The 68,181-nt window shown below is 37.1% G+C and overlaps 3 protein-coding genes across 4 annotated transcripts; 2 read left to right on the top strand and 1 right to left on the bottom strand.

The window, feature by feature from the left end:
- The first annotated feature begins 4,287 nt into the window (after positions 1 to 4,287).
- LOC307172914 (uncharacterized protein) lies at positions 4,288 to 6,107 on the top strand. Its single transcript, XM_079895669.1, has 2 exons — positions 4,288 to 4,434; positions 4,924 to 6,107. The coding sequence occupies exon 2, from the start codon at positions 4,926 to 4,928 to the stop codon at positions 5,460 to 5,462; it is 537 nt and encodes a 178-aa protein (XP_079751795.1). The 5' UTR covers positions 4,288 to 4,434; positions 4,924 to 4,925; the 3' UTR covers positions 5,463 to 6,107.
- Positions 6,108 to 13,909: 7,802 nt separating this feature from the next.
- Positions 13,910 to 52,941, top strand: cep162 (centrosomal protein 162). 2 transcript variants are annotated; one of them, XM_079893849.1, is made up of 27 exons: positions 13,910 to 14,056; positions 14,307 to 14,380; positions 14,599 to 14,749; positions 20,118 to 20,429; positions 21,480 to 21,632; positions 21,762 to 21,912; positions 22,030 to 22,091; positions 22,191 to 22,261; positions 22,835 to 22,865; positions 22,944 to 23,069; positions 23,163 to 23,324; positions 24,828 to 24,909; positions 24,991 to 25,231; positions 25,458 to 25,677; positions 26,261 to 26,376; positions 26,455 to 26,643; positions 30,969 to 31,106; positions 31,598 to 31,710; positions 31,826 to 31,931; positions 32,031 to 32,157; positions 32,245 to 32,513; positions 33,045 to 33,293; positions 46,225 to 46,871; positions 49,041 to 49,182; positions 49,361 to 49,459; positions 49,548 to 49,682; positions 51,967 to 52,941. In XM_079893849.1, exons 2-27 carry the CDS (start codon positions 14,321 to 14,323, stop codon positions 52,186 to 52,188), a joined length of 4,374 nt encoding a protein of 1,457 aa, XP_079749975.1. In that variant the 5' UTR covers positions 13,910 to 14,056; positions 14,307 to 14,320; the 3' UTR covers positions 52,189 to 52,941. The 2 variants fall into 2 exon arrangements, with proteins under 2 accessions (XP_079749975.1, XP_079749976.1); XM_079893850.1 differs by lacking the exon at positions 20,118 to 20,429.
- Positions 52,942 to 53,135: 194 nt separating this feature from the next.
- Positions 53,136 to 56,810, bottom strand: mrap2a (melanocortin 2 receptor accessory protein 2a). The gene is made up of 3 exons (XM_079895728.1): positions 56,305 to 56,810; positions 55,682 to 55,781; positions 53,136 to 54,659 (listed from the first exon to the last, which is right to left on the bottom strand). The coding sequence occupies exons 1-3, from the start codon at positions 56,420 to 56,422 to the stop codon at positions 54,239 to 54,241; spliced, it is 639 nt and encodes a 212-aa protein (XP_079751854.1). The 5' UTR covers positions 56,423 to 56,810; the 3' UTR covers positions 53,136 to 54,238.
- Between the last annotated feature and the right edge of the window lie 11,371 nt (positions 56,811 to 68,181).

Below are 68,181 nucleotides of genomic sequence, written 5' to 3' on the forward strand. Positions count from 1 at the left end.
ACAAACATGGACAGATACACTCCCACCATATAAAGGAATATAATTGGCATGTGTCATCCATTTACTATTTTTTGCTGTGACTTAATTTTGCTAACTCGTGTTCACCAGCTTGATTCACTTTAATTGTTATTTGCCAAATGGCACAGATTATAGTATACCTTTGATTACACAGACAACGAGATTGTTCTTCAAATGATAGGATTTTTTGTGGCAGCACCGTGGCCTGTTGCAAAGCACGGTTTGATGAATAGAAATAACATGCCAAACTGAACCCTCATTTGAATTAAATGATTGCAAAACATATTTTTCGTCCCTAAAAGCGCTGCCGTATGACAAAGATGCTTTCGATCATTATTCTTTGATTCTCTAAAGAAGAGAATAGAAGGACAATTAAACAGATCAGATTGAGTATACTTCACTAAAGTTGTTTTCTTGCTGCTTAATAGGTGGGAGTTTGTACAAGAAATTACGAGCCACTTGATATTCACAAGTGACAACACTTTACATAAATAGATTGTTTTATGCAAAATTAGGAATACTTGTGGTATGGCTATGTATACCATTTCTTTAAGATTAAACTATACTCATACCATAATATAAGATATTAGCCACACCACTCACCCCTAATTTGCCAGGTAGAAGATATTTCCTGTCTCAATTGGCACGTAGTGGCAGTAATAATGCACTTTCTATTTGTTAGCAAAATATTGTCAATTGGAACATATATGTATGGCTTATTTAGTTAGGATTTTAGGCTTTATACACGCAAGAAATTTTCTTGGGATTATCAAACACTATCTCATGGAATTTGTTTACGCTTTGGCGAATTGGTGGCTAATTCATTTAAATTTGTACAATTTCATTTGTATCTTTTCACATGATCTACTTACTCCCCACCGAAGCTTTGGTTTAGGGTTGGAAATATGCTTTTTTTTTTCTTTTTTTTTTTCTAAAAATACGTTTTCGTACTTATCACATTGTACAAATTCATGCGAAATCGACAACTGGCGAAATACTTATGTTTTCTCATGAGATTGGGTTGGTTTATCTTTTTCCAATTTTGATCCATATAAACATGCTAGACAGACAGATTAGAAAATCACAGTCACTGTATGGAAACAAATTCCTTCAGGTCTATTGTTTGTCAGAAGCAAAGACAGCATTAGATAGAACCTGACCACAACCTGAAAATACTCAAATCAGAATATCAGAATGATTTCAGAAGTATAATGTGATACTGAAGACAAGAGTAATGGCTAAATAAATGGGATTGCTAACATATCTATCTTCACAAAATATAGACCTTCTTGACCTGAACCCAAGCTGAAACTCAACAAGTTTCTCCCCTACACTTACATATACATACAAGACATGTAGCATAAATATTATAAGCAGAACCACCTAAAACCACTCTCCCTCTGCAAAAGCAAGCACACATCAGACATGCAATATGATGATGCACTCCAGATTCCTTAAATGTGACTACATGTAAGAGTGATTACACATATGGCTTCTGCTGTGGGTTTGATGGAGACCCGTTTCATTGGGGAGAAACACAGTGTAAATCGAGTGTGCAGAGCAATTTAAAAAGTGCCTTCTCGTGCAGGCTGACACTGCAGTGAGGGGATAAAATATAAAGCAGACCCTGGAGCGCTTGGCAGCACTGCGATAGAAGTGTCAAACACGCTTATGAGAGAGTTTTTACTGCCTCTCTAGCCCCCGCAGTCAATGCAGACAGACACTAAAAAATCCACCAGCTTGTGTTCCTATTGTGTCTCAGTGGGACTCGGCTGTCAATTCATCAGAGATATAAATATATATACGTTCACAAAAGTGCAACAAGAAGTGGCTTCTACTCAGTCTTCAGTGGGTTCGTCAGATGAAGTCGTAGCTGGTTGGAAATACATTAGATGGCTGAGTGCACAACATACGTCTTCCTAATATCACTTCATTAGGGTTGCATCAAACTCTTCAACTCCATGGTGATCTAAACTAACTTTTATATTCCCTGCTAACTGAGGGCTAACCAGCTGTTTCAAATAATAGAGAAGCAATAACACCCACACCTTTGAGCCTAAAAATAACATATCCAAAGTAAAATTGTTGCAGTTCTTGATTAATTAGTTAAAATGAATAAAAGTAGTAGGTTGATCAAACCCCGACTTGGTCCCAGTAGCAGTCCACGGATCAGCCCTCTTAATCAAAAGCCACCTTGTGGCCTTCTCTGCCGCTTCACTCGCGGATTGAATGGGTGTTGTAATCAGGAATGGTGAGAGGACATTGTGCTTAGTACGTTTTTCGTCTTCAAATCGAACTTGGGTCTCCAGCCAAAAAAGTTTAAATACCATATGGCTAGCACGCTTCCCATAATGTTTACGCATTAGGCCAGTATAGGCTGAGAGAAAGCAGTCTTTTGTGGCTGTTTGAACGCATTCGAGTACATGAGCAAAAAAAAAAAATGCAACTCAATGCATTTTCAACTACCTCTGGAAGTGGACGAAAGCGGACAAGTCCAAAACATTTTAGATCCCATTTACACCTGTATTTAGCGTCATCCACTTGTGATCCAATTGACCAAAACACATCTTAATACCAGGTGTAAACAGGGCATAGGAGCTTTATACAGCGTTTGACAGGTAATGCCATTAAAAACACTGTTAGTCTATCCCTCACAGCCTCGCTTTCATACCTGTCATGGCGCTGCTCTGAATAAGTTATATTAAATGCATTTTGAAGAGCTAATTCAGTTGTCTTGATCGCAGTGATGGACTGATGCTCTGTACAGTAGCAATAAAGTACACTAGATCACAGTAGTCTGCTGCATCATCCACAACAAGCACAGCATGCAATGTTTTTTATCATTACTTTATTTCAATTATTTCATTAATAATTTGGCTACTTAAACAATGCACACAAATAAACAACTCTGTTAGTGGGAACGATTATTTTTTTTAGGAGAATTCGCCCCAGAGTTTGTATTCCAGCAAGTCGTTTCAGTAGGGCTCAGCTGGTTAACTTCAGGTCACACCCGGCATGAAATGGAAGAAACTGATCTTTATACTCAGTGCAGCTCTGGATGGCTTATAGCACCCAGAGGCAGGGGGAACTAATACGGTGTGACCCTAAAGTCGTGTATACATACACCAGAGGAATTAAAGAAACTACCCAAGAGCAAGAACGGCCACGTTGCCAGGGAGATTAGCCAAGCAAGCTTTTATGCGTGCATCAATGTAAGCAGGAAGATGGCAAAATAAATAAATAAATGCTGCAAAATGGAATATTATTTGGTGTTAAATCTGTAGAAATGAAATGCTAATGCCTGCTCTCTCACTCTCTCTTTGCTGTCTCTTTTTTATTCATACCTTCCTCTAAAAGCTGGGCTTGTTTGCCATGCTGGGATAATTTAAAAGTATAATCAATTTGTAATGAAGTTGGGAAGCTTTGATATGACACTGTGAGTTGCAATGAGCGAACAGTGAAGAGAAAAGCCACATTTCTGTTTTACATGAAATGTGTACAGGAAAGTAACTGTCACTGCCCACATCAAGCATGTGCTAAACCAATTAATTTCTGGTAAAATATGGTGAAAGTGAAGGGAAAATAATATGCTATTTATGTCATAAACATAGAATATATACGGCAAAATATTGTTGAAAATAACATTCTGCAATATAAAAGACACTCAACTTTTGAATAGTTTGCTTAAACAAAAATATAAAAAGCACATTAGCTGGACCTTCTTGAAAAAAAATGTGTTTTTGAGCTAAAATTTATGATACCATTGTTGTCCGATTTTATAGCTAATTTGAAAAATGTTATTAAAATATTATCTTGACAAAGTTATGGACATCTAACTCTTTTAAACAGATTTCAAGAGTTGCACTTACACACCTATTACCTACACAGAAAATAGCTGCCAGGGAGGGGGTTTCCAAAACAGCCAGGAGTGAACTGAACTGCCTGAAAGGGAGTTTAGACATGAACAGAAACTGGACTTTCCACCTGCAGATATTCTTTGAAAAAAATCTCAAAGCACAGATCCTGTAAGTTATCGCATGCCATATTTGCTTTTCTCTAGGGAAGAAGAAATGTGTTTTTTCTCTTTTCAGTCACCACATTTTGTGTTTTAATTTCACAGCTGTCATGTTTTGAATTGAATCAGAGCTGTTAGGATTAAGATGAATGCATTTTGATAATTCATAATCCGGAACTGAGACCGGGCAACAGGGCAGAACACATCTGTCATGTAGATTTCACATATTTAACCACTTCCTCTTAGATAGGGCGAGAAAATAAGCCTTAAAAACGTAACTCTCAAACCAAGGACCCACATACTCACATACAGAAAAGATTTTATAAGACCGCAGTTAGCCTCACAAAATATACACAGCCTCCTCAAGAAATTCCAAACCCACCTTCTGCTGCATCATTCAGGTAAATTAAAATGACGTCTTAATAGAGTGTACGATTTTTGCTGTTATTCTTTGTTTAAAAAGCTCTGCACAGGTTCCAAAAACAGTAAATGAGATGCAAGAAACACTCCAGAATTTAAAAGTGTCTGTTCCTGTTAATTTAAACAAGTTCATTTCTAGATATATAACAATACCAACAGGAAAAGCAGGTACAATACATTCTTTACATGCCAACATGATAAAAAAAATATGTGATAGAATAGAAAGGGGAAAAAGGATTGTTGACAATACTCTTACTCAGATCAGTATCTATGTATCATATAGAAAATAACTTTGAGGGAACCTTGCCAGAATGTTAGCCAAAGTTATGAGAATGTTCCCTGTTAGCTGGGAATGTGCATTAAGAAATAAGGTGAATTGTGATTTAATGTTGACTCTAAGGCTTTAGTCATTATTTCCAGCTGTTTTGATGTTAAATTAATATATAATTCTCCCTGCAAATTTCATACAGAAATGATAAAACATCTCAGCCTTTTGTTTGCCATCTTGGTCATCACCATTGAAACATTAAACACTGAAGAGGAGCTGAAGGAGACAGGATTTGGAACTCCACCACCCCGACACGGACTTGCTCTAATTAAGTGGTATGTGAAAAATTGCATTGACAATAACATGGTGGCTCTCTGCAATCCTGTGGCTGGAGAGTTTGGGTTCCATGAGTTTCATAACAGCGGGTCCCTGCTCCCTCCACTGAAGGACAAACGGACATATTTCTACTTCACCATAGGAAACCTTCACTCCCCACACTCTGAGGATCTTCCCTATGAAGTAAGGAAGTACTATGATCCACATAATCAACTGAGCAATATGGACAGAGTCATTGTGAAACTCAACATGAACAAGAACAAAATCGAAGAGATCTACATATCAGAGCACTATAATCCTTATAGAACTTTTCAATTAGGAACCTCTCTCATCGATGACTTACGATGGCATCAGAACTCAACGCAGCAGGTTTTCCCAATAATCTCTCAAAACATTTTTAGCTGAGACGTTCTATTACAAAATCACTGTATATTACCCCACTAGCTTCCACTATTTCCCCACAGATGCCTTTTGCACTTTCAGTTTATTAGAGATTTATTTAAACAACTTTCACTTCTTCTTCTTTTTTCTTCTATACTTCTATACTTATACCACTTCTCAATTTCTTTCTCTCCATCACATGCCATGAAACAATTTAGTAACTTCCTCCATGAAGTTGAGCGTGGACTTTGAACCTGGGTGGGTTTACTGTTTACTGTAATGATTAACATTTGCCTATCTTTGGTCATATATTATATTATAAATATAGGCTTTAAAAGTGAACTGTGCATTCTGTGCAATTTTTCTTTGTTAATAAGTTGTCTACTTTCCCAGCTTAATATGTAGCCTGATCTCATAGTGTTCATTGGTGTTCTTAGCACTTAAATGTACATTTTTGTATGTTTAAATATATACACTGAAAAATACAATACAAATGTAACCCATCTACAGGTAAATACACAACTATACAAGAGGTACAGACACAAATGCATGGATGGATTCACTGTAACAGTTTCAATGTAACTTTAGTAGGAAAATAATATTGTACAGAGTCACAAAAGAATGAAGCCGGCGTTCAAATAAAATATAATAAAACCCCTTTTTGAAACGAATATTGGTATGTGCGTTTATCAGTGTATGTGTATTGTAAAGGTAGTCAAGCAAGCATCAAAACTATTTTCCAATGTCTGTTAGATTCCTTGTTGGTAACAGTCCTACCACGTAATGTTTCAGAATTTAAAGATCAAGTTTGCAGAGACTCCAGAAGATCCAATTGGGTGGCTCGTCATCGATGGTTTCACACTCCTTACAGATTAACGAACAGAATTCCTGATGAAAACACTCGACCAAGATACACAGGAACCCAATTAATAATAGGTAATTAATAAAGGACAAACAATCGATGCAATTTCGCACAATCTTACAAGTATATATGTAACTTTTCCTGGATCAGCAGTAAGATGTGCTCTCTCTCTCTCTTGAAAGCATCTTAAACAAGTATTTACATGAACAGCTTAAAAAAAATTACGAATCTTTATTACTCCTTTACATTATAATATGTGTATTATATATGGTTTGAATTTTGGGCAGGACTATCTGTATGACCAACCATCAGGAAACATTAAAATTTCTTAAAACATTTATAATTTCTGCAATTTTAGTTGATAATGTAGTGGTGGAAAATTTTTACATTTCACCTTTAATTCTGATGTAATTCAAATGATTAAAATCACTGAAGAAGGGCTAATGGGTTGTATTCATTAATTCTGTTTATTAATGCAAATGCAAGACAATTTCCCTTCTGCAAATCAAAAAAAAAAGGGGAAGACCTCTGACAATAAAACATTATACGGCATTTTTGCACAATGTAAACATCTGCCTATGTACAGTAACAGTGACAGATTACTGCAATGCTTACTAATGGACAAAAAAAATTGTTTATTGTGACGTAATGTGATGGATGTAAACTGTCTAAGCCTCGCATGATTCAAGAATTGCAACACATTCACTAAAGAGCTGGATAAGCTTTAAAATGTGAGTGGACAATTAAAATCATGGGACAGAAGTAAGAGTGGACATTACAATAGTTTGCAAATCAAAGATTTGGATATTTGGATGAAACGAATGATGTAAGAACATGAACAAAGCAGCACTTATGCTTATAGACATATATAGCTACTGAATAGTCAGAAATCAGAATCTATTTTCTGAAATGTCATTAAGTGTAAATTATATCTCATTACTGTCTAATGTGCTTCTGCAATTTAAAATACATGGCCATTGGACAACAAACCTACAATAGTCTTCTTTTTCATTAGTCAAGAGATCTAATTTAAACAACTGTCAAAAAACACACACAGCCCATTTCTTTGGCAAACTTTTTACAGACTCTGAACAAATGACACGCATAATTGCCTTAGTATTCCATCGTGTTAAGAATAGACATCAATGGCATTATTTGTATAAATAGGCCTATATTTAAACTGGAGAAGACGCAATTCAGTATGTGCGTCTAAACGGTGCTGGTTTATGTCTGAAGTACTACTAGTCAATTAAATGTCCAGAAAACAATTGAACATATCGCTCGCTATGATTCCGCCGTGATTAATGTTCAATTTACTGTAGCAGTACACGTAAAACGCTATCATTGTCCGCCATAATTTCTGAATTCCTCGAATTTCGAATTGCCTGCGTGCTTCTTAAGGCCCTTTCACGCGGAACACGGTAGTCGCGAGTGTCCAGTTAATTTTCAATAGGAGATATGCGGAAAGCAGCAAAACGCGAGCGCTGGTGGCACAGAGGCACCCAAAATCCTTCCGCTTAACATGGCTCTTAGCGGCAGGTGCCACCAAAGATAAAAATATTTTATCTTTTTGTCAGTGGCAGCTGAATGTGAATTGAGATGAGAATTATATTGAATGTGAATTGAATGTGAATTAAAATGAATGTGAATTGAATTGAATTCATATTAATGTGAATTGAATGTGAATTAAAATGAATGTGAATTGAATGTGAATTGAATTGAATTGAATTGAATTGAATGTGAATTAAATTGAATGTGAATTGAATTGAATTGAATGTAAATTGAATGGAATTGAATGTAAATTGAACTGAATTTTGAATGTGAATTAAATGTGAATTGAACTGAATGTGAATTAAAATGAATGTGAACTGAATTGAATTGAATGTGAATTAAAATGAATGTGAATTGAATTGAATGTGAATTAAAATGAATGTGAATTGAATGTGAATTAAATTGAAATGTGAATTGAATGTGAATTGAAATGTGAATTCAATTGAAATGTGAATCAAATGTGAATCAAAATTTTAATTGAAGTGAAATGTGAATCGAATGTGAATTGAATTGTGAATTGAATGTGAATTGAATCGAATGTGAATCTAATGTGAATTGAATGTGAATCTAATCGAATGTGAATCTAATGTGAATTGAATGTGAATTGAATTGAAATGTGAATTGAATTGAAATGTGAATTGAATGTGAATTGAATGCGAATTGAATTTAATCTAATGTGAATTGAATGTGAATTGAATGTGATTTGAATCGAATGTGAATAGAATGTGAATCGAATGTGAATTGAATGTGAATTGAATTTAATCAAATGTGAATCGAATGTGAATTGAATTGAATTGAATCGAATGTAAATCGAATGTGAACTGAATTGAATTGAATTGAATCGAATGTGAATTGAATGTGAATTGAATGTGAATTAAATGTGAATTGAATGTAATTGAAATGTGAATTGAATGTGAATTGAATTGAATCGAATCGAATGTGAATTGAATTGAACTGAATTGAATCGAATGTGAATTGAATGTGAATTGAAATGTGAATTGAATGTGAATTGAAATGTGAATTGAATGTGAATTGAATGTAATTGAAATGTGAATTGAATGTGAATTGAATGTGAATTGAATGTAATTGAATGTGAATTGAATGTGAATTGAAACATGAATTGAATTGAATGTGAATTGACATATGAACTGAATTGAATGTGAATCGAATGTGAATTGAAATGTGAATCAAATTGAATGTGAATTGAAATGTGAATTGAATTGAATTGAATGTGAATCAAATGTGAATTGAAATGTGAATCGAATTGAATGTGAATTGAAATGTGAATTGAATTGAATGTGAATCAAATTGAATGTGAATTGAAATGTGAATTGAATGTTAATCGAATATGAATCAAATTGAATGTGAATTGAAATTTGAATTGAATTGAATTGAATGTGAATTGAAATGTGAATTGAATGTGAATTGAAATGTGAATTGAATGTGAATTGAAATGTGAATTGAATGTGAATCGAATATGAATCAAACTGAATGTGAATTGAAATTTGAATTGAATTGAATGTGAATCAAATTGAATGTGAACAATGTGAATTTTAATTAAAATAAAAAATTTGTCAAAAGTCAAAAGTCAATTGAATTGAATGTGAATTGAATGTTAATTGAATGTGAATTGAATGTTAATTGACTGAATTGAAATATGAATTGAATTCAAATGTGAATTGAATTGAATTGAATCGAATGTGAATTGAATGTGAATCGAATGTGAATCAATTGTGAATTGAAATGTCAATTGAATTGAATGTGAATCAAATTGAATGTGAATCGAATGGGAATTAAAATGTGAATTGAATTGAACGTGAATTGAAATGTGAATTGAATTGAATTGAATGTGAATCAAATTGAATGTGAATCAAATTGAATGTGAATTTTAATTAAAATGTGAATTGAATTGAATTGTCAAAAGTCAAGTCAATTGAATTGAATGTGAATTGAATGTTAATTGAATGTGAATTGAATGTTAATTGACTGTGAATTGAAATGTGAATTGAATTGAATTGTGAATTTAATTTAATCGAATCGAATGTGAATTAAGTGTGAATTGAATGTGAATTGAATTGAATGTGAACTAAAATGTCAATTGAATTGAATTGAATGTGAACTAAAATGTCAATTGAATTGAATCGAATGTGAATTGAATGTGAATTGAATTGAATCGAATGTGAATTGAATGTGATTTGAAATGTGTATTGAATGTGAATTGAATGTGAATTGAAATGTGAATTGAATGTGAATTGAACATAACTGTGCATAACTGCTTCAAAATGTGCTTTTTCGGTATGGGTGTGTGTAATTTTGTAGAACAAAGCGTTAAAGTATCGTGAAGTTATGTTTCCCACAGACTTTATTTTACTCTTACATTGAAAAACCGCATAGGAAAGTCTCAAGGAAACCAGAGGTGAATTAGTCTTCCTGGATCTGGTGTAATCCCTGCACCTCTCTATAGGGAAGAAAAGACTAACGCATACTTGCATTTCATGCCGACTTTAAATGCCCACTATAGCTGCCTGTCAATGACTCAAGTAAAAATGAATTGGAATTTAATGAGATGTGAAGATCTTAGACTTAAATCTAATGTTTCACTCAGTCTGACCATGACAAAGAGATGAGAATTTTTGGCTTTTTCCACCAGTTCTCGTCTTTCTTTTTCTTTTTACCATTTTTCTGTTCGGCAATAGGGGAGAAGTCAGGAGTGCTTTGACAGAATTCTAAAGCAGCAGAAAGAACAGATGTCTTGGGATGATTAATGTGCCTCTCCTCCTCTCCACTGAAGAGCAGTGAGTCTGTGCCTCTCCAGAGTTACTGTGCAGAGTCCCTCCCTCCCATCCCCCAGAGTCAGGGCCACCCTCCAGCTCTGCGTCTCGCTGCCCATCTCACTCTTAACCGAGGGATCATGAGAAGGTGAACTGCGAAGAGCCAGTCAACTGAGATGAAAATCCAATGCCCGTGAACGTTGAGGGCAGGATAGCTCACTGGAGACAGGGTTTTAAGTGAAGGGCCTCTGAGAGGTGAAGTGATTCTGTGAAGATAATGAGCTATATTAAACAGTGCAGTTTTGTTTTCTCATAGTGGGTTATATTTTGACACCTTTGTAGTGGTCTTAAGACAGATGCACTTGGTGATCAATGGGCTTTGGTCGGTTAAGGAGGAGTTTGGAGGGCAGGTTTGTATGCTCAGGGGATTACACCTAAATCCCACAGATTGAGATGGGCAGGAAGATGAACAGAAGCCAAGTGTGACTGTTTCTAGTGGTCAGGGATGTTACAGCTAATAACGCATACACAGAGCAATCCTGCCCCCTTCTGGAAGATGGTGGATGTGCAATTTTCCCTCACTGGCAGACTAAACTACAGTAAACCTGCATCCGATATGTATACTTCTCTAGAATATAGTAGGTGAAAACAGAATGCGAAAACAATAGTAGGCTACGTCCAAATTCACAGTATTCATTAAGAAGAATGATCTTGCAGAGCATCGCGCTAGCAACACCAAGGTCATGGGTTTGATTCCTAGCAAGTAGGCTACACATACTAATATTGGGACTTTTAAATGCAGTGTTAAATTTTTCATTTTCGAGAGCAGGGGTTTTTAAAAAATTTGTGCCACAAACCCCTAAATATTATCATCCTCATGCGAAGGAACCCCCAAAATGTCCTAAAACTGAACAGGCATCTATATAGTTTCTTGTATAAATTAATCAAATTTGTCAAAAAAAAAAAAAAAAAATTCTTTGGAAAATATTTTGTTTTATTAGGTTTATTACATGGTTTTTCTAGTCATAGTGCTGTACTGTTTTATTAATTTTATTAATATTGGTATAAATATTAATGCTTACATTTTTTTATTTTACATGTAATATTTTATATAAATCCAATAGTAAGTGCTTTTAAACATGAATTCAGATATCTCTGGATATTAAAAGATTCTCCCAGTCCAGCCCTCATAATCTTACATTTATTCTATACCGATTTATATATCTCCCAAAACACTTGGTTTTCATCAACAGATGTTATGACAGGTCTACAAAACTGAACAAAAGGGCCTGAAACTTTGTAAAACGTAGGTCATGAATCACAATTATAGATAATGAGTTTGTTCAGAAAGGAATTACAGTGAAGAAGCCCTGTGTGTGTGTGTGTGTGTGTGTGTGTGTGTGTGTGTGTGTGTGTGTGTGTGTGTGTGTGTGTGTGTGTGTGTGTGGCTGTGGCACAGTGTGTGTGGCCTCAGTGTCATGTCAGAAGCGGACACACACGTCTCAATAGCCAAAATCCCCACTCATACCATCATAAACAGCTTCATCTCCTCCTCTATGTGGCAGAAATGGGCCTGAGGCAACAAGCCCAGAAAGCTGATGATGAAGCGGGCTGCCAGGCTTGAGTGTCCCCCGCCAAAGTGTTTCAGGAGGCAGTAGTAATTGATCGGCCAGGAGAAGAGCACGAGTGAAGGAGATTATGTCTGGAGAGACTACCAGCCTTAGTGTCTAATGGGCCTCATCTCTTCTCACATGTGCAGGCTCATTTTTCTTCACCACTACTCAATCTATCTGAGCCACATTTGAAGAGGAATCTACATTTATATCCCTCTTTTCTTTAAATTCAAGACTGGAGAGTGGACTAGAAATTTATTATGAATTATTGTTTTTCAAAAAAAAAAAAAAATTTTTAAATATAAATTAATATATTATATTAATACTATTGTATTCACACTATGACTGAACAACAAAATAGACAGTGTTTTGGTTGACTTTACTTTGAATCCACTTGGACAAAATCATTTTTGGTTGAAATAATCTCCATAAAAACATTTAAATATATCAGTACGACAAAGTTCATGTACCTTGGAAGGACAGCACTACATATCGCTATAGCATCTGAAGAACTGGTTATCAATCCGTTGGATTTATTCGAAGTTGCCTGACAAATTAAACTCAGAGCCATTGCAATCTCCAAAAAAGCTGAGCCTGATGAAATGCATTCCATGTGGCTTTTAAATATATAAGTTTGCTAAAGGACGGTCAATGTCAGTGTACTGTATGATGCTGAAATACAACTGAAGGTCAGTCCAATTATCTGTAATGGAGCCCCTCCCTTTCAAGATGCACACCCCACCAAAATATTAACAGGGCCTTACATGAATATGAATTACAGTGAGGGTGGGGTGGACAGGGTGATCCTGTCCGGATCCTATCAGTGAGTACACCAGCATCCCAATGTCAAGTCGACGGGAGAGGACACTGCCTTCATTAAGGTATAGGGTGGGTTTGGTGGACGATAGGGGCACATTTACATGAGAAATGAGGGACAAGGGAAGCATTTACATCCTAATCACTCATTCACTTATCTCATTCAGACAGAGTCAGATAGAGCTCTGATGACACAGGGTCACTATTAGAATGCATTAAGCAGAAATCGGAGACAAAGATGAGCGTGAACCACACTATAGATGCTCTTATTTCTGTATTCCCGGTAGTGATTTGCTGATTGTCCCATTCAGGCACCCATCAGGGGGCTAATGCAACCGAAATGACAAGGCAAATGATGTGGAATGGATGGAGCTTTAAAAAAAAAAAATTAAAAAAGGTTTTTATGATCTCACTCACTTAAGGTTCAGATATTCATACTGCACATGCTTAATTCTGTTACATTTCAGATTCAGGTGATGGCAGTAGCAGCAGTTGCAACAGTATGGTGTTAGAGAGACTGTTATTATTTGTTATCTGCAAATGTTGTAACCTACAGAATGTGTAGCCTATGCAAAAATTGAGCAGGCAAGAGAGTGACTATCTGTGGAGCAATACTGCCCCTCTAAGTCACTCACAGTCAGTGCTGTATAGGCTACACAATATCAGAAAAAGGCTTAAATAAGTAAAAGTGCATTTCGCGAACATTTTTTCGTTGTTTGAACAAATATCATGTGATACATGTATCACACACAAAAACAAATAATATAAGAATCTCAAGGTAAAGCAAGGCAGTAAAGTACGCATTTCTCCAACATGGCAACCCAACTAGACGGAACTGAACCGCCCAATCAAATCTCCGGACCGATGTGACGTCAGATGGCCAATAAGCTGTCAGTAATCCCCCGGTTATTGTAGCGGGAAACTTTATGATAAACTGTATCATTTCAAAAACAATGTGAACATTAAATGATTTACTGTATTCATATTCCATCTCATTCAGTATTGGTGAGTCTTTTGCGTTCTGTGTTTTCTTCAGTTGTCCGTTTCTCTCGGTTACCATGCCAAACGAGCTAGCGAGCTGTTTGTTTATAATGCATTCTCTCTCCCAGAATCTTTCTCTTTAGGTTTTTAATGTTTAACAGGTTGAACTTTGTTTAACGTTATATGTTTTAAAGGAGTTATTATTATAATAACACGTTTATATAAAACGTATAGGCCTAATTCTGATGTGAATTTTAATATGTTTGTCACACAGTTTGTCAGTGAATCATGGCTCATAGACTGACTAAAGAGGAGCTGGACCAACAGTTCGAGCAATTCATGAAAGAGGTAACGTTAACGTTACTTTTGATAATATTTTGTTTACTTCTTACAATTGTTTGTTTAATTACGTTTGTGTATGTTTTTATATGTTACTTGCTGCTATATGACATGCTGTAACTTACTCCATCTACAATTATTTTAAACATGTTTATTTTATAATATGCAGTCCAGTGTTGCATGTAAACTCTATGTTGTTGTGTACGTGTACTTCTGCTTTTTTTCAGTCTGTCTCTGATGACTCTGTTGATTTGGGCTCCAGCACCAAGCACTCTAGTGTCCTTGACAGCTTGGGAAAAGCACCTGTCAGGCCAGTGAAGAAGGCTTCTGTGTCTGTGCCGTGGTGGCAGGACGATGATGACAGTGAAGAGGGAACAGGTGAGTGCTGGTGTTACCTGAATTAAAAAGAGAGCTTGGCTGAAATCTCCAGCCTGGGTTAAAGCTTTAGCATAATCTTTGTTCTGGGTTTTGAAAGCCACAGGTTTTATGGTTCACATCCTGGAAAGTTTTTGAGATCCACAGAAAGACACTTTATCCCAGATTTCCAGGGATGCGTACTCTGTTCTTTTTGGAATAAGTGTATTGTAAATACTTTTGAGAAAAAGTGGTGTCGGTGCATATATCTTAGGCTATGTTCAGACTGCCAGCCAAAAATTATCATCTGAAGTCCTGGCAGGAGTTGGTGCCGTCTCTTCTCAGGTGTTGGGAAGTCTCATCTGAAGTCTTCATAATAGGCTGGATCCAAACTGGAGCTGACATACTCTCTAGTTACCTCAGGATGGGCATCCTGAGATAAAACAGAGAAGCAAGTTGAAAATAATTAGCATAGCTGCTGTTCATAACTTGAAGCATGGATAATCATGTGCATTTGTTCTGATATAACTGGAGTATAAGGTTATGAGATGCATTATATGAATGCTTGGCTAAAGAGATGCGTCTTTAATCTAGATTTAAAGGGGTGGTTCAGGATTTTCGACATCAGACCTCATTTTCAAGTGAGCCTGGTTGTTATTCATCAGTGGAGACAGTTTTCAAAAAAATTCATCCAGTCCTTACTTTTGGATAGTTCACCTATGCTAGGCTTGCGCGAGTCAACGGAGCACGTTAGCCTGCCATTAAAAACAGTTTTACCCACTCCACAGTACACCAAAAGCAAATAAATTATAATGCCAGACTATCGATGTAAATGTCTATTGAGAGAATAATGTTAGAAATCAAAGTACTCTTGTATCTCAATTATCTGCGGCAGGTAATACACTTGCGTGATTGTTATGTGGACCGGCTCTCTCGGTTTCCTAGGTAACCAAATATAACTCCGCCGCTGCTGTAGACTGCTTATAAATACAGGGAACAAATTATAACTAATGCAATGTGATGAAAGGGTAGTTTGATTTCTTACATTATTCTCTCAACAGACATTTACATTGATAGTCTGGCGTTATAATTTATTTGCTTTTGGTGTACTGTGGAGTGGGTAAAACTGTTTTTAATGGCAGGCTAACGTGCACCGTTGACTCGCGCTAGCCTAGCATAGGCGAACTATCCAAAAGTAAGGACTGGATGAATTTTTTTGAAAACTGTTGATGAATAACAACCAGGCTCACTTGAAAATGAGGTCCGATGTCGAAAATCCTGAACCACCCCTTTAAACTGGGAGAGCGAGTCTGAGCCCCAAACATTGTCAGGAAGGCTATTTCAGAGTTTAGGGGCCAAATGTGAAAACGCTCTCCCTCGTTTAGTGGACTTAGATACTATAGGTGCCAATCATGAGGTCATGAATGCATGAACTAACCTTTCTCCATCAGAAACAATAGCATGTTCTGTTGCTTATCATTGTTTCTGAGGTGGAAGAAGGCTGTTTTTGTAACATATGAAATATGATTTTTGAAAGTCAAGTTGCTGTCTAGCCTAATATAACACCCAGGGGTCTCATTTATAAAACTGTGCGTAGGAACCTTACTAAAAGTGTACGTGCGCCCGAAAGCCAAAAAAGGCGTACGCAAAAAAATATTCAGATTTATAAAACCGTTCGTACGCCAGAACCTGCGCAGAATTCACTTTATAAATCCCAGTCAGCGGAAGATTGTGCACACATGCGTCTCCACCCCGAAATAACCATATATGGAGCTTACAACGCCTAGTTTTACTATGCAGATCCTCATCTACATATCATTTGCATATGATTATTCATCCACGTGATAACGTTTAACGGTACAAGACACATTAGGCTACATTGATAAAAATCAAGTAGTTGCCTATCCTTGCCTTGTTTTTGAATACATAAATCAAATAGTGTAAAATACATTTCAGAGAAAGTTTTTCCCAATCTTTTCCACTGGCCGAATTTTATTTTTAATTGATTTATATTTTTAATGTAAACAGATAGGCCTTGGGCATTATTTGCACGAAACTATTTTCTCAGACAATCTTGTATTATCATGATAAGAAATTATCTCTGTGGTTAAAACATTAAAACACAGCATGCCAGAGGAAAAGTGTTCAAAAACATCGCATCCACAACAAATATTTCTATTGACTGAATTTGAATATAAAAATGTTGTAACTTCTCAGTAATGATTTCATGTTTAAGTGTTTAACTCCATTAATTTGAATGGCATATTTAATCTAAATGTTTATATCAGAAGTAAAACATAGTTTAAATCATTATTTTATTTATTTAAACTGTTATTTGCGTCAGTTTCACTAAACGGCCCAACGCGCTCGCTGGCGCGGACATTTAAGAAGGGATGGATATTTGCTTCAAGTGACAGGCTTGGTGAGTGAAATTATATTTGTATTATCTTTCTGTATATGTTTAATTTCTTTAGATTTTCTGTCTAAAAGTGACCAAAAAGACACTTAACTCCAGCTCACCATCGGTGTCGCCAATTCCCTTTGTCTCCAGAATGTGCGTACGCACGGCTCAAAGTTTGCTTAAAGGTGTGCACATTTTCCCGTCAAGTTTGTTTTTTATAGATCACAACCTTTGCGTGGGAACTGGCGTACGTACGTTTCCAGACCCGTTTTGTGCGTACGCACGCTTTATAAATGAGACCCCTGGTCTTTAACTGTAGAGGATGAAGTAACAATGCATCCTTCTAGATGCAAATTGTATTTTAAGAGATTCTGTGTACAGGTGTTTGGTCCAATAAGTAATACCTCAGTCTTAGCTGAATTTAATAGAAGAAAATTACAGGTCATCCAATATTTTATATCTTTAACAAATTCCGTCAACTTAATTTTAGAGATAATTTAGAGATTTCATCTGGTCGTGATGAAATATATAACTGACTCTGAGTATCATCGGCATAACAGTGGAAACTAATTCCATGTTTTCTTATAATATTACCAAGTGGCAGCATATATATTGAAAATAGCAGATGGCTTAACAGATCATTGCAGAACTCCATTATTTACTGACATTATCTTCGATTTTTCTCCATTTAAATAGACAAAATGTCAGCGGTCTGATAGGGTACGATCTAAACCACCTTAATGCCTGTCCCTGAATACCAGTGTAATTTTGTAGTCGATCTAAGAGTATTTTATGATCTATAGTGACGAACACAGCACTAATATCAGTAAAACTAGTATTGAGATACAGCCTTGGTCAGAAGCTAGAAGTAAGTAATTTGTAATTTTAACAAGCACAGTTTCTGTGCTATGATGGGGCCTGAATCCAGACTGAAATTTTTCTTACAAATCATTATTTTGCAAAAAAGAGCACAATTGAGCGGACATGACTTTTTCTGGTATTTTAGATATTCTGTAAATGGAAGATTTGAAATGGGACTTTAATTTGCTAATTAATTTGGATCTAATTGTGATTTCTTTATGAGAGGCTTAATAACTGCCACCTTGAACAAGCTTGGAACATGACCTAGAGATAAAGACGAGTTATTTGAAAATTGAGATGGTGATTTTTTTCCTGCATCCGTTTTGATAGCCTCATGGGTACGCTTACTTCATTACCAAATCAGTCAATGCATATAGGTTATGTTGGACACACAAATCTTATTTGGTCACTTACAATTAATAGTGCAGACAGTCTGCCTGAAAAGATCTGTTTTGAGAAAAAATCTGATTTGCTTGCAGTTTGAACATAGTCTAACTGTCTTTGGGGTTTTTAAACAATAATATTGTAGTTTAGGTGTTTGTCCACTTGAGGGCAGCAAGCACAAAGCAGTAGACAAAATAAATTATGCAAAGTCAATTTAAGATTTATATCAGATGTGTTATCAGGAATCCCCTAAATTGCAACTATGAATTGCACTTGCTTTGTTTCTAAATTGCTTGAACTATCCACATCTGTAACTTGAGTGATTTATTTTTTTAGCAAATTGATCAGCAAATTGTTTTTATTTTTCTGAATAGAATAAATTGAACAGGATAGCGGATTAGAGTTGTTGTTGTCTTATGTTGTTGGCTTGCACATTATAACACAAACAAAACTAGACTGGTGTTTTTTGTTCAAGACATCATTCTGGATATGAACTGATGCATGTTTGATTTGATTATGATTAAACCTGATTTAGCCTATTCTTCGTCTAATGTTGTTTATCTAGACAGCCTAATTACTTTCTCTTCTGCGGTTAAGGAGTTTCCATTTTCTCAGTATGCTCTGCTCTTAAAGTCTACTTATTTTTATTTTCTGTTCTGTACAGCACTTTGGTCAGCCTTGGTTGTTTTTAATTGTGCTCTATAAATAAATATTGTATTGTATTGTATTGCAATGATGGTCCAATCATAGTCTCTTAAGCATTTACTCTAAAGATTTGATTTAAATCCAAACAGCAACTTTTTTTGACCGGGCAGTGTATGTCTGTAATGAATTTGTCTCTTTAATCAAAAAGAGCTTCATTGTGAGAACAATGGAAGATTTTTGTTTTATATTTATAAGTTCTATATGTCTAGTTTTCTATTCAACAATTGTGTTGTTTACTACTGATAACAGAACATTGTGTGTATAAGTATTGTGTCTGATAAATAGTAATAGTTCCGAGAATGTTTTTTGCACGCTGTACCTTGAACATCTGAAGTGCTGTTCACAGAGATGTGTCGTTTACTGTTATTACTGTTCAGCATTTCAATGGATGAAAACGTCGGCACTGTAGGCACCACTTATTATGTAATTTGTCCTTATTATGTAATTTGTCCAATTTCACATTTTATCCATCAAGCTGTAGCCTAGTGTCTCTGTTCCTCTTTGTATTTGACATAATCATCTTGTTTGTACTCTCTCTCTTTTTTTTTATTCTGCTTTTCTCTTTGTCCATCAAATTTGCAGAAAAAAACACTAAACATCGTTTTGCTAAAATTCAAAAGTCCCAAGCTGTGGACCCTCAGGTGGGATCCAGACAGAGAGAAAGCCCCCCTCTGGGTACATCTCACTCAGTATTCAATGAAGTGTGTAATTTCTGCAACAGAGAATTGCCACAAAAAAAAGTCAAACAGGTTTCCTGAAAGTACTGTAACATTGCAAAACTACACACTTCATTCCACAGTATTACTAGGTTATTCCCTTATATTTTTTAATGTCTGTTAGACTTAGACAGTTTCTAGATCCATCTTGTTTTGTTTTTGTTTTTGTTTCCTTAATTTAAAAAAGAATCTAGTTTAGTTGTCTAAACTTCAAGGATCATCTTTCCTAAAGCTAAGCACTGTATGACTTTTTAGCCTCTTTAGTGTGTCTACCTGTTTAACTTTTTCGTGTTTCTTCTTTGTCTGTCGCCCTTATACACTGTAGTCCCTATTAAGCCCACCCCTAAACCTCATAGCATAGCTCTTGATAGGGTGAGCCAGCTGTCCAATCAGAGGGCATCCCACTACGCAAGCCATCAGAAGAGTCCTGAATATGATGCAGTAGAGAAGATGCCATCACCTGAACATAGTTACTCTTTAGAGGAACAGAGGGTCTCAGAGGAAGACTCTTGCTGTGTTCCAAGTCCAGCACCTGATAACTCCTCCAGTACACCAGGACAGAAGAGTCCCATTCACACTGATTCTAATGAGTTTTCTGTGGAAAGCAATGCTAGTGATTCAGTCGAGAGAGAAGATGGTAAAGTTTCAACACGTGAAGAATTAGTAGATTGTGTTATTTTGATTTTTAACATGATGTTTTGTGTATATTTACTCCCCGTTATTGACCTTATATCTATCTAGTTTTTGAGAATGAACACTCTCGGTGGGATTTTAGTTGGGAGCAAATCTTTTTGCCTTTTTCCCTTCTAATTTTACCGTAATATATAATTATATGCATAATTAAACACAACAGACCAGATCTGTTGTTTTGGCTATATGTAATTGCAGTTGCAGTGTTGTTAGCACCAGTTTTTGATGTAAACAGATTTCCTGGAATAGTGCATGTTTGAAGAACGTGCTGTGCCAGTTAGTAATTTCTCTAATGTCTAGTTAATTGACTATGTGCAGCTCAGAATGATAATGTGCCACACAGAGGGCCAATACATCAAACAGTGGATTTAAGGCCTTTTCACTCCAAGAACGCTAACTATATTAGCGGCCACACCAATGGATGAAAACGTTTTGTTTACTACAAGCACGCACTGCTGTTGTGGCTTATTACATGCTCAGCCAGTCGGGTGGATTTGTATTGGCTGCCAATGGTTTTTAATCCTTTGTTAGCTGGAAAATATAGTTCTGAGAGTGATTCCAACGATATAATTCCTCATTCCGTGTCGTTAACGTTATAGTTGTGGTGTGGACTTCCCAATTCCACTTCCTCAAATAATTTTTAATGATTATTAAAACTTAAGTTATAGTAATCATTATAGTTATTATCCTTGATGTAAATGGGCCTTTAGTGAAAATAAGTATTTTACCATTTTTAAGGGGATCTGGTGAACATTCTTTTTTTATGTGCTATTTTGAAGTTCTCCGACATGCATATTTCCTGAATTGCTTCTATCCAGTGGCTAGTGAAATGAAAAATCTGTTCTACATAGTTTGCTTTGTGTTATATATATATTTATATTAAGTGTAAAAAACAGACAATAACTTTTAATGTATATGTATATTGTACTTTTTAAAAAAGGTCTGGTGTAGTAAAATGACTTATTTAATACTTACAACATATTTGCTTGGCATATAGGGATGTCGTCAACCGGAAAGTCCTTCCTGAAGTCAATGAGAAAGACTCCATCCATTAAGGAGGTGGATGAAGAGCAGTCGAATGATCTATTCTTGGGGGATGAAAGGAATAGAGACCTAGTAATCTTTAGCAGAGACAGTCTTGAGCCTGAAGGTCAGTCTAACCGATTTTCCTTCAATCCAGCCTACCTCTGAATCCATAACATCCACCACTGCTCTGTTTGTTTGACCAGCATCATCTGTTTGTGCTTCTTTACTAATTATGTGATGGTCTCTGGAACAGTACCAACTGCAGGTGCGCTTCAGCTGGACCTGTTGGATGAGGATGACAATTCCAGGTTTTTATCTAATCTGAAGAAAGAGTACTCATCCTCCATTGACTATTCCAGACTGAATCAAGAACAGGAGCCATCCACCCCCACCAGCCCACAAAGGTGTCTGAAAAAAGCTTTATGTGACTCAAAAGCATAATGAATTCCAAGAATGCAGTTTATGAAAGAGCATTTGCTTATTGTCCTTCTTTAAATTTAGTTTCACTGTGTTCCTTTCAGGAGAGAAGAAATGGATTTAACAAATGAAGAAGAACAGAGGAAAAATAAAGACGCTGCTGCTGGTAAGAGCAGAGCAGAGAGAATAAGAATTTGAAATGGATGTGTTTTGTTGTTATTACTTCCCGAAGCAATAAAACACTTGTATATTGCTTCTCTCTCAGCATCTCCTGCATATAGTGAAGATTTTGAGGAAGAGGCAAGTGAGAAAAGTGACGAGGAGTTTCAAGAGAAGGTGAATATAAATGTTTAATGCACTTGAAGCTTATAATTTGATCCCTGTTATAAACTGGGGAATTGAGTAGTGAGTTATGTAGAGAAGATGCATAGAAACAAATGAAGGTCGCGCTTGTTCATTTAATGGCAGTAAAAAGCGACCAGCATCAAGATTTTAACAAAAAATAGGCAAAAGTATCACAAAATGATTTGTTCTTGGGGTATACGATAGGGTTTGGTAAAAAAAAAAAAAAACTAAATTTAATATATTATTTCATGAAAATTCCTTGGCCGTTGGTCTTCTGTGTATATTTGTAGAAGTATTTATTATTATGATGACTAATAATATTATTATTATGTACCGTATTAGGGAGAGATTATTGGCTGAAAAACTAAGAAATCGGAAGATTATAGCACATGCTAATTTGCATCGCAGGTCCCTAGGTATCTGGAGTCAAAATTTCTCGAAATGTTGTCTTTGCTGTTTTTTGTTTGTTTTTTGCACATCCTACACCTCACCTTATTATAAATATAATTGGATTTTATGGCAAAATCTCTAATTTTAACCATTCCTTGATCCTCTTTGTTCCAGAAACCTGAAAGACATGGGATGCTGGCCAAAGGTAAACAGCATCTCAATTTACAGTGTAGATGTTGTAAATGTTCAGATCAGGGGGTGAAATGCTCTTCTTATGTCCCAGTGTCACTACATGACTCTCTAAATTCTACGGATGGAGCATTGCCTCCTGCAGTTCCCAGTTTGGCAACTGGAAAAGAAAAATGTCCAGACACCAAACAAGCAGTGAGGACAGCACTGGAGCCTGCAGGTTTGAGAACCAGTTTATTTTCTTAAAGCTTGTATTGTTTAAGTAAACTTCCAACAGGTGATGTGACACATTCTCTCCTCCATATCTTTGCAGTCCAATCATACGGTCAGAGTGGAGGCAGTGAGATAGAGGCGCTGCAGGAGGCGTACAGGCAGATCAACAGCTCAGCAGGGGAGTGTGAGGACGGACGAGCCGAGGCCGGCAGGACTCCCCTCTCTCTCTCTTCACTCCAACCTGTCTCCACGGTGGAGTCAGGTCAGACTCAGCACCTAGCTCATTTTTGCCAGTCACTGTGTGCATGCCTGCGCTTTAAACCTTTTGATTTGCAGCTTTCCCCCTCAAATGCTTCCAGTTATGCTTTAAACCAAATACGTGAGGTTTTTACCAGCCGCTTTGTTTGCGTCATCGTTTTAGGTGAAGTCCTGCTAGCTGACTCTAAACAGCTCGATTTTGCTTGAGGATGTCACTCATACCAACTGTTTTTACTGAAATTTTGCTGTCTTCTGTTGGAGGTTTGTCACCCTGACTGAATAAGAATGGAAGGGGGTGATGGACTTAAACAGCTGTCTCTGACATTTCTTTCTCATTCCTTGTCACATATATTGCAGTGCCTCGTTTTGGCAAATCAGTTGAATATTGGATATTTATCAGATAATATTTAATTGTTGACTCTTGTTTCCCTCTATTTTAAGATGTATATGACTTTTATAAATAGCAATAAATTATGACAGATCTACCCTCTTTACTTTACAAGCAAATATCAGAGCTCTGTGCATTTGTGCATTAAATGAGCTCCTTTCTTGTAAGTACAACGACCTTTATTAATGTTACTTACTTCATAAACTATTTACTACAGTTTTTTAATGCTTTTATTCTGCAAGGATGCATTTAATTGATCAAAAGTGACAGAGACATTTACAATATTACAGAAAAGCTATTTAAAATAAATGCTCTTTTTCAAAGAATCTTTTTTCTTTTATCAAAGAATCCTGACAAAAGGTATCACAGTTTCCACAAAAATATTAAGCATTTTCAACATTGATATACCGGTAATAATATGAAATATTTCTTGAGCACTAAATCACCAAATATTACAATGATTTCTGAAGGATCATGTGACTCTCAAGACTGGAGTAATGGCTGATAAAATTCAGCTTTGATCACAGGAATAAATTACATTTTAAAATGTAAAAACAGTTATTTTAAATTGTGATAATATTTCACTACATTGCAGTTTGTTTGTTTGTTTGTTTGTTTGTTTGTTTGTTTTTCCCTCCACGCTGTCTTCTGTTGGTCTGATTTTTTATCAAATAATGCAGCCTTGCTGAGCTTCTCAGACTCTGACATATACTATATACACTATAATGCTGTGATGTCTGAAATGTCTTTTATTCAGCATACAAAACTGTTTATTTGAGTTTTCCATGTGTTTTTAATTTCATTTTTTGACACAGTAGGATGGATTTATAATATCATCCAATTACTGATTATGGGACAGAATCAGTTCATCCCCACAGTGACTCTTGCTCATTTTGTTAGTTATTTAAGTTTAAGTGAATCACAAACAAAACTTGGTTTCAAATTCGCCATGGATGACAATCAAAATCTGTGATAATTGGCTTTGCATTGCTGAGGAAGTTTGTATCTGATCACACCAAATCTCTGTAATTCTAAAAAAAAATTAAGACTGTAAATCGGCTAGTGTGACTCCGACCCTAGTGACATTTTTGTCACCAGGGTCTCATTTATGTACCGTAGATTTACCCACTGCTGAGGAACTGATGCGGCCAATTGGACCAGACTCTGTTTTCACGCGTGGCTTCTCTCTCCAGCCTATAAGGTGAGTTCACTATTTGCCTTCACACACCGTGAGTCATATATTCTCAGTACAGCAGCTTTAGTAGAAGTATTTGTCTTACAGTGAGGCTGTGCCTCGAGGCAGCAAAAATCATAGTCCATTAAGGATATCTTCAGATGACAGCCCTTTCAGTTCCACTAATGAGGGCTGTGGAGGGGGTAATAAAGCTAGTTTTAAAGGAGAGGAACATCCAGCCTCCCTTCAGTACACTCAGAAGAGCATCGCTGAGGAGATCAAACGGCTGATGCAGGAACAGGACAGCTCCTCTGTGGAACCTCCTCCTGTTAAACCCAAGAAACGGCAGGTCAGAGACTATTATGAGTCATTTGACTCATGAATTTTCTCCGTAAATTAGATCCTGTTATTTCTGGGGTTTAGAGAAATTATATTTCAAAGATAGAGACACGTACTCTGTGAAGTAAATGAGGTATAATCATTTTTGTGGGTAACTACGTGCCGCCTTCGTTCACATGGTGATGATAGTCACAATTTATGAAGATAATGATGGAATATTAACTTCTCTCTCTCAGGTTCCTGCCAGAACCAATGCATTTGCATCTGCGTCCTCTAGAAAAACTCCTGTTCCATCAACAAGGGCCAAAAAACCTGAGACCAGGCTGTTACCCAGAGGACCTGCAACCAGCAGAACCGGCCAAGCTGCCAAACCACCGTCTCCAATAACACAGAGAAAAGCTCAGAACCAAACCCCCAAAAAAACTCCCATCCTCAGTCAAACACAAACATTCAAAGGTACCTACCTGTACCTGGGTTAACCTCACCAAAACTGTGTGAAAAAATTAACAAAATTATATTTTGCATGAAGAAAATGTAGCCAATTTTCATTCTTTTTTTTTTTTTATCATTTATTGATATATTTTCATTATTTTCATGAAATTGTAACATTTTCATGACAGTTGACATGAGTTAAATACGGTCTACTGTAATGCAAAAAACTCATGATCATTACATTAATGCAATAAATATATATAGAAGTAGGCAATTTTAATTGCATTAAATGTAGATATATTAGCCAATTTGATTACAATTAATCACAAATATCAATATTTACCAAAATGAAGAAGATGGTTATTGAGTTAATGGAGTTTTGTGATGTAATGAGAAATTAGGGGGAACATAATTATCTTAAATAGTCTTAATTGTTATGCAAATAATGTCACAATGCAAAAAAAATGTCTAATAATAGTGGTCCTAAAAATATGCAAAATCTTTTCTTTTTTTTAAATATGACTATTCTTTGTAAATTTACAGCCATATTTGCTTGCTTGATGATAAATGGTCATCTGTCTTTTTTAATTTTTTGCATCCCTTACAGGTTTAGACACGAGTTTAAGGCTAAGCAGTGAATTGGTGACATCCGTGCAGTCCTTTGCTACATTTCTACAGCATCAGGTTGAAGCCAGCAGGATCACACCAGAAGCAGTGACAGGAGTGAGTTAACTGGGACTGAATCAGAGCATTGGATCAAATCCTCCAGCTCATTAACCACCTGTTCTGTGTCTCTGTCAGCGTGAGGTGATGCAAGAGAATATGGATGATGGTACACCCTTTCAGCAGGAGCGCTCATCACTGGAGCGTTTCCGTCTTCAGCTCGCCCAAAAAGAGAGAGAGCTCCATCTGAGGGAAACCCAGTTACAAGAGGAGCACAAACAAGAGCTGGCAGCACTCAGACAGGAGAACTATATGTTACAGAGCAAGGTAAGCTCTTGTGTAGTTGTAAAGCTTAGATTATGTTTTTAGAATATTTTAGAATATTAGGAAATTTTGTTGTTTGGTGGATAGTTTTACCATGGCTCTACATTACCAGCGGGTAATTTTGTGTGTTCTGTCTGTTCTACCTCTTCATAATTATGACTGAGGACTTAAAGGGATAGTCCACCCAAAAATGATAATTCTGTCATCAATTACTCACCCTCGTGTTGTTTCGAAGACTTTCGTTCATCTTCGGAACACAAATGAAGATATTTGTAGTAAAATCTGAGAGAATTCTGTCCCTCCATTGAAAGGCTGTAAAACTTTAAAACGTTCATAAAGAGATCGTAAAATAAATCTATATGAATTGAGCGGTTCAATCCAAGAAACACGAATCGCTTTATATAACGAACAGATTTCATTTATGTTTTTATTCACATATAAACAACATTGCTAAGCGAATGTACATAGAGCACTCAAATTTGGTAAACAGAAGCTCAAGCATGCTCGCTTTGTGCACAAGAGCAAAGCTCATTGTTTTAAGCAAGCATGTTTGAGCTTGCGTTAACCATATTTGAGTGCTCTATGTATGTTAGCTAATCATTGTTTATATGTGAATTCATATGATGGATTTATATATTTACTCTTTAAAAATCTTTTGAACTGTCAGAGCTTTGGGTGAATAGACTTTACTCTAAGATTTCACAAAAAAATATCTTCATTTGTTTTTTTCGAAGATGAACGAAAGTCTAATGGGTTTGGAACAACATAAGAGTAATTGATGACAGGATTTTCATTTTTGGGTGAACAATCCATTTAAAATGTACTCAAGTTCATCTATTTTCATGGCCTATTTAACCGGCCTTGAAGCACATAGGAGCTTCTTGTTAAAGATCAATAGAAAACCTTCTGCTGTCTTGCAGCTCTCCTTAAGAATGAATGAAGTTTAAATTGTATGTTTTCTAACATGCTGTATAAGTGCGTTTGGTAAAAAGGGCAGTCTGTACTTGTAGGTGAATGGTTTGGTAATGCAATCATAACGTCTATAGCAGTATATTTCAGTGGCTGCTCTGCCAACAGTATGAACATAGATTTCACTTGTATGCTGTTTAAGTAGCTGTTCAGTGCTCTCTTAGTGATGATGAATTTGTGCTTTTAGCACAAGTACATTATGTAAGGTTTATTCTAGTTATTTGTTTCAATACCCTCAAAGATTTATAGAAAAAAAATCTGATCATGCATTACCATGCTGTGATTCAGTTTGGAAGTGCTTTTTGTTCTGGCAAATAATGAGTCTCGTTTTTAAATCTTAGCTTTTCAACAGTAAATGAACATAAAACAGGGCACATGGGGGCACGCAGCTTTTTATCCACTCTGACCCTTCTGGTGAAGTATAAATATTGATAATTGACAGCAGATTACAGGAAGAATAATTAATTACATTTGAACAAATTACCATAGAAAATGACCAAGGCTGAATTTGTTTTCATGATTTATACACAATGGCACCATAAATGTATTCCAGGGACAATTGACCTGGAGCAACCTGGAGTTAAGGGTGCAATGGAGATGACTCACAGCTCACTCCTTACCGGGTGCCCTGAGCCATTAAACCACACCATTAGACCTTTCAAAATTGTTAAATAACCACCTAATCTTAATTATTTGATCTAATCTGGCCGCATGATCATTATGCACTTTAATTTCCAATTACATAATTATAATTCAAAATAAACAAACTTTGTACTGCACATGTACAAAGACCATTTTTATGGCTTTCCATTTATATTTTTATGTATTTGGCAAATGCTTTTATGGAAAGCATCTTACATTTTCAGTAGATACATTTTCTTAGTTCATACATTTCCTATGATCAGATACATTTTCACACAACCTGGCTCTGCTAACTCACTCTACTGTTTGAGCTAAGTGCCCTATCCAGTGCTGTAGTGTGTTATGTGAATGCCCCATGATTGGCTGTCTTGGATTTTTCAAATACGGTCCAAGAGCACAACAAACTCTTTGTTCAGCACTAAATGTTTTTGCCAGGTTCCCAACTTGAAATTGTTTTTCCACATTTGGAATAAGGGGAACCTTACATTCTAACTGACATGAAGAAAAAATACAATTAAATCAATGATCACAAATACCTGCCATAGTGAAATCATTGTGATAAACAGCCATATTAACCTGCAACTAAAGATTTTATTTGCTACACAAATGCATTGATTCAAGTAAATTTGTTTTGTTTTGTAACCATTCATGTGAACCTGTCTAAATGAAATGGCTTATTGATTTGGACTTACCAAAGCTGTTTTAGATTGACTGAGAGGAAGACAGTACATCTCTGCCCACTCTGTTGAAAGGCTTATGCAATTGTTACATAAAAAAAACAATGTAGCAAAGCCACAAAAAGAAAAGCTTTAAATGTAAAAGCTACACTATTATAAAAAAAAAACATAACTATTTACATACTCCTGAAAATGCATTTACAGGGTTTCCGCGGGGCATTAAAAAGCATTAAAAGTCATTAAATGGATTTTGCGATAATTAAGGCCTTAAATGGCATTAAAAAGCATTAAATTGTAATCCTACAGGCATTAATTTTTTTTATGGTTTTGAAGAAAATGTTATATTATCAATTTATTTGAATAGTCTTCATGATTAATCATTTTTATTTGCTGTCGTCAGTCGTCGCAAAATATGTACGTTAGTGTGATTAAAAACACGCGGAAACAGTTTGGTGATTGCCTCCGGCCGGAGCAAAGTTGCGGAGGTGGCGCGAGTAATTTTGGACAGCAGGAACAACAGGAATACAACTAGACCAGAAAACTGGGAAAGTGCATGGAAGACAAACAATTTAGAACATGGTTGGTGGTCAAAATAAAGAAGGATTTTGCAGCGTTTGTAAAAAGGTATTTAAATTGGGTAGCTACAATGGGAATCAATGGCGTAAAATCTCATATGCAGTCTGACAGCCACAGGTCGACGGTAAAAGGCAGACAGCAATTAACTATGTGTAGTAACGTTCCCTCATCAGCTCGACATCCGCTGTTGAAGCTCACTTTGCGTTTTTTAACGCGTTAACGCATGAGATTATTTTTGTCCAGTTTAACGCGTTAAAATATTTAACGCAAACGCAGCATTCGTTAATTTTTGTCATTCCTTGGGTAGCGTTACATTATATGATCCCGCTCTTATTCATGTAAATGCTTTTAAACGCGCTGCCTGCGAATGTCCTGTCTATGTAACACACACACAGAGAGAGAAAGACGCGCGCCAGATCGTGCGCACAGACTGCGCACCAGAAAACGGTCCTCTTTCGCGCAACGAACAATAACACACAATTTTGCCAAAATGTCTGTTTTGTGAGTATCCTCATAAAATAAGAGCAGTCTTAAATTAGTGAAATAAAGTCTTTAATGAACGCAAAGAGTTGTGAGAGAATGAGGCGCGTGTTAGATCCGTGTTTCTGTCAGCAGCTGCTCTTAAAGGGACAGCAGCCAATAAAGCTTTCTGTCAGTAAAGTTAATCACAGAACAAAGGCGCCAGAGAAAATTACTCAATGCTATTGACTAAAGAACTCTTGTAGCGTTAATAAGCATTAGTCTATAAATCTATAATTTATGCTGTGCAGACTCTTTGATAATGTGTTAGACAGGAAGGCCAAAGGTAAATATGACATTTATTATAGGTTTATGTGAGGATTGTTTAAGTTCACTTAAATTAAAAGTTGTCATATTTTTTTTGAAGCCTAATGTTAAAACTTGATAGCTTTTAATTACACTGTAATGTTGGATGGCTATAATTAATGTTTAAAATTAGGGGGGAGAAATCATTTTTATCCAGATATCAATAACTGTATTAGTATCAGTGAGACTGCTGTCTTTACATTCATTTGTAGATTAACTGTGAAATGATTACATTATAAAATATATAAACCTAAACAAATGTAAGTGTTTTAATTGCGGAAAAAACGTGTGATTAATCAAGTTAAAATATATATATATATATATATATATATATATATATATATATATATATATATATATACACATACATACATACATACATACATACATACATACATGCATACATACATAATATCCGTGGTTAGTCATGGGTCGTGTATGGCATTAAAAATAAAAAAATGGCATTAAAAAGGCATTAAATTTAAATTGAAGATCCCTGCAGAAACCCTGATTTAAGTTAGTAGCATCAATATTTTTTTACTTTAATAAACTGAACAGCCTCTGCCTAAAGTCTGAGCAAACAATTCCCTGTCATTTCTCAAGCTTAGGTTCTAAGCTGTTACATTTATTATTCCATAGCTACACCATGCCGAGGAGGCAAGTAACAGACGAAAGTGGAGTTTTGGCGAAGCTTCAGACCCTGTGACTGAAGAGAAACTCAAGCTCATAGAGAAAGAGATGAAAGAACAGGAGACTCTGATTCAGGGTTACCATCAGGTGAGTCTCTCTGTCTCTCCAACTTTGCTCATTTTTAGGCATATATTAGAATAAGCCATTCTGAAACATGGCTCACATGAACGTGCATTTATTATAATTTATTTATAATTTATTATCCCTCGTCCTAGATCTCTTTTTATGGTGAGATCTTACAAATGTCAATGAATGATACAACACAAGACTCTGTAGCCTCTCATTTTTTAGATCATTATACACCATTTCAGCATAATGGGGTGCATAATTAAACACAGTTATTTAAAATGACACTAATACTACTCAGAATTTAGAAAAACGTTGGTAATTACTTCTGACATTTACTGTAATTACAGAAGAACTTGTGGCCTTTCCAGAAACCAAATCCAATTAATTCTTATCTGGAACTATATTCAATGTAATACATGCGCTGAATATATTTGCATTTTGGTCATTAGTATTCATATGCTACAAATAGGTTCAGAGTATGTGAAACTTCTTTCCGATGGTTTTAACAGGAGAATGAAAAGCTATATCTGCAAATGAAAGCACTCCAAGCTCAAAGCAAACAAAACGAGGAGACTTTGTTCATGGAAAACCAGAGACTTCTCACTGAGCTTGCCCTTACCAGGTCAGTGCTCTAAAAGTGCGTTAGCAGTGTTATAATACATATCACAGCAGGTTTTTACTATTCATGCTGTTCTTTGCAGCAGCTGATATAAAAGCAAAGCATTTTCATTCCCCAGGGACCGGTTGAACATGAACAGCTTTCAAAGAACCGTCGGAGGGAGAAGCATTGCTGACCAAAGCTTTAGCATTGCAGAGTTGACAAGTCAGGTACAAGCTGCACAGGTAAGAGAACTACATAATATCAACAGATCTGTTCCAAAACCAGCTGCCTAACTAGACTGCATTTTTCGTGCGCTTCTGATGCAAAGTCTTTCTGTTTAGAAAAAGGAGGAACGACTGCAAGATGAGATCCACAGGTTAAAACAGGAGAAACAAGCCCTGCATGTGGATCTGGAGATGATGAGGAAAGAACGAGACCTTGCCAGAGTTCAGGCAGTCTGTACTTCAGGTAAGAGCCTCAGATATGGAGGTGTTATGGCAGCAGTCTATTTTTGGTGATGTAATTGTCATATTGACAGAAGTAAGCTTATGGCAGGTGATAAAGGTTTCGAGCTAAAGATGCTCCAGGAAAAGCATCGGGAGGAGGTTGCAGAGATGAAGAAAAGACTGCAGTGGTATGCTGAGAACCAGGAGCTACTGGACAAAGATGCATGCAGACTCCGAGCTGCCACGGCTGAGACTCAAAGGCTCACTGAGCAGGTGGAAAAGCTAAAGATGGAGGTCAGCAAGAGGGCCAATGAGCAACAGAGAAAGACAAAGGAAAGGGCGGGTGAAGCTAAAAGAATCCAGGACCTGGAACGTCAGGTCAGAAACAGCTTTCTCCCTCTCCAGATATTCTTGTTGCCTTGTTCTGCAGGTACATTTCATTCAGGGCACGTTCTTCTTTGCACTCTATTTCCTAAGAGCTGGAATTATTCAACCGTGTCTGTGAGTAGCAGACCATCCGGGTAGTCGGTTTTCCAACCACCTTCTCCTTAAGACCTCCTCTTTATGTTAAACTTCTTTCTTTGACTGATGTGCATCTGCAACTAAATTAACAACTTTGTATTGAATTGGCTCAGTGGTTAGCACACTTTTTCTATTCAGTTTGAGCCATGTTGCTTATGTAGGTTTGAGTTTGGCTTGCAACATTTCACAAACCCCTTAATAGTTTCATGTCACTGTTTCTGTATCTATCTAAAAATAAAGCAACAAAAATAATGCCAAAAAAAGTCATGAATGAATTTCGATTTCCGCCTCCTGAGTGTCTTGTAATATTTATTAATGGCTGCATCAGTAATAGAACTTCTTAGATTCTGTTCCATCTTTCACTCATGTTGCCATTTCCTCTCACAGCTCAAACAGATGGAAGAGCTCTTGAAACGGAGGCATCCAAACTCCCTGCCAGCCCTGATCTTGGCCGCTGCGTCTGCCGGTGCAGAAGTTGACGGATTGGACATCCATCCCCCAACTGCCCCTCAGTCCTCCCAGACAGCGGCTCTTTTGGAGAGACGTGTACATCGACTGGAGGCGGAGCTAGAGGGCCGCGATGAAGCAGCCAAACGCAGTCTCAGAGCAATGGAACAACAGTATCACAGAATCAAGGTACTCATATCAGATTTAGATTTAGTACTGAAGGTCACACAGAATTTTGTGTCAAAGCATTAAACATTAAATCTATAGAATCTAAAATTGAGACCATGTGCGAAACAAGTTTGAACTATTGGAACTAGGTGGCCCTGAACTCACTGACTGAAGTGCTGTGTGTCCTTAAATTAATATGGGATTCTTTTTTCCTAGTATGTTATTTACCAGAGCCCACAGCTGGGTTGATCGATTTCCAGAAAAACAAGTTTGCCAAGAAAATTAGGTTTCTATTTTAAGTCTTAAGTGCACAGGGCCTTTAATATGCTTTTAGAGTGGCATTATTTCTCTAATTTCTAAACCCTGCTGTGTGCCCTCATGACTAGAAGTATGGAAATAGAAGTAGAAACCGAAGCAAAGTAAGGCTTGGTGATATATTGAAAATTCTATATATATATGCTTATATACATAACCGTTCAAAAGTTCGGGGTCAGTAAGATTTTTTTAATATGTATAAATATGTTGAAAGGATCCTCTTATTCTCACCAATACTGCATTTATTTGATAAAAAATACAGTACTCCTGTCTTGAGTGTCATAAATCACTCTTATATGCTGATTTTCTGCTCAAGAAACATTTCATATTATTATCAATACTGAAAACAGTTGTGCTGCTTAATATTTTTTGTGGAAACTGTGATACATTTTTTCAGGATTCCAGGATTCCATTTTTTCAGGATTCCTTGATGAATATAATTTTTAAAAAAAACATTTATTTGAAATGTAAAATAAGCAATATTGTGAAATGTGAAAATCGCAATTGTTTTAATGCATATTTTATTAGTCCATTAAGTTTGCTAAAGACTGTCATTAAGACTCTTTATTATTATAATAATAATATAATTTATAAAATATAACAAATAAATATAAAAATAATAAATGTAATTTATTCATTAACCCTAAAACTGGCAATGTGATCTGGGTGTAACATAGTTTTTGTCGTCTTTTTTGGGGTCACAAAAAAAAATGTTGTGATTAATTAGTCAGCCTGTCCTAAATCCAAGCAGGACATTCAGATTTTGAGATAAGTAAATATATATTAAACTTACTTTTCTTTTGAAAAAATAATACTAACACTGCTAACATTAATTATGAACATTGTCTTAAGGTGCTGAAAAAGAAAATTTATAAAAATGTTGTTCATGTTGTTATTTAGCACGTTTTGAAATATATGTTACACCTGAGTCACATTGCCACTTTTGGGTATAAAAAAGGGATTAACTTTGTATTCATTTTTGCAACAATCTTTGTATTCTGAGGTTTTTTAGGGCCCAAGCCCTGAAAGGGCGAAGGCCCTATTGTTTCCGGTAGGATTATTTATTAGGGCCCAAGCCCTGAAAGGGCGAAGGCCCTATTGTTTCCGTAAGGATTATTTTTTTTTTTTTTCTTCATTATTTTTTTTTTTGCCTTTTTGACACTTTTGGGGCCCTTAACATGCTCAAAAACTCTTGAAATTTTGCACACACGTCAGAACCCGCGGCCATCAGGGCCGGGCTGAAGCTGGTACCGGGGCGTGGCAGGGGGGCTCGACGGCGCCCCCTGGAATGGGGTCCGAAAACTTGGTCCATAAATCAAACACGCTTGCGTGTAATAATATGAAACTCAGTACACATATAGATCTCATCGGGCCGAACAACTTTCGTGCTCTAAGTTTTACAAAAGCCCAACAGGAAGTCGGTTATTATACGTTGTTTGGAAAACGCATACAATGGAATGTGAAATACTCCTCCTAGGGATTTCATCCGATCGACACCAAACTCGGTGAGAATAAAGTCAAGACATTGAGGATGAATTCTTGCGAACAGATTTTTGATATCTCGAACGGTTTGGCCGTGGCGAGGAAACTAATTTATGGCGAATAATGGGACACAGGAAGTGTGTTATAACTTCTGCATACATTAACTGATCTTGATGAAACTTCAGCAGTGTATTCGTTGTAAGAGGCCGATCACATGGATGTGACTATTGTGAGTCAAAGTTATAGCGCCACCAACTGGCAGCAGGAAGTGTGTCACTTTCAAAATGCTTTGAAGTCACCCTCTTACTTTTACCCGATTTGCTTCAAACTTTATGTGTATAATGTAAACACACGGCAGATGTAGACCTGTGAAAGGATTATTGATATCTTAGATACTGTTGCCGTGGCAACGCATCAAATTTTAATGTTCTTTTCGGATGCGTTTGAGACTCTTAGCATGCTTGAAATTGGATGAAACTCGACAGACACATAACACTTATTAGCCAGTAGACATGTGAAAAGTTTCAGAAACGGGCGTGGCAGGGGGGCTCAACAGCGCCCTCTTGAACAGGGTCTGAAAACTTGGTCCATATATCAAACACGCTTGCATGAATTAATATGAAACTCGGTACACATATAGATTTCATCGGGCTGAACAACTTTCCCTCTGTCAAGTTTCACGCCAGCCCAACAGGAAGTCGGCTATTATGGGTTGTTTGGAAAACGCTTGCTGTGGAATGTGATGTACTCCTCCTAGAGAATTCATTCAATCACCTCCAAACTCAGTGAGCATGAAGTCAAGACATTGAGAATGCTAAATTGCGGACGGATTTTTGATATCTCGAACGGTTTGGCCGTGGCGAGGAAACAAATTTATGGCGAGAAAAGAGAGGAGACGAAGTGTTATAACTTCTGCATACATTAACTGATCTTTATGAAACTTTAGCAGTGTGTTCGTGGTAAGAGGCAGATCAGATGGATGTAACTATCGTGAGTCAAAGTTATAGCGCCACCAACTGGCAGCAGGAAGTGTGTCACTTTCAACATGCGTTTGACAAAAGTGGGTGGGTTAGTTTTACCAACAGTTACAAAAATCAGTATATATATTGGTCTCACCGAGCCGGACAACTTTCTAATTTACAGTTATTAGCTCAGAGCAAAAGGAAGTCAGATATTTTGGTTTGAATGTGGATTTTTTGGATATTTCAGACTCTGAGTTTTTAGCTACTCTTCCTAACTGGTTTATTTTATTCACACCAAACTTTTTCAAAATGATAAAGATACATTAAAGATGCTAAATTGTGAACGGATATTAAACATCTCAAACGGTTTTGCTATAGTGAGGGACTAAAGTAAAGTAACACTTAAAGCCTCATCTTCTAAAAATGTAATTAAACACCATTTATTTCTATATAAAAGTATAAAAATATCACAACTAAACCCATTTTATTCTTTTTTTTTTCAATTTAATAAATATTTATAAGTTTAAAAATAGTAATTGTACTATTTAGTCCCATAAAAGTCAAGTCATACATAGGGCTATACTGCCCTCTTATGTTCAAAATCAGGTAGGCCTATTGTATCTACTTAAAAATATACTAGGTATGTGACGGTGAGAATATTTTACCACCGGTTAATCGACGTGTGACACCGCTGGGGGCTTTTGAATCGCCAACTTAAAAACGAAAGTAAAATATGTTCGTCCACACTGACATTGATAGTGGTTGAGCGAGCGTTTCAAATTAATTCCTATGGAAGTAGGAATTAACTGAAAAACGTTCACTCTGTTCTGCTCGTTCCTCGCCGTGGATGCGCACCGTTATGAATGCCCGTGCAGCCATGAGCATTTTAGTTTCATTTTAAAATTAGCGCCTTTCGGGGGTTGATTGCTTGAAATTATTTTACAAAAGCACAATGTTGTGTTTTATTGCGACTGTACACAAATATAAGTTAACACTTTGCAGTTTGAATGTCGTCCTGTATAATGACGGAGTATGTTTTTATGTGTCCACTGTTCCATCGCGCCCACGCCACACACACACACGCACACACACACACACACACACACACACACGGTTTACTATCTTTGTGGGGACTCTCCATAGACTTAATGGTTTTTATACTTTACAAACTGTATATTTTATCTCCTCACACTAACCCTACCCCTAAACCTACCCATCACAGAAAACTTTCTGCATTTTTACATATCCCAAAAAACTCATTCTGTATGATTTATAAGCTTGTTTACCCATGGGGACCTCTATTTAGGTCCCCACTGTGACACGAGTCCCCATGAGTCTGTGTGAATTCAGGTTGAAGTCCCCACCGGGATAGAAAAACATGAACACACATATACACACACACACACACACATTCCAGCATTGCAATCTTGACATCGCAGCCTGATCATTATAGCCTTAATAAAATATAATAATAAAATAGTCAACCTAACATATAAAAATTACACTGCTCTAAATAGTCAGTAGAACAATTCGTACATTCACAGTAAGCACCGCTCCACTGTGATGTTTCCAAGCACATTTTTGCGCATGTGAAGAGGATGATTTTTTCCATCAATATTGGAACACGAGTGAAGAACAAAGCCTATAATAAAGAATAGTTTAGCATCCAAATACATGGCAAATGTTGAAACATTTTGATTCTAATGAGAGGGTTACGTGAACCCAACACTGCTTACTTTCATTTTTATTTTTACATTAAATTTAAAGGATTTGGTGTGGAATATTTTGAGTGTATCGTAAAATCAGAATAAGGTAAGTCAAGTAATATTTTCTGTCTTTTATATATTTATATATGTGTGTATATATATATATATATATATATATATACTGTATATATATATATATATATATATATATATATATATATATATATATATATATATAAATATAGCTGCGAGCAGCGATGAAGGGCCAAAGCCGGCGGTACCGCCACCCCGGTGCCTTTAGGTAAAGGCACCGGGGTTGCGGTGCCACCGGCTTGGGCCCGTAATCGCTGCTCGCAGCTATATTTATATATATATATATATATATATATATATATATATATATATATATATATATATATATATATATATATATATATATATATATACAGTATATATATATATATATATATATATATTTATTATTATTATTATTATTTTGTCAACCTTTCGGGCACTTTTGGGGTCCTTAACATGCTCAAAAACTCTTGAAATTTTGCACACACGTCAGAACCCGCGGCCATCAGGGCCGGACTGAAGCTGGTACCCGGGCGTGGCAGGGGGGCTCGACAGCGCCCCCTGGAACGGGATCCGAACACTTGTCCATAAATCAGACACGCTTGCATGTAATAATATGAAACTCGGTACACATATAGAACTCATCGGGCCGAACAACTTTCGTGCTCTAAGTTTTACGCCAGCCCAACAGGAAGTCGGCTATTTAGGGTTGTTTGGAAACGCATGCTGTGGAATTTAAAGTACTCCTCCTAGGGAATTCATCGATTCGCCTCCAAACTCAGTGTGCATGAAGTCAAGACATTGAGGATGCTAAATTGCGGACGGATTTTTGATATCTCGAACGGTTTGGCCGTGGCGAGGAAACGAATTTATGGCGAAAAAATGAAACAGGAAGTGTGTTATAACTTCTGCATACATTAACTGATCTTGATGAAACTTCAGCAGTGTGTTCGTTGTAAGAGGCCGATCGCACAGATGTGACTATTGTGAGTCAAAGTTATAGCGCCACCAACAGGCAGCAGGAAGTACATCACTATTAAAATGCTTTGAAATCACTGTCTTATTTTTACCAGATTTGCTTCAAACTTTATGTGTACAATGTAGACACACGGCAGATGTAAACCTGTGAAAGGATTATTGATATCTTAGATACTGTTGCCGTGGCAACGCATCAAACTTTAATATTCTTTTTTTATGCTTTTGAGACTCTTAACATACTTGAAATTGCATGAAACTCGACAGACACATCACATTTATTATCCAGTAGACATGTGCAAAGTTTCAGAAACGGGCGTGGTGAGGGGCTCAGTAGCGCCACCTTTAGTCATAAGTGGGGGTGTTAGTTTTATCAACAGCAACAAAACTTGGTATGTGTATTGTTCTCATCAAGACGGACAACTTTCTAATTTACATGAACCATCTCTGACCAACAGGAAGAGAGATATTTTGGTTTGAATGTGGATTTTCTGAAGAATTTTCTCTCCCTCTCTGTGTCTGTGTGTGTGTGAGGGGAGGGGGGGATTTGACTATTGCTTTTATATTGTTAATCAAGGTTTCAGGGGCTTTTGGGGTCCTTAACGTGCTCAAAAACTCTTGAAACTTTGCACACAGGTCAGAACCCACGGCCATCAGGGCCGGGCTGAAGCTGGGACCCGGGCGTGGCAGGGGGGCTCAACAGCGCCCCCTTGAACGGGGTTCTAAAACTTGATCCATATATCAAACACGCTCGCATGAATTAATATGAAACTCGGTACACATATAGATCTCATCGGGCCGAACAACTTTACCCCGGTCAAGTTTTACGCCAGCCCAACAGGAAGTCGGCTATTATGGGTTGTTTGGAAAACGCTTGCTGTGGAATGTGAAATACTCCTCCTAGAAAATTCACCGTGCCCCCTTCAAACTCGGTGTGGATGTAGTCAAGACATTGAGGATGCTAAATTGCGGACGGATTTTTGATATCTCGAACGGTTTGGCTGTGGCGAGGAATCGAATTTATGGCGAGAAAAGAGAAACACGGAAGTGGAATAACTTCTGCATACATTAACTGATCTTGATGAAACTTCAGCAGTGTGTTCGTGGTAAGAGGCCGATCAGATGGATGTAGCTATTGTGAGTCAAAGTTATAGCGCCACCAACTGGCAGCAGGAAGTGTGTCACTTTCAACATGCTTTTGACAAAAGTGGGGGGGTTAGTTTTAACTACAGTAAAGAAAAAATAGTTTGTATATTGTTCTCATCAAGCCGGACAACTTTCTAATTTACATTCAATAGCTCTGGCCATCAGGAAGTCAGATATTTTGGTCTGAATGTGGATTTTTTTGCAAAATCAGCCTCTGAATTTTTAGCCACTCCTCTTAAACTATTTATTTTATTCGTACCAAACTTTTTCAACATGATGAAACTACATTAAATATGCTAAATTGTGAATGGATAATAAATATCTCAAACGGTTTTGCTATGGCGAGGGATTAAAGTAATGTCCAAAAAGGAAACACTAAAAATCTTCTAAAAATGTAATTATATACCATTTATTTCTATATAAAAGAATACAAATATCACAACTAAACCCATTTTATTCTGTTTTTGCAATTCAAGAAGAATGAAAAAGTTAAAACAGGCTATTTAGTGCTATTTGGTTCAACAAAAAAGCAAACATAGGGCTATACTGCCCTCTTGTGTCCAAAAGGACATCAAAATAGTATATAAAACTTTTTACCAGGTAGGCCAATATTGTATTTAAATATACATGTATTAGGTATGTGTCTGAGGATATTTTCCCACCGGTTAATCGACGTGTGACACGAGTGGGTGCTTTTAAATCGCTAATATAATAGTGTAAGAAAAATAATGATAATGTTGCACACACAAATCACACACATGTGGGAAAGAATGATGCTTTTAAACAACACCAAACCGCCATTAGGTGTCGCCAGGCATCCATCTTAATAAGCGAGTCATTGATTCATTCGTTCAAACGATTCGTTCGAATGAGTCGATCATGATTAAGACAGATGTTTATGGATTGATCATTCAATCTTTGAGTCAACCGATTCGTTAAAAATGCTGAATCGTTCAGTTATGAGAAAACACGTGATGCGTGATGGTTCTGCCGTGATCTTTGTTTAACTATTTTCGCTGCTGAAACAGAACAAAAACAGTCAACATTGCATCTAAAATGTAAGTGACTTAATTGTAACTGTTTATTAACCTGTTGTATGAAATCTAGGGGTGGGAGAAAAAATTTATTCTTAGATGCATCGCGATGCGGACGTGGACGATTCTGAATCGATTTACAAATGTCAAAAAATCGATTCTCTAAAAAAAATATTTTCTAATAACGTAATATTGACGGAAGGCAAAAGGCGGAACTCTAAGCGGACGTGCGTGCAGTCTGTGGTGCGCACATAACAGAGAAGTTTCTTCTGCTCACCAAGGCTGCATTTATTTGATTAAAAATACAAACAAAAACAGTAATATTGTAAAATATTATTCCAATTTAAAACAGCTGCTTTCTATTTTAATATATTTTAAAGCTGAGTTTTCAGCATCATTACTCCAGTCGTCACTGTCACAAGATCCTTCAGAAATAATTCTAATATGATGATTGATACTCAAGAAACATTCATTATTATTTTAAATGTCGAAAACAGTTGTGTACAGTCTTTGATGAATAGAAAGTTCAAAAGAACAGCATTTATCTGAAATCTAAAGCTTTTGTAACGTTAAACACTACCGCTCAAAAGTTTTGGGTTAGTAATAATTAAAATTTAATTTTTTGGGGAAATAAATAAAATAAATCAGTACTTTTATTTATGAAGGATGAGTTAAACTGATCAACAGTTACAGTAAAGACATTTATAATGTTAAAAATATATATATTTGAAATATATGCTGTTCTTTTGAACTTTACATTCATCAAAGCATTTTGAAAAAAAAAAAAAATCTGTACACAACTGTTTTCAACATTGAAAATAATAATGAATATTTATTGAGCATCAATCATCATATTAGTATGATTTCTGAAGGATCATGTGACACTGAAGACTGGAGTAATGATGCTGAAAACTCAACTTTGATCACAGAAATGAATTACTATGTAAAATATTTAAAAATTTAAAACAGCTGTTTTAAATTGGAATAATATTTCACAATATTACTGTTTTTGTTTGTATTTTTAATCAATAAATGCAGCCTTGGTGAGCAGAAGAGACTTCTCCTAAAAACATTAAAAATCTTACTGACCCCAAACTTTTGAACAATAATATATATATATATATATATATATATACATATATATATATATATATATATATATATATACATATATATGAATTTGTGTGTACGTATGTATGTATGTATGTATGTGTATATATATATATATATATATAAATATAGCTGCGAGCAGCGATGGAGGGCCAAAGCCGGCGGTACCGCCACCCGGTGCCTTTAGGTAACTAAAGGCACCGGGGTTGCGGTGCCACCGGCTTGGGCCCGTAATCGCTGCTCGCAGCTATATTTAGGGCCCGAGCACCGATGGTGTGAGGACCCTCTTGGAATTGCTCTGTTTATTATTAGGGCCCGAGCACCGATGGTGTGAGGACCCTCTTGGAATTGCTCTGTTTATTATTAGGGCCCGAGCACCGATGGTGTGAGGACCCTCTTGGAATTGCTCTGTTTATTATTATTATTATTATTATTCTCCGCATTGAATTGCATTTTTGAGGGCCTAAACATGCGCGAAAACTCACGAAACTTTGCACACGCGTCAGAACTGGCGAAAATTTACATCTGATATAGGTTTCAGAATTGGACGGGGCAAAATGGCTCGATAGCGCCACCTATAAAAGTTCAACGGAGTGCGCCTCCTGCAACGTTCCACGTACGTGCACGAAATTCGGTACATACGTGTAATGACCTAATACCTACAAAAAAGTCTCTTGGAGCATAGCCCTAAACACAACAGGAAGTCAGCCATTTTGAACTTCCTCTCAGATTTTTGTGCAGTTTTTGCCATTTTCAGGCCTCGTACTTTAACGAACTCCTCCTACAGTTTTAATCTGATCATCTTCAAATTTGGTGAGTGTAATCTTAAGGCCTTTGCGACGTTAAATTGCGAAGATCTTGAGTTTTCGTCGAAGGGCGGGTCCTCGGCGGCCTTACAAATTTCGATGTTTCGCCATGAAACAGGAAGTTGCTGTAACTCAGGCATGGAATGTCCAATCTCCCCCAAACTTCACACGTTTGATAAGAGTTCTGTCCTGAACACATGGCCATGCTCATATTCAGTTATAGTCATAGCGCCACCTGCTGGCAACAGGAAGTGACATGTTTAACACTGTTATGGACTCCTAATAACATATAAAAAAGTGCCAGCAAGTGCGAAACATGCTAACAACATACTAGAAGCATGCTAAAACATGCTAGCAAACTCTTAGCTAAGTGCTAAAGCATGCTATTATTGCAATTAAATAGGAATTTGCTGTAACTCAGGCATGGAATGTCCAATCTGCCCCAAACTTCACACTTTTGATAAGCGTTCTGTCCTGAACACATCTACATGATAATATTCAGTTATAGTAATAGCGCCACCTACTGGCAACAGGAAGTGTCATGTTTAACACGTTGATGCCATTCTAGCAACATGTTAAAAATGCCATTGAGGTCTAAACATGCTAGCTAATGTTAAAACATGCTAGCAATACTTAGCTAAGTGGTAAAGCATGCTAATTCAATGAAACAGGATGTTGTTGTTACTCAAGAAGGCAATGTCCAATATGCGCCAAACTTCACACTTTTAATAAACGTTCTGTCCTGAACACATGACCATGCTCATATTCAGTTACAGTCATAGTGCCACCTGCTGGCAACAGGAAGTGACATGTTAAACACTGTTGTGGACATATAAAAACATATAAAAAAAGTGCCAGCAAGTGCTAAACATGCTAACAACATACTAGAAACATGCTAAAACATGCTAGCAAACACTTAGCTAAGTGCTAAAGCATGCTATTGCTGCAATTAAATAGGAATTTGCTGTAACACAGGCATGGAATGTCCAATCTGCCCCAAACTTCACACGTTTGATAAGAGTCATGGCCTGAACACATCTACATGAGAATATTCAGTTATAGTAATAGCGCCACCTGCTGTCAACAGGAAGTGACATGTTTAACACTGTTGTGGTCTCCTAATAACATATATAAAAGAGCCAGCAAGTGCTAAACAGGTTAGCAACATACTAGAAACATGCTAGCAAACACTTAGCTAAGTGATAAAGCATGCTATTACTGCAATTAAATAGGAATTTGCTGTAACTCAGGCATGGAACGTCCAATCTGCCCCAAACTTCACATGTTTGATAAGAATCATGGCCTGAACGCATGCCTATGCTCAAATTCAGTTATAGTAATAGCGCCACCTACTGGCAACAGGAAGTGACATGTTTAACACGTTGATGCCGTTCTAGCAACATGTTAAAAATGCCATTGAGTTCTAAACATGCTAGAAACATATTAAAACATGCTAGCAATACTTAGCTAAGTGCTAAAGCATGCTAATTCAATGAAAAAGGACTTTGTTGTTACTCAAGAAGGCAATGTACAATCTACCCCAAACGTCACACGTTTGATAAGAGTTATCTCTTGAACACATGTCCATGCTCATATTTAGTTATAGTCATAGCGCCACCTGCTGGCAACAGGAAGTGACGTTTAACACTGTTCTTGACTCCTAATAACATATAAAAAAATGCCAGTAGGTGCTAAACATCCTACCAACATACTAGAGACATGCTAAAACATAATAGCAAACACTTAGCTAAGTGCTAAAGAATGATATTACTGCAATTAAATATGAATTTGCTGTAACTCAGGCATGGAATGTCCAATCTGCCCCAAACTTCACACTTTTGATAAGCGTTCTGTCCTGAACACATGACCATGCTTATATTCAGTTACAGTCATAGCGCCACCTGCTGGCAACAGGAAGTGACATGTTTAACACTGTTGTGGACTCCTAATAACATATAAAAAAGTGCCAGCAAGTGTTAAACATGCTAACAACATACTAGAAACATGCTAAAACATGCTAGCAAACTCTTAGCCAAGTGCTAAAGCATGCTATTATTGCAATTAAATAGGAATTTGCTGTAACTCAGGCATGGAATGTCCAATCTGCCCCAAACTTCACACTTTTGATAAGAGTCATGGCCTGAACACATCTACATGAGAATGTTCAGTTATAGTAATAGCGCCACCAACTGGCAACAGGAAGTGACATGTTTAACACGTTGATGCCGTTCTAGCAACATGTTAAAACATGCTAACAATGCTTAGCTAAGTTCTAAAGAATGCTAATTCAATGAAACATGACTTTGTTGTTACTCAAGAAGGCAATGTCCAATTTGCACCAAACTTCACATGTTTGATAAGAGTTCTGTCCTGAACACACATCCATGCTCATATTCAGTTATAGTCATAACGCCACCTACTGGCAACAGAAACTGACATGGTTAACACCGTAATGCAGTACTAACCACATAATTATTGTGTACTAAGCATGCTAGAAACAGACTGAACATGCTAGCAACACTTAGCTGAGTCATGAAGCATGCTATTATCACCATTATACAAAACATTTTGTAACTGACTTTGACATACTCTTACTATATATACCTCCTTAAATGTACATTTCCCAACCATGCTCTGCCTTCCTAAAGCCACCGAGTGTTGATGGCACGGGTGCGAGGGCCCTTTCATCGCTGCTTGCAGCTTTAATTTTTGTTTTTTTTTACAAATTATAAAATTTACAGGTTAAACTGATACAGCCTGTCTGTCTTGAGTATGCTGGTCAAATGATTTGCTTCAAGTTATCTGTGATCAATTAGTCAGCATGACCTAAATCCAACAATTTTTATCATTTTACCAATTTTTTTTTTACCATTTTTATGGTAACGCAAGGTCTGATTTCAAAATGGTTTTCACAGGCTCAATCTTGAGTTTGTAAGCTTTCCAATGATATATAATATGTCAACATTATGAGTTGAAGTATAGGATATAATTGTTTTAAACATGCAATGGCAGTTACAGTTATAGATTTGGTCCCTTTTTTATACCCTAAACAGGCAATGTGATCTGAGAGTCACAACTCATAAAATCCAAAATACATAACATTTTTCAAAAATTCTTTTGGATATGATTTACTTAAGTCCAGATGATATCAAAAATGACATGAAATAATTTTTTGCTTATTTTCTACTCTTGCCTGTTTAAGGGTTAAATATAATTTACTTTTAAGCGATATAACCCAGCCCTGATGCAATTAGACTTAAAGGACTGATATATTTAAATGCTATTTTATGCCAGCTCAAAAATGTTTGCACTTTTATGTATATTCTTCTCTTCTTTTTCAGCTCCAATATGAACAGCAGATCACAGATCTGGAGCAGCGTTTGGCTGAGAAGAACCAAAACAATCAGCCCATCTCATCAGAATTGTCTGAATCACAAACTCAGAGGTTAAAGGCAGAGCTGGAGGAAGTGAAGATGGCCCATCAGAAGCAAGAGAGCACCCTCCAAGCAGAGGTGGCCTCTCTGCAAGAACAGCTCCACCAGGCCCAAGCTTTGACGCAAACAGACAAGCCTGCCCGCAGCCCCTCACGCCATCAACTCAATGCAGAGGCGGCACAAGCAACCCGCATCGAGAGACTAACCCAGGAGCTGAGCTCCAAGAGCCGCACCATTCAGGAGCTGAGTCGCACTGTAGAGCGTCTGCAGAGGGAGAGGAAAACCATGCTGACGGGTCCTGGCTTCGATCGTGATGAGCCCAAGCGACATTTGGGTTCAGCCAAAGAGCCCAAAAAAAATGCAGCCGAGACTTTCCCCCCTACCCAAGATGAGAAAGACTACCATCCTGGAGCGTTCTCGGGATCACACATCTCAGAGGTGCAACTGGAGAATGATAGTTTGAGGATGAGATTGGAACAACTAGAGATACATAGAGACCAGGAGAAGGTTTCTTTGCAGGCTGCAGTCACACATGCACAGAATCAGCTCCTCAGGTAAAGTCTTTTGGAGTGGTTCATGTTTTTATAAACCATTTGAAGCACCCTTGAAATGTTCTGAACAATAGATGAAAAACAGCAGTCAATCTACATGAAGTGAAACCTTGAAACAGTCCCATAATTCTTTACACAGGATTTGAGCCTGTTAAACTGAAGAAGGACCTGGCTGCAGCCTGCAGAAAGGGGCGGGGCTACATGCTCTGCCCCATACTTATTCTGATTGGCTTGGTCGTCTTTCACAGGCATACATGATAGGAAATGTGTTCGGAGTTGTCTTCACTATAATGCTCAGACAATACAACATTAGCCTACATCCCGCAGGAGAAGATCTTGATTTCTTCACTTTAAAATAATGAGGAACAGCATGTTTTCCTGAAATGAAGTGGAGGAAAATGTCTGATATTATGCTTTGCAGTGTTGTGAAGAAAAAGAAAGTTTCATAAAATCTAAATTAACAAGGCAGACACATTAGCCTATTACAGTGTCTTTTAGTTTACATACAGCTGCACCCAACATGGCTTATAAAAACCAATAACACATTCTATAAATACATCTTTTTCATTTTCTTTCTCATACTATAGGTAAATTAAGTAATCACATTTCATGAGTCATTTCATTCCTGTACCTGAAGACCTTACCCTCCTGCTGTGGAGAATCAACAAATACATTTTTGTTTAAATGTTGTGGGGTTGTTCGTGCGTTAGTCTAAAGACCAGCTTAATTTAGCAAAACAGTTTCAGGGACATTTCTGTGCATTATAATGAAGGCTTTGTGAAACTGTACAGCTTTTCCAGGTCATATAGATTTGAACAACAAATACTTCATCCTACACCGACTACGAACACATTTCCTATCATGTATGTCTATGAAAGACGATAGAGCCAATCAAGAGTAGTTATGGGGCGGAGCGACACGTGCAACCCCGTCCTGTTCTGCAGGCTGCAGCCAGGTGTACTTGGTCAAACCCACAATCAAAAAAAGGAAATGAGAAATTATATTTTAAACCCTTTTATTCTAGCTAAATGCATTCTTTTTTTATCAACACTTGAATGTGGGCAAGTTTCATAAAAAAAAAAAAAAAAAATCATTTTGAACAAAAAGCTGAGAAAAAAGCGTTTTTGTGAAAGAATACGTCCGAATCGGATTCCGAATGATGATCAAAACATGGAGTAGATCGAATCAATCAACACCCTCAAAGTTTCACAGTCCCATACCTTCATTCAAACTTTCATTCGGTAACGTTTGCCGTTTGATGTTCGCATTATTTTACATGTGCATAACATACCCTGTAAAAATAGATGGACAGCGGACAACTCCGCTTCCTTCCACTGTAGAAAAATTAAGCCAAAATATCCCAGTAACGGTCATTGCTGATTACTTCTTTCGGAGCCCGAGTATGCGCAGTAATGATCTTGAGGTGGAGCCATGGCATCAAGGTCCTGCCAACACTCCCGCTACCACAGACTCAATCACAAACACAGCTGTCAGTTCAACAAACACTTGAACATAGGTCTGTGTGATGAACGATCTTAAATGCTTTGGGAAAAAATATTTTAATTGTAATTAAATTTTTTAGTTTGGCTCATGTCCCATTTGATTACATGGAGAGGGTGGGGTTTTAGACCTATACTGCAGCCAGCCACCAGAGGGCGATCAAAATGCTTTGGCTTCACTTTTCAGGACTTGTGCGGCACACTTGGGGCTTCCTTGTTTCTTCGCTCGTCCGTCCTCCAGCCTGTGACCCGGAAACCGATCGAACTCAGCCATCTTGAAAGACATCTCAATTATCTAACTGCACCACGAGAAATGAGGAGTGAGGAAGCTTCTTGAGGAGTCATGAGCGAGGACACCAAGGGTGCTTCTCATTTCTTATTTTAGTATCCTTGTTTCCTTCCCTCGCGTCTTAGCTCCACCCCCTTAGGATACGAGGCAAGGAAACGAGGATGCTCAAATAAGAAATCTATCGCTTGTTTCTGCTTCTTCTCTTCCTGTGTTTTGATCTGGAGATTCTGTACTCTTTCAGAAAATGCGTAATTGCGCCCCCTACCGTATAACAGTGAAAACATGGATTTGCTGGACAATTCTGTCAATGGCGGGGAAAGAGTTAACATGATGATTCAGTGTTATGGAGTATCGTGTAACAATATTAAAATATCACTTTTTCAGGATTCAGGAGCAGAATTCTGAGCAACTTGCCTCGGTCAAGGCTGAGCATCAAAGAGAGATTGAACGCCTTCTAGCATGCCATGCCCTTGATCATTCCTCCTCCAAAGTGGCTGAACTCCGCAATCAAGTGAACACACAGGAGGTTGGTTCTTGAATGAATGAATTTGACTATTTATGTTTTGAATACTAAATGTTTCCTTGGCACTAGAAACACTGAGGTCATGGGTAAAGAAAATTAAATGCTTTGCTTGCATTGTAAGTCGCTTTGGATGGAACTTTATGTATTTTGAATTCTGAATTAATGTAACTTTTCTATTCAGATCATAGTGCAGCATTTACAGGGGCAAGTAAAGGAGCTCAAGGGAACCAAAGATGCTCTGGCTGTGTCTAAAATCAGAGAGGAAACCCTGCAGAATCAGGTAGTTACTCAGTCATTTAATTTCCATTCTTCTTTAAACTGGATTTAGAATTTTCTCTCCATATTTCCTGTTATGTGTATGTAAAAAGCTGTCTAAGCTTCTGGAAGAGCTGAAACAGGCCAAAGAAGCCCACAGTCCTCAACTAAGACACTTCATTAGTCTGGAGCAGAAGATTCAGTCCATGGAGCTCCGCTACCATCAGCGTGAGAAACAGCTTCAGCAGGTAACACACCCATACACAATACATCATCTACCATTCAAATGTTTTGAGCTTTAAAGAAATAAATACTTTTATTCACCAATGACACAATAAATTGATCAAATGTAACATTAAAGTTAAATGTTACAAAAGATTTCTGTTTCAAATAAATGCTGTTATTTTGAACTTTATATTCGTCAAAGAAACCTGAACAAAATGTAACATGGTTTCCACAAAAAGCAGCACAACTTTGCAGATTTAAATCAGCATATTAGAATGATTTCTGAAGGATCATGTGACACTGAAGACTGGAGTAATGATGCTGAAAATTCAGCTTTGCCATCACGAGTAAACAAATAGATTATAATATAGATATTAGAACAGATTTTACTGTAGTTTTGACCAAATAAGTGCAGCCTTGGTGAGACTTAAAAAAAGACATAAAAAAAACTTTTGAAAGGTGGTGTGCTAACACCAAGCAGCAACCTCCCCGCCTCTCTCTTGAAACCAACACGGAAGTGAGTTAAACTGCAATTTATTGACTGGCCGCTTGAGGCTGGCTGCAGAAGTGAGTCAAATCTGTATCTCCCCCATGTTAAAATTACCAACTTTACAGCAGAAAAAAGCATGTTTACAGCCTGGTTCTCTCTGTGGCTTTGGTCTATACAGCTAATTTTGCCCTTGATAACAACTGTGAGGGGGTGAATTTTTTTATAACTCATCCGTTTAGTTGATTAATATTTAAAGTTCTGCATAATTAAGGGTGTGTCCACTTTTGAGTGACATGTGGATTCCCGCTGATGTCAATGCTAGCCGTTTGTCTGCTGTTACTAGCCGTCACTACTCACTTCACCTCAGCAAATGTTAGCTGCTGAACTTGCCACCTCTGCAGTGTTTGTGCTTTTTTTCGGGATTATTTCATACAATTTAATACTTGGGTACAAAGCCCACGGCTTAGGATTCCGTCGTTGTCGTCGAGTATCGTTCGAGAGAACAACCAGCGCTGTATTTCAGTTGTTTTCCTCTGTGAACATGCACTAATGGATGTCTGACAATTTCGTTGCTTTTTGGAGTTTTCAGATTTAAAAATGTCTATAAAGGCTCGTTCGTTCTGCTCTCACGGAACAGATAGATTATAATATGCTTATGTACCGTCAGGTGAAATCCTGCAGGTGTCGGCGCTTTCTCCGTCCATGCAATAAATGCACATCGTTGAATGAGCGTGGATTTCTAGCGCATTTACTTGAACTTCATAGGTAATATATCTATGGTTTAACCCATTTGAGAGGCGGCCAAAATCCGAATTTAAAATGGACTGAATAAGCTCTCTACGAACTTGACGAGCGATGCCGCACTGACGGACCATAGACTATAAAAAAAGAGTGACTGACATGTAACTGTTATGCACATAAATCACTGTCAGACACACTCTCTCAGAGTAATAGTTACTGCATAATACATTTTCAACTAGCAGAATAGTACAGAATCACGATACACAGTCTGTAGCCATGTCTTTTAATAATATTTCAAAGGGCAAAAACAGGAACTTTTAATTGGCTTTACATCATCAACTGTCACTTTAGCGCGAGGCCCTGTGCAGTCGCAGACTTGGTACTTTCCATAGGGTACTTTCAGTAGCATATAGCATTACCTCCCTGAGCTAACTCGATCACGTCGAGCGGTGAGCCGCGAGCGTGCCAGGCTCCTCCAGCTCCACACACGCCCCGTCTCTTTGCCCATTTTCTGTTATCCGAGAGTGACGCAAGGTGACGCGAGGCCAAGATGGCGACGGCCGACTCCGCCCACTTTAGGCTTCAAAAATGCTCTTCAGAAACCTACGGGTGACGTCACAGACACTACGTCCATATTTTTTTACAGTCTATGGCTAACACGTATACTTAATTGCACAGTTTGACACATACGAAGAGTAAACGATCAGCGCTCGTCTTGTTTTCTGTTGCTGTACAATATATACTGTATTTGTTCATAATGGATCTCTGCAACAGTCTGCTGTAGGACAACCTCTGCACTAAACTTAGTTTAATAGAATAGTGACAGTGACATGAATTTGTCCTCTGAATTTAACTCATCCAAGTTAGAGCACACACATTAGGAGTAGTGAACACGCATTTCAAACCATGGACACACACACAGTAGGCAGCCATTTTGCTGTGGCGTCCAGGGAGTGATTGGGGGTTAGGTGCCTTGCTCAAAGAATCAAACCCGCAACTTTCGGGTAACCAGTCTGACTCTCTAACCGTTAGGCCCTATATTGTGATTGAGGACACTGATGTTAGGTCTGTTGCAGGTGATTGCAGACACACGGCGGGTGGTGGAACAGGAGCAGCAGGATGAGGTGGAGCGCTGGAGGAGACTCGCTCACGGCAGGGCTAAAGAGCTGGATGCCTTCAGACTGGAGCTGGACTCCATACTGGATGTGCTCCGAGAACTCCAGAGACAGGGTGTAGTCATCCCCATCCCCGAACACACCTCCACCACTACCCACACATACCTGCCTCTCCGATCCTGAGCTGCCTTTGCACCACTCAAAACTTTTTCTTTCTTTTTTTTGTAAAGATTATTTAATTATTGTCAAGGAACATGCTGGATATGTAACATCAAATACAAGATATTTGGTATTAGTAATTGTAGCACAAATCCAAATGTTATTTTGTATTAAAGTTAATTATTATGTGCACAAATATTTGTCCAGTTTTGCTGCTCCGCTGTTTTTACAACATTGAGCAGAATCCAAAACCCCTGAACAAACAGCAGTAAAATGTTTGTTGACACACCACCCACATAAGAGTTATAAAAAGGCTCATCTCAAAAGCTTAACCTAAAAGTATGTTTAGACAATATAAAATACTGTAGACGTCATGATTTCTTACTCGCCTTAGAGCTGGCCTCAGAGGACACAGTCTGAATGCTAATGAACTACTAAAGAACATAAATTGCATAAAGTGACTGGAGATGGAGCTGCTGCATTGTGATGATTATTAAGAGCTGATCAGCATGCAGAACTGTTTATAAACACCAAGGGTCCTGACGAAATATAATTTAATTGGGTACATAGGATACATTTGTGGAGCGAGGTCATGAAGTATTAAGAAATTTGAATGGGAAATGTACTTAATGAAAGCAAAATCATTGGCGTTTGCATACAGTAATCGCATTGGCGTTTTGCATAAGTCTAGTGATTGAGTCAAAATAAGTACTGATAACCTGCTAAGGTGTCACATTTGATCTCTGTTCAAAGCTGTCCTTGGCTGTCTAAATTATGAATTATTTGTCTGCGAGTTTGAATGTGTAAATTTTGCTAAGTAGATTGTGTGAGTCATTTTATTTATAATTCCTCAGGCAAAGTTTTCATCAGTGCTCGTTTTTATCTTAGCTAATGATAGATACTGTAATAATAATAATAATAATCATATTTTTTTAAAGGTTAAAACATTGTATGTTATCCCATAATTCTACACTGTAAACTACAACAGTATTGATACTTTGCACGTGACGTCAGTTGTACTGGCTGGCGGGCAAGAACCTATTTTTTTACAGTCTATGTCATTCTCTAGCAACGAAAACCAGTAAACTAATCAAGGATCTTGCCAGGACGTTGCCAGTTTTAATATACAAAAGTTGGTGTTTTGAGGTGTACACGACATGCCAGATAGTTGTTGTGCGATTGGATGCACTAACCGCGTTTGTTGCCCTCCAGATATCACGTGACTGCAAAGTATCAATTTCCAGAGTGTTTTCAGTGGTTGCCAGGACATAGCTGTATGGTTGCTATGGAGAGGTTGCTAGGTAGCAACCTGGCAAAAAAGTTTTATGATATTCTGGCCTGGCCTCTATATATGGCTGAATGATTTGAGGTTTCAATCGTTGTGCGGCCTTTGTTTGCGTCAGCCAGTATCACCACAGGAAACTACGCACTGAATTTTATTGGCATATAGGTGTTCAATAAAACAAGAGATACAGAACTTAAGTATTGAATTGCTCAGGCAGCTGTATTCAAACAATTACAGATGCAAGTATACTGCAGATATTCTGCAGAAAGCCACTGATTCAGCTAAAACTATTTTCTACTCAGGCATTTGCTCACACGACAAGCCCAGAGAACCAGGCAGTGCGATACCAAATTGCTGCAATTTTGTCATTAGGCTACACAAGTACAATGTTGCATCGACGTCTTTCTACCGCACATCAAGAGATTTTTTTGAATAATGCTGATAATAGGAATGAAGTATGAACCAATTAGGCACTGCAATCTGCTGGAATGTCTTCCTACGTATTTTCTTTTAAATATCACTTTCTAACCAGAGGCTTCCCAATATTCTTTTAACATGCTGTCGCCGCTGTCAAGAGCATATTCTCAAAATCCCATTCGTGCCATCCAATCTTTTTCATCTTTCACGCTGCTGCCGTTTCTCACTGTAGACCCCAGATGTCAGAAAATAGCTCCACTTTTGAAGCGAAACGCATCACTCTCCACTTTTAGAGATAATAGACTGAGTTGAGGACAGTGATGGAGCCATGATGAGTAAATAAAGGCATCTGACCATCTTTAAACCGGTGGTTTAGTCAATTATGTGATGGGTACAGCGCGGACGGGCCTCCTCCATTATGATTGGTGGATCGCCCAGTAGTAAATCTTCGTCTCCAAGAGCGGAGCTCAGTTCTGAGTTCACAAAGTTGGGAATGTTGAAATGTGCCAGGAGCGCTGCCTCCCGTTCCGCCCTGGTCTCCATTCCGATGCTTTGGACGACAAGGCCGACCGCTTCCACCTGCCCTCTGGAGTGGCCGCTGCCCGTACGTCCAGCGTCACTCGTGGCCCTTCCTCCATCTCGCTCTTCTTCATTAATATAACAGTGAAACAGAGACCGGGACTCCTCGAGCAATGGGCGGGAGAGACCCGTTCGGGTGTCCGCCTCACGTTGGCGTCCCAGACCCTCTGCGCAGCTGGTGAGACGCATCCTTTTCTCGTACGGCTCCGCAGCCCTGTGGGATTCAGAGAGGAATATTGAACTCGAAGCTTCATCAGCAAAGTTTAAAGAGCTTTATTTCCCTCTTCTAATATAGAGGTGAAATGAGCACTGGTGCTTCTGAAGAGTGAAGTACCTTCATCTTATATTCTATCTTCCGTGTGTGTGTGCGGGAGCGCATTTTCTTCTTTTCAATGATATGGAGTGTAAGAGGTTTCTGCCGGGCTGTGTCAATGGATGACTCACATCTATAGAGCAGTTTAATTAAAACTCTAAACGCACTCTCAGCCTGACCCCTGAGCTTCCTCACTGCTCCATTAGACCAGAGGATGGGGACTAATAGTGCTTTACTATTATAACTGAGTGTAATTACATGCAATAAGCAATAAACGCCCTTAAAATTATTTGGCCAATATATTTGAGTGTAAAAAGAGGCCTTTAGTGGACATTAATTTGCTTTTAAATGAATTCTGGGTAGCTACCAGAACACCGACATAGATAATTATTGTTTGTGTATGTGCATGCATAATATGAGTGCATTTGTTCACATTAATAAACATGAGACTGCACCACTAGAACAATAAATTGGATTAAAATGGATGAATGTTTGAGTATAGGATAAAGACTTCATGCTAATTGGCCGAGGTTGCAGACCTTTTTTGGTTTAATTCAAGTTTTCTGAAAAGATTGTTTGTTGGTCTAAAGGAGTGCAACATCGGAAACACTGACCTAGCAGAGAGCTAATGAGAGTGAGGCTGCCGCAAACACACACATTCACACACACGCAGCTCTCTGAAGCAAAGGATAATGAGGCAGCTAGGTGGCCGGAGCGCAGGCAGTGGGAAACAGAAAAACTGTGCTGAAACGCTGACTCGGTCTAGGACATCGTGCTTGTGGTGCAGATGTGAGAGAGATGATTCCATTGGGAATTTACACTGCCTTTGCCTTTGCCTTTGCTTTTGTTTTGTTCTGTTCTGTCCTTGCCACAGCTGATTCACAAAGCTAGTATTTCACAGTTTACTGTCTAAAAATACTTACTCGGGGTGTGGGGCTCCTGTTTTGGTCAGAAGAGTCAGAACAAAAAACATAAAAATGACAAAAACTGCAAGACCCACCCAGAAGCCGATCACAATGGAATCTGGAGGAAGAAACAAAGCTGAGTGATGTGAAAATGCAACTGAAATACTAAAATGTTTCATTCAAATGTATCTAGCCTTCTTATATTACCCTAAAAAAAATTTAAATGGACATTAATAAAAATGTTACTACAAATAATTTAATAATAAATTATAACTATAATAATAAACATAAAATTATGTAATTATATATATATATATAACCTACAGATATATTCCTGTTTTCATCTTTTTAACCAAACAAGGATACTAAATGGTGCACTTAGAGATGACAATGCTACTAATATATATACTGCATATCATTTTATATATAAAAAGGTATATATATGGTTGATTATATAAGATTTGCGTTATTTTCATGTCTTACTGTATGCTGGGTAAACTTTTATTTTATTCAATACGCATTTTAAAAAGGCATTTTTATATCAAAGAATACATTTGATCCTTGTTTCATAGTTAACAAAAAGATGACAAAAATAGGATCAAACACATAATGGACTTAATGCTGCAGAGAAACAGACTTACATCGATGTGCTTTGAGTCCTTCAAAAGACACGGGCTCTTCGTCGTCGTAGTATTCGTAGCTCCATTCATAATTGTGATTTGGCATACTAGTGCTGTTTAAAAACTGGAACCTCGGCATCTTAAATCACAGATCAAAACTGATAATAACAGCTCTTACGGGAAAAAAGCATCCCCTTTCCTCATAGCAGTCAGTGTGTGGTCCACGAGCGCCTCAAACATCAACTGCATCCAGAGAACAAAACCAGCTCTTTAACGCCGATGCTGACGGCGATTTCATCCTTATCCCGCGAACATCTCACGTCTGCGTGCTCCAAGACAAAATTGGGGTATAGGTGGGCGTTCTGTAAGTATCATCGCTACTCGTGAGGTCTCATGTGGTCTCGAGAGAATGTAGCCCACTGAATATATGATGAGATCAATCACGCATCTCTCATCCATGAGCTCGCGTGCGTTGTGAATGGAGAGATTTCACGCGCCTCAGGGGGCATCCGAGAGCGATCTTTTTCTTTCTTTCTTTCTTGTACAATATATATTTGTTACATTTCTATAATTTTAGGATTTGTGACACTGTAGCCTACTCCAATTAATATATTATTTCTACTCTTTATATATAGGCTATAGGCACAAACATATAAGGTCTTTTTTAACAATAAAAATCTATTTACATTTCTACCATTTTTGTCCAGAAGAAAGAAAAACAGTTCATTAAATACACTTTGATCATTTGGTAGGCTACAACATGCCCCATTGTGTTACATTATATGGATAAGTTGTCACAATTACAAGCTATTTTGGGTGCTTCGGCAACATTTCAATTTTTAAAGAAATATGAAATACGAAGACAAACTGCGTCGTTGACGGACGCTGAAGATTGTCTTTTCTAATGATACAGAGAAGAAAGTCACAGTTTGCTCGAAAGGAGTTCACGCGGGCTAGATGTTCATTTGTCATCTTCGCTACCATGTTGAAAAATAGACTTACTAATATGGTGTCACTTTATGTTTGTCTCCTGTGCTCAGTTTGGATAATTTACGAGCAGGTGATGATCGCAGCGTTGGACTGCAGTCGTGACGATCTGGCCTGGGTGAGTTTTCTTTTAAAGGTCCCATTCCATGGATTATTTTTATTATTTAATAATGTTTCCAGGGGTGCCCTTATAATGTTAGTAGTATGTTTTTTAGATCAAAAATTTGTATTATTTAGAAATAAAAGGCATATTTCCTAGCCTGATTTCATTCCCTGGTTTGAACACTCTGTTTGAAGGGGCGTGTCTGCTGTGAGACTTCAGTGTAAACGCCCTCTGCTGTGATTGGCTGACATGCTTGCATATGAAATATCTAGCATTACATGTGGAACTATCTGGAAAACTTTTACTATTACAGCTATTATACGTTTTTACTATTACAGCTATCTGGATTAACGAATCGTGAGAAGTTTTTTAAGTATTTAGATCTATTACCATCACATAAAAGGTTGCAGTGATGATGAGCATTAAGCAGATAACAGTCTGTTGATCGCGTGAAAGATCTTATCATTGCAATGCAGTTTCTGCACTCTCACTAATGATTTTACCAATGCAAACATGATGTATATAAATACAGTAAGAGCTTCGTTGTGCAGTGTAACAGCGTCATTGATTTCATAACGAGTTTTGGCAAGTGTCCAGATAAACTCGCGCTGTGTGATTGATAGCTTGGGCGATTGGAAAGGGATTGTTCTTTGATCGCTTTCTGTATATTAATCACAGTTTAAGTAAGATTATTTCCTACTAAGAGAAACGATGTGAAGTTGATCGCTACTTCCATAGTAAATCACTACTTACCGCTTGCTGGAATATTGTTGAAATTGCCCCCTTCATCAGCAGGGCTCTACAGTGCGCCCATTTCACTCGCACATGCGAGTAAATATTTCGGCGTGCGAACGTGAAGAAATATTTGGGCGCACTCGTGCGAGTGACACAGCATTTTTCTATAGAAACAGCCCACACACAAACTATTTTAGGGCCCTATAATTTCCGCGATCACGGACGGAATCGCGGAATTGGCAAATTAACGCGGAATCTAGTGTCAACGCGGAATTTTACATATTTGGAATAAAATTCTGTTTTTGTGTGGGAGAAAAACGTATGTCTGAGGAAAATCGCCTTCCGGTCGACCACCATGGGACCTTATTTCGGAAAAATATTGTATGGTAGTCAATGGCGAGAGACAACAAATATTTTGATCTCGTTTGAATTGTGCCCTGATTTACACATATGATGTTTGTCAATTTAAAAGATACATTTTAAAGTCAAGAAAGTCGCAGCTTGATGTAAAACTGCTGAGGTATAAGACTGTGAAAATACGTAATTACAAAGACTACAAACCCAGAAGGCGCACATGCGACGTCATACCTTTTCTCTCAATGAATGAAGCTAACTTTACTGAAGCTAACGTCTGTCATGTTTTCTATAGTCTTACATTATAATCGTAACGTTACGCCGTCATGCCTGAGTGTTTTGAGCCAGAATACACACATACGAGCAACGGATCTTGTGACGTACATAGTGCGAGACGAGAGATGTAGTTCATTGAGCGATTTTCACATAAAACTAAACCTTACTCTTCTGTTTTATGACAAACTGCGACTTTCTTGACCTTCATAATTACCTTTTAAATTGACAAACATCATATGTGTAGTTCAGGGCACAGTTCAGACGGAATAAAAAGATAAGTTATCTCTCGCCATTGACTTCCATACATATTTTTTCCGAAATAAGGTTCCATGAGCCGGAAGCGGAGGGGCGGGACTTAGGCTCTCTATTACTGAAAGAACGAGCAGAGAGAGAGGCCCGGTCGCGCGCGCGTCTTCAGACTGTCTTGCTCTCTCTCACTCCCTCGCGCTTATTAATCTAAATCAATTGAGAATTGATACAATGGTAAAAGATCGGAAGAACGAGGTTTCACGTGGAGCATTCGGATATTTTTTTCCTGAATTAGGCTACCGCTGTGTGTGAATTGTGAAAAAAAAACAAAAAAAAACTTTTTTACCTTTCCTTCTTCTCTGAAAAGCGGTCCGCCCATTCAGCTGACATAAAAAACACTTTCAATAAACTAAACTAAACCTATCCAATGATGAAATGTTTTCTGTGTTGACAAATCTTGTGCGATGTCCTAAAACTGCCGGGATAATCACACAACGCGTACAAGTCTGCTAATGATACGTCCGATTCGCGAACTAATGACTCCTTTAAACCGATTCACTTTAATGAATGGTTAAAACAACTGATCTGTCCAACACTGAATCGGTTCGGTGTATAACAAAATCGGTAACACTTTACAATAAGGTTCCATTTATTAAACTCTAGTTAACTAGATCAGTTAACATTAACTATTAATAAACTGCACTTCTACAGCATTTATTAACCTTTATTAATGTTAATTTCACCATTTAGTAGCCTACATTATTTAAATGAAAAGTTGTATTTGTTAACATTAGTTAGCTTAATGCACTGTGTGAAGTAACATTAAAAATACAGGGTTAGGGTTAACTAAGATTAACAAAGATTAATAAATACAGTAACAAATGTATTGCTCGTGGTTCATGTTAGTTAGCCTATTCACTGATGTAAACAAACCAAACCACATTTAACATCTCTTAAAATGAGAATTTTGTTTGTTACCTCAATAAATTTAGGGTCATTCCTATTTTATTTGTGTACATTTTAATCATTAACATTAAAAACACTACACTACGACTAAAATTACAGTAAAGGGTAAAAAAAAAAACTGAATTAACAAAAATTGAAACGGAAAAAACGGAATTTGCAAAAATTAAAATGGAAAAAACAGAATTTTGGAAAAAATAAAACGGAATTTGGGAAAAAATAAAACGGATTTTATAGGGCCCTACTAATTCGGATCAGCACAGAGGGGCCCTCCCTGGAACTGTTTGATCCTACAAAATGTGCTGAAAATTGGCTGTCTGCTGGAAAGAGGTCAAGGCGACCAGGCTACAAAGCTTGGCCAAGTGACTCAGACATGATCTTCATTTCAGATAAAATGTGAAACATACATAGGGCCTACATACAATGATAAATTAAATCTACATGACGATAAAATAGAATTAAATGAAAATCTTTTGTTTGAAAGTTTTGGTCTGATGTTCTTAACCTTACAATGAGCATTGTAAATTTAATTGTTGAATAATTCATAATAAAACTATAATGATAAACTTATACAACAAAAATGACTGTGCCCCCAAATATTTGTCTGTGCTCCTAAATTTTTTTATTTAGGCGCACCAGTGCTCCTTGTTCAAAAAGTAAGTGTAGAGCCCTGGTCAGTATGAAACGCTGAGAGAAGCCTGCTTGATATTATCCCAGGTTAGAAAAACAGTCCGTGGTGAAATGGACAGAGCAAACTAACAACTTCGAATTAAACTTTTGCGGTATCCGATTATAGATAAACATCAACCACGTCTGTTGACATTTCGCCATCAATACGCCTGTGTTCCTGTGGGCGGAGGTTACGGTTCTAGTGACGTCATTAAAGAAGGAAGTAGAGGGGTGTAGTCCAATCCAGCCGTTTTTTGTAGTCAACTTCTGTTAAATAAAATATCTCGCTTGGCATTGAACTTTGAGCTTTATAATTTTACAGATATTATTTATACTCTAACAACAACATTACACACTAACTAATGTTTGAAACATGGGATCACGAAGAACGGGACCTTTAAAATAGGTTTTTTCAAAGCAAAACCGCTTTCTGTGTGAACCAGCCCTAAGAAGCAGAAATGGCCAAATAAGTAATTCCATCATGTCTAAACTTTAAGCAAATACAGCTGTACATTAATTCCAAGTAAGATAACCATCTCATGTGAAACTAAACAAGATAGCCTACCACACATATTAGACAAGATCCCACACTGAGCAGAAAACGGAAAAAACAAACAAATGGCATGTCTAGCCCAGAAATAGACGTACATTTGCCAGAGTATAAGTATGCTAAATGTAAATGTCTGGTCTGAATAGAACATTTGAATATGAGTATGTGATTTTAAAAGATGTAAGAGACAAAAAGCATAAATGGATCAATACAAGAATAATGTTTGAAAGTATTAATCATAGAAATAACCTTAAAGAATAATCATAATAATAATCATACGCATATTTTTTTTTTCTTATATACTAATATTAATGAGTGTGAATGAATAATTTTTACTTTTTAGTTGCATTTGTTTGGTTCTTTGTTCATCCTCAAAACATTTTATTTTTATTTTTATTATTAAGAGGTTTTCACAAGAGTTAACTGTAAACTGCATACATTAAACTTTGCTGAAATTAAATGTCCTTAACTGGAAGTGTTCTATGCCAAACTATAATGACTAAAACTGAAACTAAATATATAAAAACTAAATAGAAATGTGTTCACAAAATAAAAACCAAACTAAAACTAACAAAACTATTAATGAAACTAACTAAAACTAAACTGAAATTTATAGGAAATTTGAAAATGATATTAAAATAAAAACTAATTTAAAAATGCAAAACTGTAATAACCTTGGTACAACATCACTGCTTTGAATTTGATGTGAGCAGCTATTGGCAACCATTGCAAATTGATGAAGATTGGTGTGACGTGCGCTCTCTTCGGCTGCATTCTGGATCAGTTGCAGAGGTTTGACCGTACATGCTGGAAGACCTGCCAAGAGAGCATTACAATAGTCCAGACTGGATAGAACAAGAGCTTAGACAAGGAGCTGTGTAGCATGCTCTGATAGGATAGGAAGGACCAGATCTTCCTAATGTTGTAAAAGGCAAATCTGCAGGACCGGGCAAGTCTAGAAATGTGGTCTGTGAAGTTTAACTGATCATCAATCACAACCTCAAGGTTCCTGGCTCTCGTGGAAGGAGTTATGGTTGACGGACCTAGCTGAGTGGAGGAACTGTGATGAAGTGTTGAGTTGGCGCGAGACCACAATCAGTTTCATTCTTTGAAAGGTTGAGTTGAATGAGGTGGTTTTTCATCCAGTCAGAAAGGTGGAAAAGAGAAGTGGTCCAAGCACTGAGCCCTGAGGCACCCCAGTAGCTAGATGTTGTGACTTGAACACCTCGCCCCTCCAAGACACCCTGAAGGACCTACCTGAGAGGCAAGACTTGAACAGTTGTAGCGCAGTTCCTGAGACGCCCATTGTCATAAGGGTTGACAGGAGGATCTGGTGGTTAACTGCGTCAAAAGCAGCAGATCCAGCAAGAAGAGTACTGTATTTAATGTAATTAAAGTAATGCATTTAACATCAACAACAACAATAATAATAATGTGAGATGTGTATGTTTGTGATTTTTGTAAATTGTAATCATTATTAAACAAAGCTAAATGTCTTACCTCTGACCTTTTATACAGATGAGACTGTAGTCAGACACTTTATTTAGCATGCATTGCTAATTTTGCTAAGTTTTTCTGTAACTGTTGTTAGTTTCATTTAGTTTTAGTTTTTCATTTATGTTGAAATTTCTGTTTTATTTCAGTTTACAAAAATGTTTTTTGACCAATAATTTTAGTCTTAGTTTCAGTTTTCATTTACGAAAATAACCTTGACGTGTATTGAGCTATAGCTGGCTGTCACAGCACTTATTATTACCCTATTGTTGGTTTGATTACTTCTATTGTTCTCATTTGTAAGTCGCTTTGAATAAAATCGTCTGCTAAATGATTAAATGTAAATGTAAATAATAACAACATCTGTCTCTTATCCAGTTCTCAGTGATTTTAGCCTGCATATTTGTGTTCTTAAATTATTATTTTAGTACCTCATGAAGAATTTGTCAAATATATAAATAAAGTTCACACTTAGAGCTGGAAGTTGCAGACATGTAAATCAAACCAGCATATAAGGATTTATTTCAACATTTTTTGCAAAAGTGTGAGAATAAAGGTTACATTTGTTAGAAAAGCTCCTCAGATAATGCATAGACCAAATAAATCATGTAAAACAAAACATTATGCAATGCAATGTGATCATTTCAAGTTAGATATAAAAGTTTCAACCACACAGATATGTTTAGTATAAGGAATTTTTTTTTTTTTTTTTTTTCAAAGCTCCAGACTTTAATTCAGTGAAAAAGTCAGTACTGATGCCACAGTGTGCAGACAGTGAAAGGATGTTGTGGTCCTTCCTCTTAGATAACATCAGCTGCATAATATCTTTGAAATATAAAACAAAACATGTTATTTTGACGCTGACATGTAGCACGATCATAAATTATTATCACACTGCTGTGCCTCTCTAGACTATTATGATATACTAACAGTGAAGAACGGAGCAATCAATAAAGATTTCCTAAATCCCAGCTTTGACTAAATATAGACTTTGTGCATGAACAATGCATTTCTTACTCCAGGCTGTGAATGTTCTGTAAAACTTCATAAAGGAGAGATGAATAATAGCCAATGAAGTGAATTACTTTTACAGTGACCTTGTGAATGGCTTTTTCAACTCACTTTTTTTTTTTGGTCCGTAGTCAACTGTCATTTTCATGTTTGCTAGCAGATCTGCAGCACCATCAATCCTACTAATATTCCACAGTGTCTATACACTGACACTGAATCCTAAAAAACAGCAAGAGTTCATTAAGGAGTCAGTAAGAATATTTTCTCCCAGTCAAGACAGTTTACTCTTTGATTTCCTATTTGGCCTGCAGCATTCTTGGTAAAACAAAGCCATCAAGCAGTTGCATGTTCAAGAGATATTCTTAAGTTTCTACCTCATCTTTCCTGTCATTCTTCCTTTTATGTGTCTGTTTAATTATTAATTCCTTCACTTTATGCAGTGACAGCAATAGCCAAATGAGTTCTATTCATTTCAATTGTCACAAGTACCAAAAAAGAAGGTGGTGGTTAATTAGGCTTTTAGAAATGTGATGCCTGGAGAACATTAATAGAGAGTGTATGCCACTTTACCGTATTCCCTTGATTTCTTTCATTTTGAGTGTCGGGTAGAATTTCAAATATATCATAATTAATAGTTTCGGTGACATCTGAAATGGAAACAAGCCATAAAAAACAGTTACATTTACAGCAATACACATATTTTGCGATTTTTTGCAACATTTGATAACATTGCACATTTTCTAGGAAAAAATACAATTGTATCCATTGGGAATTGTATGAGTTGTACAACTGGACCATGAAAACTAAGTGTTACATGCCAGAATCGAGCCAGACCAAATGTGAGTTCGCTAAAACAGCGTCTAAATATTGGTTAACAACATTATCCATAATGTTTTATTACACATACATCTGGAATGCTCGATTCTGATTGGTCAAAATTGTGGCATTGAGTGGTCAGATAGCCTATTTCATAATATTTGCCGTCTTCCATGGCAACGTTGTTTTTCATCCCATACTTTGTATCTCGAATCACACCGTGGACTCTCACTCTCAGATCGTATTGAAAATGACCTCAGAAGACTTCAGGACTGCTGTTGGCTGAATGCACTGACCAGTAGTCAGGAATATAATGGTAACTTACTGTACATATAGTAGTCGAAGGTAGAGTTATAGTCGTAGTCTGGTGTTGGTGTCACGTCTTCATCGTCTTCACTGCTAAATGCAGTACCTGAGAGGATTTGACACAATTATTGTATCTTTCATTGGGATGTCTATCAGAAGAGCTTTAATTCTTTCTAATGCCTTTCTGATTCTTTTGAATGAATCATACAACAAAATAGCCTAGAAATCTAGACGCACTCTAGCGGCAGCAAAATGTATTTTGCAGCCAGGGTAGTCTAGCAACTCTCCATTGACTTTCTAGCTGCAAAAACCTAAATTGGGTCAGGCCAATCACGTCGTGTATAGAGCAGGCGGGGCGGGCTTAACATAATGACGACAGAGTTGCGACGGTTACCTGCCACTTGAAAACAAAGAATGGCGGCTGCTGGAGAACAGTCTTTCAAATTGGCTTTGTCCGCGACTCTGGAGGACTTGGAGTTAGGTTTTTCTTTGAGAAAAGAGCACAGAACGGCACTTAAGATGTGTTCGTAGTTTTGCCGGCCAGATATGGCAAAAGTTGAATCTATCAACTAGCTCCGCTGTTGGGAAAACGCTCTGGTTGGTTGAAGCGCTGTCCTATTGCGTGCAGAGGGAATTTGAAAGACAGCCGTTTATCCCGCCTCTCGGAGTGAGCCGTGTCTATGGTGAGTTGCCAGACCTAACATCTTGATGTAGGTCTGGCTTGCCAGGCTAACAACAATTAGCATGTAAGGGATAATGTACAGTTAACTGGCCATTATAGCAAAATAAACCTTTGAATGGGGGCAGTTATATCATTGAGATACTATTATAGTTTTTAATTATTTTTTGATTAATAAAATATTTTTCATACATTTTAATTAAAGTTTTAGTAAATTTGATGTGTGTTTTTTGTCAGTTTTTGTGTTTTTAGTACATCAAGTTAAACTAATTGAAAATGAGAAATGTTGGATTGGCAACTAGCTGAAAAAATAGCTTTAAGGTTATTTTAATATATTTTATTTCAGTTTAAAGTGTTTTATGGTTTTAGTTTTAGTTAACTAGCCTATAATAACCCTGAATGGGGCAAAGATAAATTATAAAGTTTAGAGTCATTATAAAAATTATATATTCTTAGAAATATTATATTTATATATTATATTATTCTACACTCTCTTACAAAGCTTAATTCAGCTTTAAGGTAAGATTTTCATAGTATTCGGTATTCAGAGAACCATGGATTTAAAATAATAAAAACATCTTTGAATTTGAATGATGTTATTGCCATCGTAACTTTCTTAATTAAAACTAGTTGAGTGTTGAGTAACTATTATTCATTGTGTTGATAATATCATCTTTAACTTCATATCATCTTTAACTTCAGCTGCCAAGAATGGGAAATGTATGATTTGTCTGGGCTTGTGTTCCAGTGGTGCAATTATTCATTCCTAAGTATGATGTGTTCACTGAGAGAATGAGAGTCAGATAACAAAACAGCCAGAAGACAGATGATCCAAACCTGTTTTAGTCCTGTTTTGGCCTTAGATGAAGATCAAATGAACCTTTCTATTTGTATGGACTTTTCTGTGCTAATGAACACTTGTGTCCTTCTAATTTCAACATTCTTTCTTTCATTTATTGATGATTTTCCATTTTATGTATCTCTTAAGCATACCATTGCAAGTCCATTTTTGTCGGATTCCATCACTCTCAACCATGCACAATGATTCAATCAAAAAGAAAATTTGTATTTCTTTATGCATTTTAAGTAGGGCTGTCAAGCGATTAATTTTTTTTATTGCATGACGTGCTGATTAATTAATCGAATTAGTCGAAGATCCGATTTGGCTGAGAAATTAAATTATGTTAAAGTCATTATTGTGTTAAATGAGAAAAGCATCAAATATACATTACAAAAGGTAATGTATTTTATTTTATTCAACTTAAAATATATTACACATAAACATTCATGATTTTTTTCAGAAGCTGAACTACGTAGGCCTGGGGCAGGTGCGTTAAATTATTATGAAACGTTACTTTTCCATAACTAATAAATGCTTTAAAACGACAGCCCTAATTTCAAGTTTTAAAGCCAGTCTTTGCTATCGAACAATCTGTCTGTAATTTCATTTTTAAAAAGACCGCATTATTCCTGGAAGGACAAATGCCACCAAACTTGAATGGGTTTTGTTATTGCGACATTAATGGAACTGGCCTTTACAGAATAGACCTCTTCATAACATCTGTCAAAAACAAATGAGACTGGCCTTGGCAAACTATCTATCGATTTGGCAGGCTCATTTTTGCCTACATTTTACAACAGGCAGAAACATGATATAGATGTGCTTTAACCTTAAAGAAGATTAAACAACGATTTTTCCCCCCTAAAACCCTGTCCTTTCCTCCCTCCCTCGCTTTCTTTTGTTAATGAGACACACTACCTTGGGCTATAGTTTGTTGAGTGTAAGATGAACCCAGTGTGGATATGTTTCTTCATTTTTTCTTGGTTAAATCATGGTTATGCAATTTACTTAAAAGAACTGTCTGCCTTTATAACATCATTTAAAGGAATAGTTAGAAAGAATTCTGTCATCATTTACTCACCCTCATGTCGCTCCAAATTCACCATTCACATTTATTTTATTTTATATTTTATTTTATTTACAAAACTTCTTTCATAAAAGTGTGTGTGTGTGTGTGTGTGTGTGTGTGTACTTGTACAACTATCTTTGTGAGGACCAGTTTGAGTTTTAGACCATTGGAGTGAGGACAAAGAGAGTAAAGTGAGGACATTTTGGCCGGTCCTAACTTTCTGAGACCCCTTTAAAGGCCTGTTTGAGGGTCAAGACTTGGTTTTAGGGATAAGGTTATAATTAGGTTAAGAGTAGGTTTAGGGTAAGGGTTCGGGTTAGGCACTTAGTTGTGATGGGTAAGGTTAGGGTAAGCGGCTAGAGATTGCATTGTCAATGAATGTCCTCATAATGTACAAGATTGTGTGCGTGCGTGTGTGTGTGTGTGTGTGTTTATGCTTAGGCTCTCTTGAGTGCTGTTGGCATATTGGCTTCAGTGCTATTCTGGATGTTCCAAGAACAGGGTTTAAGCCTTCTCAAATTCTTTCGGAATTCTTTCGGATGAAGATAATGTCCGCAATATTGCGGTGGAAATTCCCAGCAAATGCCATCTATGTGAACCATGCCAGTCATGCCCCCCCACCACAGATAAGGCCCAATGCTGGCTCGTTTGTGATGCCCTCAACGCAAGCTAAATCTACGGTAATTTTTTTTTATCACATCAGTGGCAACTGTAGCATATAATTGCTCTTATAAATAAAAATATTTAATTTATTGTTTATGCAGCAATGTTCAAAGTTTTGGGTAAGTACGATTTC

This window comes from Squalius cephalus (assembly GCF_949319135.1).
Source record: "Squalius cephalus genome assembly, chromosome: 15".
Lineage (NCBI taxonomy): Eukaryota > Metazoa > Chordata > Actinopteri > Cypriniformes > Leuciscidae > Squalius > Squalius cephalus.

What these genes read in the sequence shown, in the direction of transcription:
- LOC307172914 (XM_079895669.1), top strand. Translation starts at nt 4,926, where the DNA reads ATGATAAAACATCTCAGCCTTTTGTTTGCCATCTTGGTCATCACCATT.
- cep162 (XM_079893849.1), top strand. Translation starts at nt 14,321, where the DNA reads ATGGCTCATAGACTGACTAAAGAGGAGCTGGACCAACAGTTCGAGCAA. An exon ending in TTCAGTCGAGAGAGAAGATG is followed by an intron (nt 20,430 to 21,479) that starts GTAAAGTTTCAA and finishes CTTGGCATATAG; the next exon opens with GGATGTCGTCAACCGGAAAG. An exon ending in AAATAAAGACGCTGCTGCTG is followed by an intron (nt 22,092 to 22,190) that starts GTAAGAGCAGAG and finishes CTTCTCTCTCAG; the next exon opens with CATCTCCTGCATATAGTGAA.
- mrap2a (XM_079895728.1), bottom strand. Translation starts at nt 56,422, where the DNA reads ATGCCGAGGTTCCAGTTTTTAAACAGCACTAGTATGCCAAATCACAAT. An exon ending in AGGACTCAAAGCACATCGAT is followed by an intron (nt 55,782 to 56,304) that starts GTAAGTCTGTTT and finishes TTCTTCCTCCAG; the next exon opens with ATTCCATTGTGATCGGCTTC. An exon ending in ACAGGAGCCCCACACCCCGA is followed by an intron (nt 54,660 to 55,681) that starts GTAAGTATTTTT and finishes TGAATCCCACAG; the next exon opens with GGCTGCGGAGCCGTACGAGA.